Source organism: Saimiri boliviensis, chromosome 13 (assembly GCF_048565385.1).
Source record: "Saimiri boliviensis isolate mSaiBol1 chromosome 13, mSaiBol1.pri, whole genome shotgun sequence".
NCBI classification, from domain to species: domain Eukaryota; kingdom Metazoa; phylum Chordata; class Mammalia; order Primates; family Cebidae; genus Saimiri; species Saimiri boliviensis.
Window position 1 is genome coordinate 7,391,635 of NC_133461.1, and position 72,089 is coordinate 7,463,723.

At 37.3% G+C, this 72,089-nt stretch overlaps 1 protein-coding gene across 2 annotated transcripts; it reads left to right on the forward strand.

Annotated features, from left to right (window-relative positions):
* The first annotated feature begins 10,353 nt into the window (after positions 1-10,353).
* On the forward strand, positions 10,354-22,100 carry CBLN2 (cerebellin 2 precursor). Of its 2 annotated transcripts, XM_039463756.2 has the most exons (6): positions 10,354-10,459; positions 10,555-11,177; positions 11,642-11,686; positions 12,809-13,331; positions 16,346-16,465; positions 16,743-22,100. In XM_039463756.2, exons 4-6 carry the CDS (start codon positions 12,975-12,977, stop codon positions 16,938-16,940), a joined length of 675 nt encoding a protein of 224 aa, XP_039319690.1. In that variant the 5' UTR covers positions 10,354-10,459; positions 10,555-11,177; positions 11,642-11,686; positions 12,809-12,974; the 3' UTR covers positions 16,941-22,100. The 2 variants fall into 2 exon arrangements, with proteins under 2 accessions (XP_039319690.1, XP_074239350.1); XM_074383249.1 differs by lacking the exons at positions 10,354-10,459; positions 10,555-11,177; positions 11,642-11,686; positions 16,743-22,100 and adding an exon at positions 11,703-12,192 and having other exon boundaries at positions 16,346-16,459.
* Positions 22,101-72,089: the final 49,989 nt, after the last annotated feature.

Below are 72,089 nucleotides of genomic sequence, written 5' to 3' on the forward strand. Positions count from 1 at the left end.
TGTTGGCCAGGCTAGTCTGAAACTCCTGACCTCAAGTGTTCCACCCACCTCGGCCTCCCAAAGTGCTGGGATTATAAGCATGAGCCACTGGACCTGGTCACTAGTTTTTTTTCCCTTTTTAATCAATATCAACAAGGGGGAGATAAATAGGGGTTGCAATTGAAAGAGATGAACTTTAATACATTTAAAAATTGTTTTCTTTAACTTTTATTATTGAGAATTTTGCCTGAAATTTTGGCTAAGGGTGTTTAAATACCATATGTAACTTTTTGTCACTGAATTTTAAATTATTTTTTCCTTTGCAGGCATTCAATATTTTTATATTTTGTGTTATTTAAGCTCAGTTTTTATGGCAATCTTCTCATTTAATATACACAGGTTACTGGGAACAACTATTTAATATGAACCACTTTAAAAATGTTTAATTGACAAATATAGGCTGTAATATGGTGTAATGATACATGTATAAACTATGGAATGATTAAATTAGGTTAATTAACATAGTGTATACCATTTTAAAATAGTAATTCTAAACTCCAGAACTTAATTCCAATACTTGAAATGTGAAAGGAAAGGGAACAATGTCTACTTAGAATAACTTCAAAAATCATCATCAAAAAACCCATTTTTCATACACTTCATTATTTTTGTTTTGCAGAAATCTAAAAGGCTAGCTAAAGAAAATGCATATTTTTCTCTTACAAATTATTCTTTTCATTTTCTGGCAAACATCCTCTAGGTAAATCAAGCATCGTAGATTTCAAATGTTACAATCCATTTCAATTTGATGGCTTTAATCAGAGTAAAACCAAAACAAAAAGGGTAATGAAAACAGCAAATATTAACAATCTCAATTTTCAATTCCTTAAACATTCTTCCTCGTATTACACTGTAAGGATTATGAAAAGTAAATTATATGAGATTATGTGATTAGTTATTAATTCTTTCCCTGCAGGATTGAGAACCAAAAGATACTACACTCATTCTTCATTACAGAAATATGCACTTCCTGGTAATTTAATCAGACTACACCCAAGCATGACAAGGAAGGGTAGGCAGAAGCTGAAAATCGAATCTGACAGTTTTCTTCGATCCTCATTTTAGTCAAATGTTTCTAATTTCTCCCAGTTTAGACCTTCGATCAGAGTTTATAACAGCAATCGGAGTCAATAGTCTGATGATGTTTGTCACTTTATAACGTTTTCAACTTTCGAGGCATGAATTACGGCCTTTAACCCTGTCTTCCTTTCATTGGTCCACGGTTTCCCCAGTTCTATGACCAGGATTAGGCAATCTTCTACAGTTAGATTGTGTATCAAACAAATGATAAATGAGCTGTTTTTGCTGAAATTATCTAAATGTAAGTATTTATCTGAGCTTTCTAATCACTAAAATTATATTTTCTAATTGTTTATTTTAAATAAGGTTTTGTTGAGTAACCTAACCAAAAATACACACATTTATAATATATATGTACATGTATAATCTGTTCTGATATCTATCACAAATTGTTAGTCTATTTAGTAACCCTTGTCTGTTGAGATCTTTACTGTTTTTCCTGAGCTATATTTCTTACTTTCCTTTTATGCCTATAAAAAGAAGTTCATTGTGCCTTCCCTCATTTACATGTTGGAATTATGAAGACCCTGATGGACTGGGACAGATTCTCACTCTATAGGTGCACTTACTGTATTTCTCAGTCCTCTTCGGAGTTGCTGGGCCTTGAGATCCAGCTCAGTGTTTTGTTTGTGAATACATAGATCAGAGTAGTGAAGCCCAGGGAAAGAAAAGCACTGAGACCATTTCTCCTCTCTGGTTCCCTGTTGTGAAGCCCCCTTTTCTGCCCTTGCGGAATCCATTCTGTAAAATCCAATTTTTTCTCCTCAGCATCATTTTGCACAAAATTCACATATGCACATATATTAGAAAATAACGTTGTTTATGTCTTTTAATAAAAATTATTTCCAAAGTAAGGCATCAATATGGTGGAAAATTTAAAAATACAGAGACAGGATCAAATAATAGTAAAAGAATCTCTTGCCTAACACTTTCCCAATTCCTGTAGTAATCTTTTTTCAAATAATTTTTGCATTTGTTCCTTTTCTCCCTACTGTTTCCCAAAGTCAAAATCAAATGATTATATGCCTGCTTACAAATATATCAACTTTATTCAATGTCTATTTTCTGCTTAAAAGATGGAGATTTAGCTCACGATCACTAGCCTTCTTTATTTCTTTTTTCTCCAATATTTTTAAAAGAAAGATATTATTTTAAGTTATATTATTATTTCACTTTGTACCTGGAAAGAATGTATTTCTTTGTACATTATTTAATTTATAAAGATAATTTTAGTGAGCATCTCAACATCTTTTGTGAAAAAGGAGAATGTGGATGTCACTGGCCTTCACTCCACGTTTCGTGAGTTCCACTTTTACTTTTCTGTTACCAAGATTGTTAGCTTTTGTATTACAGAAAGGGTTGTTTTAAATGACATATTTAAGCAAGGAGTTAATTTTTATGTATTTTGAAAAATATAAATATTAGATATTTGTATGATAGGCTAACTTAAATCTATTTAGCCAGGCACAGTGGCTCACATCTGTAATCCTAGCACTTTGGGGGGCCGAGGCAGGTAGATCACCTAAGGTCAGGAGTTCGAGATCAGCCCGATCAACATGGCGAAATCCTGTCTCTACTAAAAAATACAAAATTAGGTGGGCTTGGTGACTCATGACTGTAATCCTAGCTATTTAGGAGACTGAAGCAGGAGAATCACTTGAACCCAGGAGGCAGAAGCTGCAGTGAACCAAGATTGCACGATTGCACCATTGCCCTCCAGCCTTGGGAACAAGAGCAAAACTTCGTTTCAAACAAAAACAAAACCAGAAAAAAAAATGAAAACAAAAACAAAAACAAAGTATCTTTCTCTGTTGGACATTTAAATAAGCAGTGAAATTCAGAAAAAAGCTGAAAAAATAGGTTAGATAAATGAGAAAGAAAAGGCTAAGGGAACATAGGGATTGGGTAATGCAATCACATAGACAAGAAAACAACCAGTAGTTAGCTTATTGATACGAAAGTTAGCACAACTCTGCAATCACAAAATCACAAAAGAAAAAGTTGCCCTTCTAAATTTGAAGCTGAAGGTGAGCATTCACATTCCGCTCACCTGAGTTATGAAGGTAAGGTGAGTTAAGAAGGTAAGGACGATGTATTTCTTTAATGAAGTAACAAGCCATGCTAATCAATATTAACCTAAATGATAAATATGTGTTTATAGGTATAATGATGCTCATATAATTTCATGTGAGGTTGGCATTCCAATAATCTCAGTATGGTTACACTATTAATGCTCCATACTTTTCACTTATTTCTATGAAACAGATCACTCACCTGTGTATACACACAGAAACCCAAACATCAATCCGGCTTCATGCAGATATATACACTTCAGTGATGGGGTGTCCTCAAGGAGTGCAAGAATGGTAGATCTTCCATTTCTGAAGACTTCGTGAATCTTTTAGTCTACCCAATTGTGAGATATATATATATATATATATATATATATATATATATATATATATGTCAATTCTATTTCAAGTAATATTTAGATCTCTCAGAAATATAAAAGCCAACAAAGGGAAGCACAGGATTAAAATGGCCCAATCTTCTGGCTATACACCAGAATCTCCCAGACCAGTCTAGAGAATGTGAAACCTCTATAAACCAAAACATAAGCCCATAAAATAAAGTTACCTTAAAGCTGGCAAACTAAAAAAAAAAATTATCCTCATTTTATATATATATATGTATATATATACATTTCATTTATATAAAAGCAAAGAATGCAAAAATGTTTATATATATAAACACTTTACCCACTAGATATGTCTGAAAGTGAGCATGGTGGAATATGATGGAAATATGATGGAAACACCTACAATTTCTATTTGATAAGCAGCAGAACCAATTTATCAATATTTAAATAGAGGACTCTCAAAAAGCAAAGATGCTATACTAGATGTGTGGAAAAGCAGCAAAACAAAATGTCATAGTACTTGTTTGCAAAGCAATTACAGTTCGAGTGTGTAAGACATGTATATGTTACTCTCACACTGTGCCCTGCATTACCCATTGGCATACAGGACACAGTATAAGCACCATAGCAGAGCTATAAACAAGATGAGGTACCTATTAAGAATATAGTCATGTATCACTCTAGGGGAATATTTAATGCATAAAAATAAATCATGGAATAGGTATTAGTCTATCATTTAAAAACTATTCTGTGCAGAACACCTCAAATAACATTATGAATTAAATCAAAACTTAATTAATACTTAATATTCACTGAAATCTCCCTGAAGGCACATAGAGGATTTACAAAATGCAAAAAAGAAAGAAAAAGAAAAAGAAAAAGAAAAAACTCCTCTTTTAAGTAAGGCAATGTGTGTTATGTTATTTTCCATGATACAAACTTTTTATTTTAGTATTTTTGAAAGGTAGGTAAAAATATTTCTACTTGCTTAGGGTTAACGTCTAGAAAATTTAATATAAATATCATTTCACTAATGAAAATGCTTTTCTCCCCCACCCCCAACAGCCCACCTTCTCCATAAACTCCCTACAACAATATCAGCTGTGAAACTGAGCTCTCTCTCCACCCTCTGACTTATCAGCACTGATTGCTATCTGCTGTTTCTGGGCCTTCCTGCATTTTGATTCATTGAGGTTTTCCCTTACCTCTTTGTATGGTTCAACTTTTCTCAAGAGAAATGATGGTGTAATGTAATCTATTCCTCAGATATATCAGAAATTTCACAAATGTTTAGGCTTATTGGAGAGGATGAGATCCTGAGGGGAAAATCCATATATTTTCTTGTAGATCACAATGAGATAGCAGTCTCATGATTTATAAAATGTACATTCAAAAAACCTGCCAAGGGATGAAATCTGTTTCTCATTTTCCTTATTTGAAAGTTAAATTTTAACTTTCTAACATTTCTGGCAATGAGTAAGCAAAGCCCAAGTTTCATATAAAGAAGAAGAAAATGTTGATATTACAACCAGGAGAACATTTGCTTTTGTATAAACCTAAGTATAAATCTCACCATTCCCTCTGCTGTTGCTATTGGGAACCACAATATCTTTGACCCAGGAGCCAGGAATTATTTTATTTTTTCACAAAACACATTATAAAAACTACAACCCTAGGTAAGCATTTGCCCAGTAATATGCAGATGAACTGAAACTCCATCCATGACAATTAGAGAGTAACTCCTGATGGAATAATCTTATACGGGAGGATAAAATGCCCTTAGCTGCCAATTAAAAATGCCTTTAGAAAGCCATTTCTCCTGTTTTCTCCGTAATGCTTCTTTTGTGTTGCCCAAATTGAGTTTGAGAAAAGTGAAAAAAGAAAAAAACTATCAGATTTTAACACAAACATGATTTACTTTCTTTTTGGAATAATGTGTAGGATATAGCACATTTAACATAAGAAAGTAGCTACAATACAGCAGGTACTAATGAAAAAGAACAGCTATATAATCATACTGTTGGATATTGGCTCCCATGTTTATTGTATCATCAGTAGATCATTTTCTGATGTGAGTTTAACATAGTTTGTATAATCACACATTTTCTCACACATGTCTGCAGTAAGCCTTCAGAATATTTTTCAGGTATTAATATTCCCACAAGAATAGAAAAACAGATCTTTGCTCCTCAAAATGTGGCCTATATACCAGCAGCATCAGTCACAAGCTTGTTACAAATGTTGCTGGGCATGGTGGCTTATGCCTGTAATCCCAGCACTTTGGGAGGCCGAAGCAGGCAGATCAATTGAGATCAGGAGCTCCAGACCAGCCTGGCCAATATGGTGAAAACCTGTCCCTACTAAAAACACAAAAATTATCCAATGTCGTGGTACGCACCTGAAATCTCAGCTACTAGGGAGGCTGAGGCAGGAGAATCTCTTGAACCTGGTGGATGGAGGCTGCAGTGAACTGAAATCATGCCACTGCACTCCAGCCTGGGTGACAGAGGGAGACTCCATCTCAAGAAAAAAAAAAAAAAAAAAAAACGTAAAATTTCAGGTCCCACTTAACATTTATAATAGGATTTCCCCATGATTCATGTATTCATTACAGTTTGGATGCCCTTCGTTAATTTCAATGCCTTTTTATCATATGTAAATCTGGTGTTAATACACATCTTCCTGGCCTGGGTGCATTTAAGGTGCAGAAAGCTAAGACGGAGCATGCAGAGGATGCCCATGGAAAACAGATGCCGGGTGTACAAGGTCAGAAACAACATTCAGCCACTGCTGGCTTGTGGCTTGCTCAAATGACCAGGCTGCACAGCCTTCATTTGCAGATCAATAATCATTTCTTAAATATATTTGGTCCTGGACTCTGATCTCTGTGCAGGAGATAGCCATATTTCTCTCACAAACTTTTACGATCAGTATAAAACGGCTTTTATAGTGGATTCCATCAGAAGAATGGATCGTGAGGGATGAGCAGGTATTCTTAGTTTGGGCAATGTGCAACTCTGTGAAACACTAGCCTTAAAGTAGCTCGGCTTTAAAACAAAACAGTCTGATGAATCTTTCCTTAATATTCCCTTTGGATGTTCTATTTTCAATGAATAGTTTCAAGATCAGGAATTAATATCAAGCGTGAAAGAACTAGTTAGTGCTCGCGAATAGTTTTGGAAACAACAAAAATGTCCTATTCAGATCTAGATAATAGTTGAGTTACATTTCTTCTGACTTGGATTAACAGTCACATCTGCAATCTGGTTTGTGGCTGCAGCACAGTCTAAATACATTCTGATTGCATGTCCCTAAGGCAAGAGGAGGCAGCTTAGTAGGATGTACTGAGGAGACGGTGACAAGGAGTCCTCTCAGCTATCTGCTGACACCAGATCAACAGCTCCAGACGCCAGTACCACACTCAGAACTCAAAGCCCCTTTAAAAACAGAACTTCTCAGATGGTTCTTTCCCAAACCCCTGGCTTTTCACTTCTTTAATTCATCATACCCTATGATCTGTTGCTTTTTGAGGATGTAGGTATATCTTCTGCTAAGAGCAAACAGAACAATCGCCTCGATGTTAAAGGACAATTTGAAAAGAAAATGTATTTCAGAAAGCCGAAATGGTCATACATGTGCTTAAAGTTAGCTTCCAACTGTTGTACTTAAAACTTTATCAAATGATCAAAAATGCAACATACCTTTACATTTGATTTCTACAGGAGAACACTTGAGAGGGAAATACACATTGACATAACACCTCATATAAACCTTACAAAGCAACATTTTTTTTCCTTAAATCATGCATTTTCTTTTTTTCTGAAATTCATTTCTAAATTAAAATATATGATTTATGTATATTATGTGTGCTCAAAATATTCCAAATGCTAAAAGCCTTAAAATCATGCCTGTAGCATGTTCTAAAACTAATGCTACACAATTGCATTAAAAGAAATAAATAAAAATTAGAAAATGCTTTAGTTACATATTACTGATTTTCTACTACCTTCTGGGTCAATATAATTTACAAAATTTTAAATTTAAAAATAGATTAGGAGATACATGTGACATTTTCTTACATGGGTACCTAAATAGCATACACTGTACCTACTAAGTAATTTCTTATCCTTCAACCATCCTCCTACCCTCCCGCCCTTCTGAGCTTCCAACATCTGTTATTCTGCTCTCTTTGTTCATGTGTATACATTATTTACCTCCCACTTGTAAGTGGAAGCATGCAGTATTTGACTTTCTGAGTTAATTCACTTAAGATAAAGGCCTCCATTTCCATCCATATTGCTGCAAAAGACATGATTTCATTACTTTCATTTTTTTATGGCTGAATAGTATTTATTTTATTTTTGTGTGTGTGACACTTTCTGTATCCAATCATCTGCTAATGGACACTTAGATTTATTCCATATCATTGCTATTGTATGTAGTGCTGCAATAAACATACCAGTGTAGGTATCTTTTTTGACATGATGGTTTATTTTCCATTGAGTAGATACTCAGTGGTGGAATTGATGGCTCCAACAGTAAATCTATAATGCATGCTGATGAAGATGCTTTTCAGGGATAGGTTATATCCAAAGAAAACAAATTTAAGCTCTATGAGAGATAGATATTTAGAACAAATGAGAGGAAGGGTACTTGAATTACCCCAGCCTCTCCCTTTCCTACATTTACTCCCTAATATTAGAATCTCTTCCTCTTCAGCTCTATGTGAACATCTTTCTTTACCATAAGGTAGTTGTGGGTGTTAAATCATATGTTACATCCTAGACAAAAGACATGGTGTAATATCTGACCCACCACAGGTGTTCAGTAAATGGCTGACACTCTAATGGTCTGAGGAATGCCCTACTATTAATGTTCTAGTAGTAATAGCAACAATTTTTAATAACATGGAAAGGGAGAGAAAAAGGAATCCCTGAGATAACTAGGAAGACTTTTGCTTTTAAAGTTAGTCATTTTCTGAATTTTTTTCTAAGCATATTTACAAGCTAAAATTCCACCACTTGACTAAATATATTCTCAGGTGACACAACTAATTAATTAATTAATTAATAATGAACTTATTTGTCAATTTGCTATATTTTATGGTTATAAACTTTCTTCGAAAATAATCTCTAGCCCAAATTTAAACCTAACCTGTTTATTATATAAGAATGCTTATAGATTTTATTCAATAATTTAGTCCAATAAGTTACATAGATTGAAAGTATCCCTCTCTATATATAATTTACACATTGCCACAGAGAAAGTGTTGTTCTTGCTAAGTGCGATTTCTCATGCCTATAATCCCAGCACTTTGGGAGGCTGAGTTGGATGGATCACGAGTTCAGGAGTTTGAGACCAGCCTGGCCAACATGGTGAAACCCCCTCTCTACTAAAAATACAAAAATTAGCTGGGCATGGTGGCACATGCCTGTAATCCTAGCTACTTGGAAGATTGAGGCAGGAGAACAGCTTGAACTCCAGAGGTGGAGGTTGCGGTGAGCTGAGATCATGCCACTGCACTCCCACCTAGGTGACAGAGTAAGACTCTATCTCAAGAAAGAAAGAGAGAGAGAGAGAGAGAGAGAGAGAGAGAGAGAGAAAGAGGAAAGAAGGAAAGAAAGAAGAGAGAGAGAGAGAGAGAGAGAGAGAGAAAGAGAGAGAGAGAAAACAAAGGGAAACAAAGAGGTTTTCTTTTTCCCCCATGTTGATGATGTTAATTTGGTTCATATGTGCTTGCATTTACATTAGTCAAAAGAAATGCTTATAGTACAGAATTGAGGAAAGTTGCTGAGTAGAGCTGCTATTTAAAGATTTATAGATGTGTGAGAGGTATTTCTATTAATTAGCATCCCCGAATTGGTCTAATTATGTCTGTGCCTCACATGTCTTTCAAAGATTTGGTACTCTTTGCTGTCTATTCCTGTTCTCAAACCAGTTCTCTCTGTGGTGGAAGAATGCATGGGGGCTTATTTTGACAGTAAGAGACTATCAAATGGTTGCAATATTGGAATAAAATAGCTATCTGAAAGTAAGAATGTATTATTTCCACTTTGTTAAACGCACAAAAATGGTAACAAATCATGGCAAACTGGTGGATTTGAAAAAGCTTCCTGGCAAATGCCAGTACCTATCTCCAGCATGGTACAAAACGTTGAAGTATGACACTGACTTTTCAGTGAGTATAGTTTAGGAAGATGAGAGTTTTTGGGAGAACTGCATATTTTCTACTATTTTGCATGTTAGGCTAACCAGGAAGCACTTGGCTCAGAGGTACTTTTAACTACATCCTTACACCCGTAGTAACTATTTTGTCTCACCTAGCAGTGTGCAGTGCCTTTCTGGACATCCATTCCAGTTGAGCTGATCTGACGTGAATTTCATCTCCAGTGCTTAGAGATGAGGCCCTGCAGTTCTGTTCTAAACTGGGAGAACAGCGGTGAGAGGGTGTATGGGAAAATAAGGCCTTCAAAACCCCCTGCCTGAAAAGACCTCCGTTTGTTAAGGTGGAATCGGACACTGCTGAAATCCTCAAAGGAAAGAGGGTTAGCTTTGAAGAATGGAGGAATAAGAACAAATCCAGATGCTCTAATGAACAGCACTGACTAAATTGATTTTCATTATTATTATTAGCCTATCAGAAAAGACATATGCAAGTCAAAGGACAAATTATTTTTTTAACAATGTTGTTTTAAAGGCTATAAAGAGTGTGTAGATTTAAATATTGATTTTATTGTTGTTGTTTTTTTTTTTTTTTTTTTTTAGAGCGGCATGGACTATACGGCCCAGTTGTCTGTGCAAACGTTGTGCAGACGATAATAACCGCTGATAACCTCACTGCAGCATCTATCATCTTGACAGAGTTAGAGCAGTGAAGATCCGCAAAACCAGGCGTGATGCTTGATTTTGCCGGCAGCAAAGGTACCGAAGGATACCGGGAAGACTGGTCAGTATTGCCTTTCCTGTGGTTGTGCTATTATTGTTTGTTTTGTTGTCGTTGTTTTATGTTTTGGCAGAGGCCAGCGCTGTTTTCGGGGTGAAGAAGACCGTCAGCAGACCTCAGCCTCGCCGCTAGAACTCCCCAGCCTTCGCTCGGAGTCCGCCGGTCCGCAGCCTGCGGCAGGGAGGCGCGGGCACCCGCAGGTGGCGCCCCACGTCCGTGTTTGCGCCCTCGCCCGCGCTCCAGGCGCAGCTCGGAAACCCCGCGCGTCTCCCCGGGTCGTTCGAGCCAGCACTGAGCCCGCAGTTTAATAAATAAGCGCGAGCGCCATCAGCTTCACCAGCCCGAGGTCCAGCGGAGCAGACACACAGACCCGCCGGGGCCCCTCTTCCAGCCCTGAAGCAACCGGACAGTTCCCAAACGGGATTCTGGAACCGCAGCTCGTAAATCATCAAATTCTCAAGCTTTTTCTCTCTCCGTCCCAGCCATCCCAGTCTTCTTTTTATTTTTATTTTTTTAACCTTTTTTTTTTTTTTTTGCCCCTTTCATTATGAAAGTGGTCACGCCATTAAATATTAAGACTTGGAGGGAATTGGGGAAAGAAAAGAAAGAATCTAAAAGAAGAGAAGCCACTGGTGCTTTTAAGGGTGCCTAATTTTCTAAAGAGACGTCTCGGAGGATTTTGCTCGGGGCGTTCCGGTGAGCCCGACCTGGGCGTTGGAGGGTGCCGCGGGCGGGGGAGCGGGGCAGGGTCGGAGTCCTGCGCTCGGCTGTGCTCTCTGGGTCTGGCGGGGCTGCGTGGCCGAAGGTTACCTACTAGGGAGCCGCGCTATGGGCTCGCTGGGGGCCGGAGCGCGAGGGGCCCCAGGTAGCGGTGCGGGAGCGAAGCGCAGGGGTTGGAGGAACCCTGGCGCGCGGCGCGGGGCGCTGAGCCGGGAGAGGCGCGGGGCGCTGATCCCGCCAGACTAGGGGCTCGCGGTCCCGGGCTCCGCGCCTAAGCGGGCGCGTGGGGCGCGGGGCGTGGTGCACCCCTGAAGCTGCGCGGGCTGGCGCGGGAAAACGGCGGGGCGGGGCGGCGCGGTTATTGGCCACGCGCTGGGAGCAGGGTCGCGCTCCGTGTCCGCCTCCCGACAGCTCCCGCTGGCCTCATTTTCTCTAAGCAGAGCAACTTCGCGGACCGCGGAGCTCGCCCAGCATGGATGTTCCAGGTAACCACCCCGACCTGCCCTCCCCCCCCCCCCTGCATGCAGGCGCCTTCTGTGTGGATTTTAACCAGGATTGTCGCCGGTCCAGGTCGAGGGTGGGGGCGGTGGCGAGAGAGAAGGGAAATCGTGTAGGAGCGGGGCTGTGGACAGCGGGTGTTTATCAAGCGCCAACTTCTCGGTTCTTAGAAAGAACACTGGAAGAGTGAATGGGAGCCTGTGGGCGGTGAGGGGGCGGCTTCTTTGCGCGTCTCCGGGCTGGTATTGAAATGGCCTGTCTGCTTTCCTGGGAGGAGCGGGGACCGGGCAAAAGTGCAGGCGGGCGCGTAAGTTCGCAGAAACCTGCAGGTGCTGCCGCCCAGCCGGGAAAGACAGAAGCCCCGGGATCTGGAAACCTGAGCTGGAGAATAAGCGGAGCCTGGGATTCCGTCGTCGGAATCCGTCCTTCGCCGGAGAGAGGAATCCCAGGGCTTTCTCCACGGGGCTCGCTAGTGGCTGCGGGGACGTTGGAAGTGGGTGTTGGTTTTACTGCGTGTGTGTGTGTGCGCGCGCGTGCGTGTGTCATTTCCCCCTCTTAATCTTATTCACCCTAAGGAGATTCATGGGTTTGTGCTTTGGGTGGAAAATAGATAAAATCTATTACCAAAGGGACTTAAATGGACTTTAGATACCTCTCGAGGATGGAAAAAGAGGATAGCAGGGAAACAAGGGGAAAAAAAAAAAAGGGGGCTCCGTGGTGCTGCTCCGAGGAAACGCCGTGAGACGAAGGCGAGAAGGGAAGCCCCCGTGGGTTCTTCTCTGCCTGCGTCTCAGCCCCCTCCGCGCCGGTGAATGGGCGGGGTGGCGGTGACGCCTTCTGAGGGTCTCGGGCCCGTCTGCGCGACGAGGACCTGCAGAAGCGCGCCCCCCTCCCTCGCCGCAGCCCCGCGCGCCGCTCGGAGCCTTCAGGGATGCGCTGCCCGCCGCGCCCGGGCGTTTCTCCGGACCTGTTGTGCCGGATCGGAAAGCGGGTTGGCTGCGCGCGGGACCAAGGGGGTGGCCTTCGGGGAGAGGCCCCGAGCCGCAGTTCCCCTTCTTCCCGGTGGCTCCATCTCCCGGTGTAAGGCTTTGGGTTCTGTACCCCGACAGGTCCACGGGCGCCTTTCTTCTGAGAACGACCCTGGCCTTGACCGTCAGAGCGAGGGACCGAGGCCCGCGGAGGCTGCTCCGGGCCCCGCGCGCTCCTGCGCGTCCTCCCGCGCTGCTCCGGCCCCCGCCGGCCTCCGCCCCCGCGCGCCGCCCCCCACCAGCCCAGATGCCGGCGCCGGGCCGGGGGCCACGCGGGCTGCGGCTGACCATGCCCGGGCGCCGGGGGGCGCTGCGCGGGCCGGGCAGCTGCGGATCCTGCCTGGGGGTGGCGCTGGCCCTGCTGCTGCTGCTGCTGCCCGCCTGCTGCCCCGTGCGGGCGCAGAACGACACGGAGCCCATCGTGCTGGAGGGCAAGTGCCTGGTGGTGTGCGACTCCAGCCCGTCGGCGGACGGCGCCGTCACCTCCTCCCTGGGCATCTCCGTGCGCTCCGGCAGCGCCAAGGTGGCCTTCTCCGCCACGCGGAGCACCAACCACGAACCGTCCGAGATGAGCAACCGCACCATGACCATCTATTTCGACCAGGTCAGCCGCCGGCCTGCCCACCCCGCTGCCAGCCCAGCCCGGGGAGAGGGGCGGGGACCTGCGCGCGCGGGCTGGGGTTCAGGCTTCTAGGATGTGGAGCTCCCAGGCTCTGTCCTCCCCTCTGTCCTGCCATTCTCTTTTCTCCTGTTTCTTAGAACGCACTCCTACTCTTTCCTGCTTCCACACTGTGGCTTTTTTAAAACTTTTAAATGGTCAGCTAACTTGGCACTTGGATGAGTGAGAGTTCCTTAAGGCGAAGCTTTCTAAGAGTTCCCTAAAACTAAATACTTGAAATATATTTCCCAAAAGGAAGCATTGCACGTTTTACTTTTCTCGGCTGGGTGGGGAAAACTTGCGGTTGACGGTCTTCAGTCGCCCAGGTGGCCACCTGAAGGATGAGTGCATTTGAGACTCTCCATGCTCAAGAAAGGGGTCTTCCCAAGTCTCTGCCAGCATTTGAAAAATACATTCCAATGGCTTATTTTTTAAAAGTTTAGTTAGATCCCATTTGTCTTATATTGAGAAATACATTGGGGAAGGGATGTTTATCTTTTTTAAAAAAAAGTGAGGAAGAGCAGGAATGATTATATAAATACAAAGCAAAATATTGTGATTATGTAAGTAAAATATATAGTAAATGAAATACAGATAGGCCAATGCAATATGTATAACGTATACATGAATAGTGTGTTGGTACAAATTTTTTAAAAAAGCAGTGACTTATGTCATCTTAAGCCACTTAACTTAGGCCATTTGGTTCAATGCAGAAGGTTCAGAGATATGATCAGACCTTTCCAAACCCTTCTCTGAGTTATTGGTGCCCAGGGTTAGGGCTGCGACATTCATTTTGTGTCCTGCTCATCTGGTTTCTGTTTTTCAGAAAAAAAAAATATTAAAAACATTATAGAAGTTTCAAACTTTAGCTAATTAGCTAGTCCTTTTACCAAAGTGTTTCCCACAAAATGGAGCACCTGGCAGTCACTGACCACCTACCAAGGCTTACTGTACATGTTTAATTGACTTTCATTTGGTCTGTTGAGCAGCTCTTCAACGTAATAACCAAAAACCTACAAACACACACTCTTGACTCTATTTAAGCCAGTGTATTTATTTCTTAATCATTATTAAGCATCAAGTATTCGAGGGTTTTTTGGGGGGAGGGAGATGTGTCTCTTTCTTTAATTCATTTTCATTTACAAAACATAAAAGTATTTTGATTATGTCCAGATGGGACAACAATGGAATAGGCATTTGGAAATGAATACTCTATTAGTAAAGTTTTCTTTATGTGCTGTTATTGTTATATTATTATTATTCACATACCAATGTCTTGCAGAGTTTTCACAGCATTTTAATATCCACCATGGCATTTATGTGTCAAGAAAGCTCTGTGAAGTAGGGCAGGATAAGCAGTAGCAGGATTCCAATTTTATACAAGAGCAAACTATGGCAGGGTGGGTTCAATGTTTCTTTGGCTCCCCAGGTAATGAGGAGCTAAGGTCTGCTTTTCAGTGTCTGGTTGGGTGTTCTTTCATCTACAGCAGGGATAAATTCTAACTGAATTTATCAGTTTCCAGAATTTAAAATTGAAGTGAAGGAGTTGAGGGGAAAGAAAGAAGCAGCCTCCGAGGCTTAAATGGAGAATGCTTTATTCTTTTCTAAAGCTTTGTAAGGAAGACAGCTAGCTTAGCCTTGTGAGACTGAGAATAGGCATCCAGAGGTGCTTGTCTTAACAATGGAGCCCGGAGTGTCTATCTCAGTCCTGTCCTTGAGTGGAGCTGAAGTGGTGCTCACAGCTGAGTTGAAGAAGCTGGAACAGGCATATTTCACAAGTCATTTCAGCGGTCGTCATTGGCAGCATTTCACAGTGCGTTGGGAATTGCGTGTTAGTCATCTATAATGAGCCTGTAAGAAATAACAGCAAAGGTATTCTGGTTGAAGTTTATATTCTCATTAGATGACAAGATCTTAAATCCAAGGATGATGTTGTTGCTGGCTGTTTGTTTTAAAAGGCAGGCCATCTTATTATGATAAAGGAGTTGTGCATTTATGGATGAGGAGGATGGAGAAAGCATCCAGACAGTGGTCAGATTCTGTGCTGATCATGTGAAAGAAACTGGGTCATCATGGGGGTCCTGCCACTCTTGAAATTCTGCTTATGAAACACCCCCGCCCTTTTATCTGAGGAAAGCCATCTGCAGGGTCATGCAACCTCATTCCAGGTGGCTAATTTTGTCATTGTTTTGCATGCTGTAGAGTTCCCATTTGCTTAAGCTAGGATGCCCAAGCTGCGGATGATTCTCTCTATTTGCAGGACACCAGAGCTCAGGCAAGGGCTCAGGCACATTGCTCAGGGGAAAGCAAGGAAAAACAGAAGTAGCAAATGTTTTTCTACAAAGGTCTTTCATTCAGCACCCATCATTGAGCACCTACTGTGTGCATCCAGAGTTTGCCAGGCACTGGGAAACACTGGAGTCCCAAACCTCCCAGACCCCTTTGTCTCCGGGAGCCCATGAAGTTAGGCCCCAAGCTTGAACTTACAGAGGTGATCTCCTTTAATTAGACTCTTGCTCCAAAGCCCTTTTTCTCCCCACTCAGAATGGAACTCTCTTTTTGTCAAACAAGGCATCATGTTGATGATCCCATAATCCCACAGACCTCCCTGGACTCAACTTACGATTTGTTCAACAAGCTTACCATCTTCGATTCCTTTCTCTCTGCCCTGCCCCTTAACTTGGGAAATTCACAGCCAGCTTTTGAATGCATAAATAAAATACTTTAAAAAATCTTGATTAGTTAAAATTTATTGAAATAGCGTTGAGATTACTTCCTGCTATAGGATATTTTAACCTCAGCCCTGCCTCCTTCCTGGGGAAGCCAGAACGCTGAGGATGCTGAATCGGTGTTCCCAGCCGCTGATGAAGGAGGCAGTGCTGCTCGTCATCCAAGGATGATGAAAACATATACTAAGGAGGGGCTTGCTATTTTGTGCTGTGTTCCCTCTTCTTTTTCAGGTATTAGTAAATATTGGCAACCACTTTGATCTTGCCTCCAGTATATTTGTAGCACCGAGAAAAGGGATTTATAGCTTCAGTTTCCACGTGGTCAAAGTGTATAACAGACAAACCATCCAGGTGGGTAGATTTGAAACCGGATCGTTTCAGGTTTGGGTTTATAGCTTTCCATTACTAAAGGCCCTTTCACCAGGTCTGTGAGGCTGAGGGAGCCAGGGTGCTGGGCTCTCCAGGGGAGATGTGGCTCTGAATCAGATGGGGGTGCTCACTGTCAGGCCCTTTGGTGTGTGTTCTAGGGGAGGGACGGGGATGGGAGTGGGGATATTTGCAGAGCAGAGAACAGTGTGTGGGAGTTGGGTCCTTTATGGTCTGTTGAGCTCTACTCTCTGCGTTTTAGGTCAGTTTAATGCAGAATGGCTACCCAGTGATCTCCGCCTTTGCGGGAGACCAGGATGTCACCAGAGAAGCTGCTAGCAATGGTGTGCTGCTGCTCATGGAGAGGGAAGACAAAGTGCATCTCAAACTTGAGAGAGGCAACCTCATGGGGGGCTGGAAATACTCCACATTCTCGGGCTTCTTGGTGTTTCCTCTATAAACACAGAGCCCCCTGGATGGTAGGGAAATGGCAATCTGGACCCAGGAATCCGCCCTTTAAAACACCCTAAACTTGCTGGAATTGGACACCTTGTTTCCAACCTCCGTCAGACTGTTGCAGTAGAAAAATGATTTCCTTCGAAACCTTCAGTACTTTTTGCTTTTTTTTTTTTCTTTTGGAATATTGACAATTCCTCGGGAACCTGGACTCTAATTAGTTTTAGATGACAAGGTCTTAAGGAGAAATGAAATGATCGATTTGAGCAATTTGTACCTGTGATTGTAAAGTCAATATCGGATTTTATTGTTGGGACCATGGGCCTCTTTTGTTTGTATGTTGCGTGTTGTCCCAATGGAAGGAGAGCTCCTGACTCCAGGATGGGCTGCAGGTTGCAGTCGGGGCTTGAAGCAGGAGCCCAGCAGAGAACCACCCGCTGGACAGTCCTTGACATGTGTTCTGTGTGTGTCTGTATAGCCTTAAGAAAAAGAACGGCTTCACTTTCATTCTGTATCTTCCCCCCCCACCGTGTGGATGGGAGGACTTGGGAGGGGGATGGGGACATTGTGAACCTGTCAAGAAGTGCTTTATCCAGAGAAGCAAATTTTGCACGATTGGACTGTAACGTTTGCTTTGTATTGTTTGTGTGTTTTTTCTTTAAAAGCTTTACTTTCCTTTCCGCACTCAGCTCTCCCGCCTCGACCTCACTTTTATTTTTCTCGCTGGGGTTGGGGAGAGAAAATATATGCTGAATTCCTGGATAAGACCAAACAAAACAAAACTTTAAAATAACTGTATGTTTTTTTAGATGAGACCAAACTAAACAAAAAGTATCTGTTTATCAAAGTAAAAATAACACAATGGACAATTCTGCTTATTCTCTCAAAGAGATTCTAAGATGCACCTTTAGAACTATTAATAGCAACCTGGATTTTTTTTTTTTAATTTATACTTCAGATTCTTTTAACTTGGTGTTCCTGGGTGGTCCTGAATCACATAAGTTGGGAGTGGAAGCTGTAAAGGCCAAATCCCCTACACATACTGTTTCTTTGCCATGTGTGATGTGACTTCTCAGCGGGTGTTTTAAATTATTCGGATCCACCTCTGAGTGAGCCCACAGTAACCGGGTGCTTCAAAGCCAACAGGACCAGCTCCTCTTCCTCCGGATCCTCTTTTGATCTGCCCAGGAAAGGGATGCATTGACACTCTCCTGCATGCACCTGGCCAGAAGCCACCTGGAAGTCACCGTGGTTAAGATATTGGTGGAGGCACCCCAGGAGCACTGATACAAATCCTTCTTGTTTTGGCGTCTTGTACAACAACGTTATTAAGACACAGCTGAGAGTTGATGGATGTGTAATTCATATGCCAAGGACATGTCAGTCATCCCAAAGCAATCAAAGAAGAGACCTCAAACCGGATGTTAATTTGTTCTTTGTGTAACAATGTAACCAAAATATTGATGACAAAAAGTCATAATTTAAGATTCAGAATAAATGGATTTGATGTCTATCTTGTTATCCTCCACTTCCTCTCCCAATTCGCAAAATATGTGGAAGTAAAGGCTGAACGTCAAGGACTTGAGGGTGGTAAATCCATACAGTGCCTCTGTAAAAAAATGTACTCTCAAACACACACGCTGGTATGTGCAGACCTGGCTGTGGGTCTGGATGGTTATTGTACGCTTAGATACCTTTCAGTTTATACATATGTATTTTTCAAAAAGGCAGATCTCGTGGGAGATAGGTGAAAGAGACAACTTAAGAAAGTTTTAGGCATAGGCAATCTGCTTTTATCACATGTCATCTTTGATGTGATACAAGTTCTAATCCAGTATTTTCATCAGCAAATACTGATATAAAAGAAACAAACACTTTAAGAGCGTCGTTGTTTCTAAAATTGTGTGTGAGGATGGAGAGACATTGGATTCCATTTTTGAAGAAGAAATTCAGTGAGGATTATACAAATAACAAAACATATAGTTTGAAGATGGGTCTAAGTTCTACTGTCCTCAGATGAGGAACACAGTGGGATGCAGAATTTTATTTGAATTAAAATGCTGTTGCATTTTATGAGGGAAAAATCAATAAAATAGCAAATAGGGGTACCTTGGCTCTGTGATGAGCAGACATACTTCTAAATAAGAACATTATTTATTAAGGCTGATAACATAAATAGAAGGATGCTGGAACATGGCTTATTGCTCTTGGTTATTTTTGCCCTCTTTCCTTCATTTCCTTAAACTTATGTTCAATTTCAAACAAACAGGAAACCTCGTTAGGGGACAATATAATATTTCACAGATTTAAGCGTATATGAGTACTTGTTACGTTTGTCACTTAAACAGTCACTTAAACATATATAACACATGTATGTTTGTATTACACCTTTATAACATAGGTTGTTATTGGGCTATCCTGTCTAATAAATAAGCTATTAAGTGGACCAATCTAAACAAGAGTATATTTCAGGAGTTTGTTTTGTGTTAGAAAAAAACTTGCTATCCTGATTATTCTATTTTAGTTTTTTTTTCTCCTCCTCCTCCTTCTCCTCCTCCTCCTCTTCCTTCTTCTTCTTCTTTTTTTTTTTTTTTCCCTTGAGATGGATACCAAAACCTGCCTCAGGGAGAAGCCATGCTGCTAGTGTCTCTAAGGTGGTTTCTCATCCCCTGCAGCATCTGCCAAGGTTCTGTTTGGCTGAGGATCTATGAGGCATCTGAAGCTCCTGTGTTTTGTCTACAAAAATGTATAGGTCAGGTCAAAATGCAAAATATGTATTTTATATATATGTGTGTGTGTGTGTGTGTGTGTGTGTGTGTATATACATATATATATATTATTGCGTGTTAGGTTTTGGGGTACATGTGAAGAACCTGGAAACCATCATTTTCAGCAAACTGACACAAGAACAGAAAATCAAACGCTGCATGTTCTCACTCATAGGCGAGTGTTGAGAACACATGGACACAGGGAGGGGAAAATATATATTTTTTAACTGGAAAAAAAGAGACACCTTCGTGACATCTGAAGGGCCTCTGAGCCCTGTCTCTGAGCTTCAGTTTTCTCATCGGGGTGACGGCAGTATTCGTGCAAGCCTCTCCACCTCACAGGGCAGTTGTGAGGACCACACAGAAGTGTTGTGAAAGCTGAAAAGCACTAGGATAACATGGGGTGTTATTATGGCAGAGAGGGTGTTTCTGCACAAGCAGATTTTTCAACGTGCAATTTATGAAAAACACTATGACTGGCAGAAGGAGAATTTTATGAAAGTAAATATCCATATTTCTCAATAGACTATTAAAACTGTAATAAAAGTAAATATCCATATTTCTCAATAGACTATTAAAACTGTAACGCTAGGTTGGAATTTTGTCTCATTTGATTTTAGGGATGATAGTGATATCCAAATCTATACATTGTAATATTAAATTAATTCTCAATTATGTTCTTTGGCTCTCCTGTGTGGTTCAAGTTCACCTCTCTGTAGCGTGAAATGTCAACATTTTCTAAAAAATATACAACTGTAACATGTTTAACACAAAAATGGAGGTAGTAATATTATGGCATTATAACAGTAAATTGCTCTGGCTGATAAATATTAGCCCTATTAAATTGTAAATGCTTATAAAACAACACAATTTTTTAGTTAAAATGTATTCTAATTTAAATCACAACCTTGGTGAGTCAACTCTAGGTCTAGGTAAACTATGTTTACCATCTGTAATTTCTGAGCCTTTTTTAACATCCTAATATTTTTGATTTATGTGTTCATGTGTTTGTGAAATTATCTACATTTAAGTGTTTGCTTACAATAGCTGCTCAGAGTAAAGGTGATAATACTTACTCAATATTAGCATGAAAACTCATGAAGCCCTGTAGAGACTACATAGATTTACCTGTTAAAAAATATTTTAAAGCTAAATCTAATTATATTAAGCATCAGAAGAATTAGGAAATATATATACAGCAAAAAAATTTGTTGAATCTTTAACTTTGTTTGTAGTATTTTCTTATGATCAAGAAATGACAATGGTCACATACTTAGTAACTATTACATAAATAGTGTTTGCTTGTAAATACATTAACGTATCCCTCTGAATTTTTAGCAGAAAAAATACAAAATAAAATACAGGAGGTGGACACATCCTCCTGGAATCCAGAAACATGTGAGGAAAATTTGATACGTAATTTTATACACACAGAGCAAAAGCGCTGGTTGCTCCAGTACGGTTTAGTTATTGCAAAAGAAGCAAATAATGTTCTGTCAATTTGTAGAATCATAATTTTGCAATCTTTCATAAGGAAAAAATGTGGCAATGAGATGTTTGTATGAATAAAGTAGTGAATATTCGTTTATATTTAGATGGCATAAGTAGATAATAATCTAATGCACAAGTACACATCAATGAAAGACTCTCTTACATTATATTTAAGATGGGGAGTTAGTAGAAGCCACTTACAATGTGTCCTTCTAAAGGCTTCATTGAGCACTCTGTTGAGACACTTGTAAAACATGTAGAAAGATTAACTGTGAAACTACAATGAGTTTTGTCCTTCTGCCTTGCTTATGTGGAAACTTATTTGTCATTGAGATTCTATTGCTAAAGCTGGCACTTTCCTACTAAAATGGGATATTACAAACATTTTTAAATTTAAGAATCAAAGCCTGTTAATTCTCATGAGACTCCTAAGATTATTTTTCTTGACATTTAAACGGCAAGCACACCAAATATACTGAAGTATGTTCAAATACAAATTTTGCTTTTGTTTTATCATTTTACTCTTTTTGTGTTCTGTATTTTTTTTCTATAATACACTATGAAGAAGTTAGCTGATGATGGCCACAATTATTAGTCAGATGTGTTTGTGTAGTTGCCCCATATAATAAAACTTATTTTTGCACAGAGAATTTACCAAAAGGCATAATTACTGGCTTTGCAGATGGATGGCTACAGTCTTTTAAAGATATTTTAACCGTCTGCTATGTTATATAGCTATCCATGATGTGATTGCACAGATGCAGTCCTCAAATCCTCAGTCCCCAAACGAAAACAGCACATCAAAAATCCTTTAAAAGATCCAATGAATATAAACTTTAAAAAATGGGCACGTATGTAAGTCTGTATAATAGCATTGTGCCAAAACATGAAGCTTAAGTAAATGAGCTTTCCTTGCATTCCCAGACCCAGTAGGGTAACTTGAAATTTGCAAGGGCAAAAACCACGTGATTTTGCCTCCTGCAGATAATAGGAGTTCTGTTTTATCGTCCTAAGTGGGTTTTGCTGTGGATTTCCATCACCAGAATTGCTCAAGTGTCTATAGCATAATAAATCATCATCTTCATCAGCTCGCCCACATACACGCACTGTGTAGTGTAAATGAGCTACTTGACAACTTAATTTGGAAAAGAAATCTTCCTTCCCTCTTCTTAATGCCTACAGCAGGACTCCCCAGGGTTAGAAGGCTGCTTTGCACCGGGGCTATCCTAAAAAAATTGAAGCTACTAATTAATGAGCCACTACCAGTCTTACAACCTGACTAGTAATGAATGTAACTTCTAATATCGTTTCCCTGCTTTCTTCAGGAATGCTGACTTCTTTTGAATTCATACCAGGTTGCAATAAACACTGGGTTGGAGAAGAATGTTGGCAATACTCAGGAAAATGAAACTCCTGAGTATTTTGCTAAAGTCGGTTCAATCGTACTTTATTTATTTAAAAATACTTACATTAAACTCTTACATCTTCAAAGTCCTCTATGATATAGGGCATTTTCTTCACTTTATACCAAAAAGAAACATTTATAGTGATTCTGGGTGCAGCATTATTGTGGAACTGACACAATGAAAATCTTATCATAGGAAAAAGAATATCTAAAAATTGCCAAATTAATTGAGTAGGAATTGACAAATTTTTCTTATTACTAAAATCATTTGCAATATTTTTACATGGATCTTAAAGATTTCCTGCATTCCTAAAAGTATGTCATTCTATATAACATTTATCTTTGAATTGCTTATTTTCTTTTATAATTCTGTAACTACTGGATCATGAATAGTATACTTTCGGAGAGGAGATTATCACTGAAAAACAAACTTAGGGCATGAAAATGTGATACTGTCTTCATTTCTAATTACCAAGGACCATGTCAGGATGTCACAGCACAATTTTTGTTCTGAAATTGTAAAGTGTCAGTGGAAGGAGCAATTATAGGACTTATAAAAATGATCTATTCTTTTGGGAAGAAGGTGTATATATTTTCTTTTCATTTCACAACATTTATGTATAGCAGCCTAGGGCCCAGACAGTGTGTTTAAGGATGGTGACAGAAAAATAAAGATACCCTCGGTGTGCAACAAGGGCTCATAGTCCTTCTTAAAAAGAATGTTCAGAATAATCCTGGAGGATACTTAGCTAAACTGATGGTGAGGGGGTGGGCTGGTGGGTGGGATGGAAATGTAAATGCGTATTTACTGAAGTGAATGATGTAATTTCGTTTTTTACATATGAGGAGGAGAATGTTATTTTGACGTCGACATTGAATTCTGAACATCAGTCGATATCCCGACTGAAAGGGACCCCATTTTGAATATGGTCACAGATCCAGCAAACCAATTGCAAACTAGGGCTTGTGAACCAACCTTGGAAGAATTGAAGTGGACAGGGACAGACGCAGGAAATTTCCATCATTCTAAGACATAAAGGATAAATTATAGCAGCCATTTTGGGGGCTTATTATTTTTCACGGACTTTCATGTAGTGATTTATTTGGGAAGACAGAAGGCATGCCAGAATTAGTAAAATCCGCAGAAGATAGTCATGTAGCAGTATACAAATGAGGCATGATTTGAAGTCTATCTTAAACAGAACTGAATGGGGGACCATTTTTAGTACATTGACTTTTTTTTTTTTTGCAAGATATTAACTTACTGAATAAAAACATAAGAAGAAACAAAATATAAACGTGAGACCAAATGGCACTGGAAGGAAGTTTGAATTCTATACAACATTTATGTGTAGCAGCCTAGGGTACAGACACTCGAGACCAGGCACACACTTGTGTGTGTGTGTTTCAATATAAACAAAAACTTACCATTAGAACGTACCCAGTATGAAAATGCCTCTCAAGTCCCTGAAGCTGCACCATTCCTGAAACTTGCCTTCAGCAAATAAGGAGATGATAGGCCTAAGGGCCTTTACCCATTACATATTTCTACTTTTTATCTCAATTATTTGGTCCATGCTTCACATTTTATTTCTTGTATTCAATCTTAGGAGTTTATTTCACCAGAAGGTAGAAATTACATCTGGTCTCCCTGACAGACAGAGATTGAGAACTGTTGAGAATAATTAGGCCATCTGGTGCTATAAATCCAATGGAAAGTTATGATCAGTGGATCATGGCCTAATCTGCTCTTCATCCATTGCATCTGAATTATCTTGGCACAAAAGAATGACAAGGGGCTGGATTTTTAAAGGAAATCGCCACATCTCCCCAGTCATTAGCAGGCAAAAGGCATGCGTGCATCAGACTGTGATAATTAGGGAAGACTTATTCTCCCCGAAGGCCTATCACTTTTTGATACTTATTTTTTGTAACGTTTCAAAATGTACTGCACCAAATAGTAAATATTGTATAGTTTCTACTTGTGATTCCTACTAATTCCCGGATATGTTCATTAGGAGAAATTTTTTAGTAAAATAAACTTTTCTTTTTATCTTAATGGAGAATTGAAATAAACCTAAATTTGTTTGGTTGTATTTTTTCCAAAATTGCAGAAATTTTTGTTTCAGGAAAAAACTCCCCAATAGATGGTGCTGGTGCTGTGATTTAAACCACTGCATCATTAGTATGCAAAAAAGCTCCAGAGAGAGGCCTCCGGGAATTCCCTTACATCAAGTTATAGAAAGACAAGAATGTGGCTTTATTTTTGCTAAATGTGAGTTGACATAATTGTATAATTGGAAAACTTCAGAAACATTTGTTATGTTTTGAGGTCGAGAAATTACTCTTCATTTCATTGTTCATATCTCAAATATCTTTGAAACATAAATGCAAACAACATTGAGTGCTGCAAAAGATGAGCTGAGAGGCCTTCCAAGTTTTTTCCTGCACACTGCTTCAAGGGTCTGTTAGTGACAGTTATAATGTGAAGGTTATAGTACAAAGTATAACAGATTCTTGCTTCATCTTGACGAGAAAAAACTGCAGATGCAAGAAGCATTTTGGCAGAATGACGCTCCCATTAATGTTGACACTGAACACTTAATATAGCTAGGCATGATACTGAGTGCTGAACAATTACCTTTCCATTTAATCATTATGACAACCATAGAAAGGACATACTATCATTGTTACCGTTTTATAGATGATGAATGTAATGCTTAGAAGAATTACATGATATGGTCAAAGTATCATAGTAAATAAATTACAAAAGTGGGATTTGAATCTCGAACTTTCTAACTTCAGAACCTATTCTTTAAACTATTATGTTATATTACATGTCCAATATGAGAGATACAGTGTGAAAAAACAATTTTGTCTAGCAAATAATCTATATGTTCTCATTATTCATAAATGTTTCTCTCACAGTTATTTCAATACAACACATTGTTTGAAAAAGGACAATTAAGATTTGTATGCTGCAAACATCAAATATGCTCTGTTGTAATTATAAGGTAAATTGCAATAGTTGATATAAATTTACTAAACCACTTATATTAGAAACACCAAAGCTTGGGCCCTCATGTTTAGTCATCATCCCCATGCAGAAAATGATAATGGAAATATTTTTTTCCTCTGTTTCTCTCTCCAGCAAAGATAAAACTCAAAAATGTAAATACAAATAGTTCCTTTTTTCAGCTATAATATGTATTTTGTAAAGGCCAGAAATCCCTCACTGTTTAAAATTCTGAAGTTTAGCCTAAGAAATAAAGTGCAAGAAGCAAATTCACTATACTTGAATTGAACCATTTGCCTCTTTAAAGCTGGTCCTGAAGCTTTAAGCTTAACCATAACCTCTGGTTTGAGAATTATCTTTCAGAATCAGGAGTCAGGAAATTCCTTCACAGATTAGATGCCTTTCCCTGAAAGCATAACTATTTAAGCAAAATTAAAACTAATTACATAAAATAATTATAAATTTTATAGATGATTACCAGCATTTGGTTGTATTAAATCTTTTTACTGCATTCTTAGAGGAAAATACATTTTTCAGTTTAGGTAGTAAATGGAAAACCAAAATATGTCTAAAAATGCTTCTCTGAGAATATTTTTTCTTTTCTTTTCTTTTTTTTCTTTTTCTTTTTTTTGAGACAGAGTCTTTCTTTGTCACCCAGGCTGGAGTGCAATGATGCCATCTTGGCTCACTGCAACCTCTGCCTCCAGGGTTGAAGCAATTCTCTGCCTCAGCCTCCCAAGTAGCTGGGATTACAGGCATGTGCCATCATGCCTGGCTAACTTTGTGTATATTTAGTAGAGATGCCGTTTTGCCTTGTTGGCCAGACTTATCTTGATCTCCTGACCTCAGATGATCTGCCCACCTTGGCCTCCCAAAGTGCTTGGATTACAGGCGTGAGTCACCATGCCTGAGCAAGAATGTTTTTTTATTTTTTGTTGCCTTTAATTACATTATTTTTTGCAGCCCATATGTTAGCTTAAAGATTGGAAGTGAATTACATTTAAAATTATTACCTGTGAATTTGTTACCAAACTTTTAATCTAATATACATTTTCATAATATTTTAAATAAAGAATAAATGTCCTCATTTTTTTAACTTGCACATGAAAGTACACATGAATAGGAAGGCAGATAGATAGACAGTTAGATACTTTCAACATATGGTGGCTTGAACATGACAAAGACTTTCTCTTCCACCTGTTAGACAGGCTCTCCTGACTCCTCTTTTTACGAGGTCTTATCCTAGAGGCTGCCCAGCCGAGTTATAGCAAAACTCTTGTTAAGTCACTTCAACAGTTAAGGAGAGGTGAATTCAATTCCTGATCCAATCCAGTACTCCAAATTGCTGTCCATGAAAGCACAGCAAGAATTTTAATTTTAAGATTCTGAATGTACTCTCAAGAATGAGTTGGAATCCCAGGCCCTGAGCAAGAACATTCCCAGATGAAATTTGTCTCGTGTTTTTTTTTTTTTTTTTTTTTTTTTTTTGTGGTGGTGGTTGTTTTGTTTTCTTTTTGTTTTTTTTGGGTTTTTTTTTTTTTTTTTTTTTTTTTTTTTTTGAGTAAGGACTTGGCATTTGATCTGGAAACTTCTGCCTCTTTTGTGAGGCTGTGCTATGGTTTGGCTGTATCCTCAAATTCCACCTTGAATTGTAGCTCCCATAATTTTCACATGCAATGGGAGGAACCCTGTGGGAAGTAATTTAATCATCAGGGCAGGTTTTTCCCATGCTGTTCTCACGACAGTGAGTAAGTCTCAGGGATCTGATGGTTTTCTAAAGGGCAGTCCCCCTGCACATGCTTTCTTGCCTGCTGCCATGTAAGGTGTGCCTTCGCTCCTCATTTGCCTTCCACCATGATTGTGAGGTCTCCCTAGCCATGTGGAACTGTCAGTCCGTTAAACCTCTTTTTCTCAGTCTTGGATATTTCTTTGTAGCAGTGTAAAAACAGACTAATACAAGCCACTATTTTAGAAGCTGGGCGAGAGTCTCAAGTTTTTCTATTTATAAGACACAAAGGCTGGGTTAGGGTCCTAGGCTTCTCTGCTTGCAAAGCATCACTAGTTAAGAGCATGGGAGCTTCTCAGTGGACTAGACCCTTCCACTCACCATCCCTGTCCCAACATCCTTCTGAAATCCCCAGTGACCTGCTCTACACCAAGATGCTGACTCTGTCCTATTCCTTTCTTACTGGCATGGCTTTACTAAGGATATTTTGGAACTTCATTGGCTTCTTTAGAAAATTTGAGATGCTCTCTAACAGGTTCCTCTCAGACCTCTCCCTTACCAGTGCCTAGGCTCCTCCCTCCTCTTACTAGCTTAGGTCACCTTGAATCCTTTGATTTGTCCCCATACCAACCCCTAACCTGCTCCATTCCTCCACCCACTCTTGTGTGGCTTTTCCACCCCACTTCAGCCCCTCAACTCCCGACTATCTCTTGAACTCCAGGCCCCTGCATCACTTTTCGGATCCTCAAAGATCTCCTGGACCACCAAAACCACTACATATTAGTGCAAAAAGAGACCTTAAAGTATTGTATTCGTCAGTTCTAACGCTGCTAATAAGGACATACCTCAGACTGGGTAAGTTTTAAAGGAAAAATGTTTGATTGACTTACAGTTCCACAATCTGGGGAGGTCTCACAATCATGGTAAGAGGCAAAACAGGAACAAAGTCACATTTTACATGGCCACTGGCAAGAGAGCATGAGCAGGGGAACTCCTCTTTATAAAATCATCAGATCTCGTAAGAGTTATTCACCGTCAAGAGAATAGCATTGGGAAGACCCACTCCCGTGATTCAGTTACCTCCCACTGGGTCCCATGACACGTAGAAATTATGGGAGCTACAATTCGAGATTCGAGTAAGGACACAGCCAAACCATGTCATTTTTTTTTTTTCATAACTGTTGTTGAAAGTCATTAGATTTCATGGGTACACAAAGGCATACACAGTGGTATAATGGACACTGGAGACTCAGATGCAGGGAGGGTAGGAGGAAAATGAAGGATGAACAATTTCCCATTGGGTACAGTGTACACTACTGGGGTAATGGGTACATTAAAAACCCAGACTGCACCACTATAGAGTTAATCCATGTAACCAAAAAACACTTGCACCCCTCGGGTTATTGAAATAAAAAAATTATTAAAAAAATCATTAGCTCTCCTATTGAACAAGTAACCTTAACACATTTCTTCCACCAGCAACAAGTGAAGCAAAGAGAGAGCCAATTATTTTATATAAACTGGTGAATTTTTTATTATTATATTTGCCTGAATCCTAGCTAGAATTTTTAAATGAAAGGCAAAGAGTATCTATATGCTAAGAGTATGTTTATGTGTATATGTAAATTACATATAGATATACATATATATGATATCTTTCTGCATCTGGATAGTATTAGCAAATAAATTCATAAAGTCCTGTAAGAAGCTCTATTTAAATTAGTTTAAATAAATTTATTTAATACTTACACATATTCTGAAACTCTCAGAAATATAGTAACTAAACCAAATGTTTTTCCATTTCATATAATTTGAGTAAATCTTTGATAAGTAGGACTTAGTTTGGTATTACTGGTTAAATAAAAATTAGTATGTCTTCTGGATTATCAATAATTAAGTAAAATATGAACATACATTTCTATTCTGCTTTGATTTGTCAAATAAGGTAACATTTATGACATGTTTAAGAACATAAAAATTATAAATTCAACCTAAGAACCTAAGAACAAATGTACAAAGAGGCAGTGAGAATGAATCACTTCATTCATATCAACCATAGCAGTGAAACAAGACACCCATATATATATGTGTATATATATATATATATATATATATAAAACATTATATATATATTTTTTCCTGATACTTCCCTAATATCCATGTGTTATAGAAAACAATTGACAGGAAAACAATATGAGAGAATAGCTGGCTTAGTTTAATGCCATAATATGTCTGCCTAAAAGTGTTTCCAAAATCTCTTTTGGTAACTTTCAGCCATAGAGTTATGCAAAGTTAAGTAATGAATATTTACTAATAAGCAGGATAAATTCTTGAAGCATTAATTATTAAGCCTATATTTAAGTGTGTATGATTTTAGTTCCTTATTTCTTTGTGGTAAAGAGATATTAAATATATTTGGTTCTGTAAATAAGCATGTTCTTTATGCTGCCCTGAAAATTGTACTATGCAGAGGCATACACCTAGGAAAATTAGGAGATGGTATATTTGTAAACTTTACTAGTCAGCTATAGAATTTTTCTATGTAAAAGACAATTCACAATTATCTATTTCCTAATATTCTTTGTAAGAAAAAGAAAAAAATTACAAATGTTAAACATGCTAATCATGATATAAAACAAAACTAGTAAAAATATAGAGATGGGAAACAACATGTTATGCAACATATTCAGAAATGTAAGGTGTGTTTTTGTTAAGGAAAAAGCAGAGTAATTTTGTTCTAGGTTAAAAACAATGAAAAATACAGGGAAAGAACCCTAATGGATATATAAAGTTACAGAAAGTTTACAGAAAAGGAATATTGGAAAAGGAATCTTACCTTATGGCTAAGGTTGGATGAATTTATAAGATTTGTTTACTTTCTTTTTTAAGGTTTACTATCAACAGTATATAAATACAAAACTAGAATTTAGTTTTCTTTGTTAAAATGACAAAGTTTTCTCAGATTGTCTGTTCTTAATAAGAGATTGTAAAAGAGTATTTCTTTGTTATTTAAGTAGTCTGCCTGAGCAACAAAGATTCTATTTCTTATCAGAATAATTTTCTGTGCTTTATATTGACTTTATCATGTTCTTGATTATTTAAGATAACTGAGTCTCTTTAGTTGCAAAAAGAATGAAAGTTAAATTTTTAATGATTATTTTCCTCCTCTATTTCCTTTTGATTTTTTAAATGGTCACTTTGGTTAAATAGGTAGCTAATATTGTTTCACAATGACCTAAGATTCCATTTCATCAAATGTGTCGACTTTTAATACTATTAATATTTTGCCTTCCCAAAATCAAATCCCAAATGAAATATTCTTGATGGTGAACTGACTTTGAGATTCCTCTGAAGGAGACTGGAAAATCTCAAAGGATTAGTCCTTTTTAATACCCTTTAACAAAAATTGAGGCCTTTGTTAAAGGTTTAACAATCCTTTAAAAATGTAAACAAAGTTTCATTTGTTAAAGGAGGTTAAAAAATAGGTTTATTTGATACATTCAATTGCATGAAAATGATTGCCAAATAAGAAGAGATGCTTAATCTTCCTATATTTGTTTCAGTATTATCAGCATAAAATTTCAAAAATTATATGAAATTCATAACAATCTTTCAATAACCTGACTGTCCGTGGTATTTCTGGTTATAATGTTATTGTCATAATTCCAGATAATATTCTAAAATATTGCATGTCACAGAAATAACCACATTTTCTTGTCTAATTAATTATCATCAGGTCTTTCACCATGGCCATTTACAGTTTTATTTTTTTAAATAAGAGATAGATAGTTTTTGTTTTAATCTGATTATTCTCCACAAGTATTTGGTCAGTTACAGGCCAGAGTCCTTATTTTCAACAAAATGGACTGTCTCTAAGAGACGTTGAAAGCTATAATAGGTACTTGTGGGTTCAGGCTGTGAATGGTAGTCTTTAAATTATTTTGAGACAGTCCAACTCGACTGAATGAAGATTTTTCACAACTCCAGTGGAGAAGCTGATGGATTTGTAAAACCTCTAACCCAAGATCAATTACAATAATAATTACATGGGACTGAATGAACTGATTAAAAAATGATTATAATTTTTATGATATTTGTTTGGAACATTGCTGGTTCTTCAAGTTCTATTTTCTGGATATGACAACTCCTTTTCCTTCTGTCTTAAACTGTTACTCACAAAAATGTAGTATAAATAGAATAAAAACATTTATCTTTTTCTTTCTCACTAATCCTCCTAGGAAACCTAGAATATTAACATTATTAACATTTTGCCTTCCCGAAGGAAAAATTTGGTGACTCTTATTGAATGTTCTCTTTTTCAAGGCAATATAAATATTTATATACTTCAGTAGGAGTCTGTCTTCTCATAGAATGTCATAATTGGACAAATTGGTTACATAACAAAAGCTTTTACTGGAAAGTCATATTTGAGAAAGATGTGCATAAAATAAGATCTGATCAGACAGTTTTAAGAAACTAAGATTGACTCTTTGGAGTCAATGCTTGCAAAACTGTCTTGGAAAAACAAGCCTGGTCCTTGCTTACTGAGTTTCCAGCTTTAGAGGTGAGTGAGGAAAATCTCTTTCGGGGAGATTCTGGAAAAAAGGATATTTTGGGGACCTCAAGAAGAGAGGAATTCATTCACATCTACAGGTCATTTAGGTGAAGTCTGCTGGTAGGTTCTTGGCTTTCTTCCTAGTTTAAGAGGCTTCTTCTTCCTTTTTTTTTTTTTTTTTTGGAATTAGCTGAATTTATTTAGTTATTACCCTTAGCATAAGTAATTTTCTATTTTTTTTTTACTTTAGGTTCTGGGGTACATGTGCAGGTCACGCATGGTTGTTGCATAGGTGCATACTATATCCTGCATTTCTCCCCATGTTATCCTTCCCCACCCTTCCCAACCCCGCTGTCCCTCCCCTACCCCCCCAACTATCCCGAGTGTGTGCTGCTCCTCTCCCTGAGTCCACATGTTCTCATCGTTCAACATCTGCTTATGAGCGAGGACATGTGATATTTTGTTTTCTGTTCTTGTGTCAGTTTGCTGAGAATGATGGTTTCTAGATTAATCCAAGTCCCTACAAAGGACACAAACTCAGTTTTTTTATGCCTGCATAGTATTCCATGGTGTATATGTGCCACATTTTCTTTGTCCAGTCTATCATTGATGGGTATTTGGGTTGGTTCCAGGCCTTTGCTATTGTGAACAGGGCTGCAATGAACATACATGTACATGTGTCTTTATAATAGAATGATTTATACTTCTTTGGGTATATACCCAGTAATGGGATTGCTAGGTCAAATGGAATTTCTATTTCTAGATTCTCGAGAAATTGCCACACTGTCTTCTACAATGGTTGAACTAATTTACCCTCCCACCAACTGTGTAAGAGTGTTCTTATTTCTCCAAATCCTCTCCAGCATCTGTTGTCTCCAGATTTTTTAATGATCGCCGTTCTAACTGGCATGAGATGGTATCTCAATGTGGTTTTGATTTTCATTTCTCTAATGACCAGTGATGATCAGCATTTTTTCATATGTTTGTTGGCCTCATATTGTCTTCTTTTGAAAAGTGTCTGTTGGGAGACTTCAACAGTCTGCTGTCAATATTAGATCAACGAGACAGAAAATTAACAAGGACATCCAGAACTTGAAAGCAGAGCTGGATGAAGTGGAGCTAATAGACATATACAGAACTCTCCACCCTAAATCCACAGAATAGACATTTTTCTCAGCACCACATCACATTTACTGTAACACTGACCACATCATTGGAAGCAAATCACTCCTCAACAAATGCAAAAGAATGGAAATCATAACAGTCTATCAGACCACAGCACAATCAAATTAGAACTCAAGATTAAGAAACATACTCAAATCTGCACAACCACTTGGAAACTGAACAACTTGCTTCTGAGTGTTGACTGGATAAACAATGAAATGAAGGCAGAAATAAAGATGTTCTTCAAAACTAATCAGAATGAAGACACAACTCACCGGAACCTCTAGGGCACCTTTAAAGCAGTGTCGAGAGGGAAATTTATACCAATAAATGACCACATGAGAAACAAGGAAAGATCTAAAATTGACACCCTATTGTCCAAATTGAAAGAGCTAGAGGAGGAAGAAAAAAAAAAAAAAAAAAAAACCTCAAAAGCTAGCAGAAGACAAGAAATAACTAAGATCAGAGCCAAACTGAAGGAGATAGAGACACAAAAAACACTTCAAAAAATCAATAAATCCAGGAGCTGATTTTTTGAAAAGAGCAACAAAATAGACCACTAGCCAGACTAACAAAAAAGAGAGAAGACTCAAATAGATGCAATAAAGAGGATATCACCACTGATCCAACAGAAATACAAACTACCATCAGAGATTACTACAAATAGCTCTATCCACATAAACCAGTAAACCAGGAAGAAATGGATACATTTCTGAACACTTGTACTCTACCAAGACTAAACCAGAAGGAAGTTGAGGCAGCAAAGCCATTACACTATCTGCTGCATTTCTCCCAGCGATACCATGCAGACACTGTAGCATAGAAGGCTACATTTGAGCTGTGAATCCTGATTATTGCTCATCTGGTGTGTGCTTCTGCATCAGTCAAAAACAAAGTGTTTGTGAGACCTGGTTTCCAACATATATTTAATTTTAATAACTCCAACTTTGACCTTTTGATTATGTGTGGGCCTTATTATAAGTATTTGTTTTTTATTCAAATTTCTCTATGTCTAAGTACGCCCAATTTTCTTCCTGCCAGTTGCTTTTCCTGGGACAAATGTCATTCTTCTGAGATCCTGGGTTCCTGCTGTGTATTTACAGACTTCTCCAATCATGAAGGCATGATGGTCACCCAATTTATCTGCGTGCGCTCCTCAGAGTTTCAGATATCTCTTGTTCCTGGACATCTTATCCCTCAAGACCTTTTTTCTTAAATCTTCATAATTGCTACTGTTTTACTAAGCCTCTTTTGGAAGCTTTTCCATTTTTAAGAAAGAGTGAAACAATCTTCCTTAGAAGGGAAAACTATCAGCTATCACAGAAAACCATTGAGAGCGTATTTCAATAGTCCAGTAAGAAACAATGAGAATTCAAGCTCAGATAGCATAAGTTTAACGATGTGGATAAATGGGTTAGGAAGACACAAAGCGGGCAGGGTTGACATTATGTGTTCACTGCTTGTAGATGGGAAAGAAGGAGAGAGGAGCTAACATTATTGAGGGCTTGCCTAACTGGCTATTCCAGTCACAGAGAGACAGTAGTCACATTCACCAAGACAGGATAAGAAAAACCAATTTAATCTAGCACAGTCATATATATGGATGCCAAATTTTACTGAAATTGTATACAGTCTTATTACCTTGTCTCTTTGCAACGTTTCATAGCCCCAGAATAAATAAAATTTAATAGTTAAGTTACTTTGATATTTTATGTTTCTTATTTCATTAAGAAATAGCAATTTATCTGTGTAATATATATGTGTGTAACCACTCAGTTAATCAATTATTAACATGTAATGAATGATTCTTTTAATAATCTATTGAATTCAAATATCATCTTATAGCCTAGAAAGTGCTGTTTACTTGGTTACTTTTTAAATTTAATTGGTGCTTTATACAGTCAGTTCAATCAACTTCTGTAAGAAATAGATTACAGTAAATTTTACCGCTTTTAGTGCATAGTTCTCTTCGTTTTAACAAGCTCAAACAGGCTTGCAACCCAGCACGATCAAGATGTTATACGTTCCTACCATCCCATCAGCACAAGACCCTTTGTGGTCAACTGCTCCCAAGTCCAGGCCATTCCTGATCTGCTTTGTTTTCCCAGAACATCATACACAGATAGCAAAACAAAACATGACCTCTTGAGGCTGGCTTTTCCCCTTAGCCTAAAGTATTTGAGATTCATCCATGTTACTGCTCACATTGATTATGTCTTCATTTTTAATTCTGATTTAGTATTTCATTATAAGCCTAAGTTTACTATTAATTCACCGGCTTAAGTATCTTCAGATTTATTCTCGTTTTCAGTGATTATTAATTAAGTCACTCTAAGCATGTTTATTTTGATCCATATTACTAAAAATCATATTCAATAAATTTGTAAGTGGAGCATTGTTTCCCCCATTTTTCAGGAGAAATTTATTAAATGTCTTTCTGCAATTAAGTAGCCAGTAAATGGTAAGAATCACAGGAGGATTAGAATTTGGTTAGGTGTAAAGAAGAATAAAATTGTGTCAAGAAAATACGTGTGTTTGCATGCTGTCCCTGACACATGCGCACACGTGCACAATGGATACCCTGAATTTGACTGAGTGTGGCCAGACTTCTCTCCAGCATGGCAGCTGCAGGTGGCTCCCGCCAGCAGTGTCAGACGTTGCACAGCTGCATGCCCCTGCAGACACTTGTCACTTTCAGCTTTCTATTTTTTTTTTTTTTTTTGGCCAGTCTTAACAAAAGGCAAGCAATATAAATGATGATAATTTTCTATGAAAAACACAATACAGATGGACTTTTAGACTGGTCAATTCATCAATAGTGTGAAGCCAACGTGAAACGGCAGCACGTGAAGGAATGGAGATTGATTGGCAGATAGTTGCTAGTGTCCAGGTGACCGAAGAACTTGAAAATAGTGCAAAAATCTGGGAACACGAAGAAAAGGATCAGAGCAAGAAACCTGGTGGTAATAGAAACGCTTGGTTACTGACTATCATAGTTTTCGGATCTAGATGAATAGTAAAATAATGATATCTGTGACAAATTAGGGAAATCTGAAATGTGATATGATTTACAATGTAGTGATTTTTGTATTGCTTTTTTTTTTTTTTTTTTGAGACGGAGTTTTGCTCTTGTTACCCAGGCTTGAGTGCAATGGCGCGATCCCGGCTCACCGCAACCTCCGCCTCCTGGGTTCAGGCAATTCTCCTGCCTCAGCCTCCTGAGTAGCTGGGATTACAGGCATGCACCATGCCCAGCTAATTTATATATATATATATATATATATATATATATATATATATATATATATATATTTTTTTTTTAGTAGAGACGGGGTTTCACCATGTTGACCAGGATGGTCTGGATCTCTTGACCTCGTGATCCACTCGCCTCGGCCTCCCAAAGTGCTGGGATTACAGGCGTGAGCCACCGCGCCCGGCTGTATTGCTTTTAATTAAACCTTCTGCGCCTCAGAAATATGTAAGCCGTGACTTGTAAAAGAGGGAATTCTAACATATAGGAAAATTATTTATGGTGTAACTCAGGGGTAGTCAGGGATGGGATGCTTTATCTCTGTTTTCCTCCATGAAACATTCCAAATTAACAAATTTTATCTGTCAAGACTGGCTTATTTTAAGTTAATATGTATGATTAGTGGGTTTTGTTATTTTACATATAAATAAACATTATTTTGGATTCAAAACATAAAACTAAATTTGCTGCAATGTTATTTCTTTATCAAATCTAATTTGATGGTTAATTGAGTAGTTCCTGGGGCTGAGCCCCAATCTTGAAACTAGCAAATGAGAAAATACCATAAAATATATCCAGAAAACCTCTAATGTCTTGTGTAGAAGACACATAGAGAATAAAGTTTATTTACAGCATTAATGTGCTTTAAAATCTTAATTATTATGGTTATATCTGTCATTTTCCTCCATTTTTAGGATTCTAAAACTGCTTTAGACTATAACTAAAACATTTTAAAGAAAAGCAAATATTAGCTCGGAGATTTGGGTTGCTTTTTTTTTTGGCCTCTATATGAGAATTCTGTTATTTAGAGGCTACATAATATCACTAATGAACATGAGTACTATTTACTGAAAGCTTACCTGGTGCCAGCTGCCATTCTGTGTTTGACTCCTGTTACATTTTATTATATCGCAATGTATTATCATTTTCTCTAGTCTACAGCTGAGGAAACTGAAGAACAGAAGTCAGTGAGATTGTTCAGGGCTTCACTGAAGGCTGTCCTAGCCAAAGCTTGAGCCCAGCTGAACTGGCTCAAAATCTGTACAGTTATAGATTATGGCATCATACAGTGTTGGAAGCATCTGAAAATTGTGATAAAGGCTGAAATCTTCTGTCTTTAATTGATTATTGTGGTCAGATGCCTATCTTACAAAAGTTTTCCTTTTCATTCCATCAATTATTCACTATATTTGTAAGTTCAAGTATCTCTGAAGTTAAATCTAATTTATGTATTTAATAATATTTTTGGCCAAGTATACAAAGCCAATTTAAATACAAATTCTGAAATACTAATCTTGATGACTTAATGCATTCGTAACCAGATTCAATTTATTCATTTATTTATTAGGGTTAGGTGCTAGAGATAGGATGACAGGAACAGTCACAGTTCATGAAGCATGAGGTTTGGGAGAATTTTAATAAGCATACATGAATCTAACACACCCTACAGGAAGTGTTAGGAATTTGACAAACTTAGAACTTCCAGAGCAGAAACAACCTGGGTGCATCTGATTTCATCTCTCAGGAAGCCATCATAGGAAGGTGATGTTCAAGCTCCTCTGAAGATTTGGAGAGATGGGTCTAAGTGAGGAGAAAAGCAGGGACGACAAAGAGGAGATGTGAGTGCTGGAAAAGAGAAAGTCACAGATAAAGCTCTTAGAACATAAAGAAGAACTTAGAATTCAGCTCAAAGGTAAATTCTTTACAGTTTTAACAAGTGTTAGACCCAATTAAAATCACTCTGATGAGGCTCTTATTATGTGAATAAAAAAACTTATAGAGAAAGTGTGTTATGTAATGTTGATATTTAACATTTTCTGCCTTTGCACATCTTTCCACAGTTCCTTATAAAAATTGCATTTTCAGAGTAGCAAACATTTTTTGTTTAAATAAAGACTACATGTGATAATTTTAAAAAATTGCATTAACTGGTGATATAATTGAACATTGATTTGTTATGGAGGTGTAAAAGAAATGCCCAAGGATCACTCATTTGTTCCTAGCTTATCATTATGACACACCTGTACTGTGTATAGATTTTAAGGAAAAAATAGCTATATTAAAAACATGTTTATTCTGATTTCTAAGACAATATGCAGGGTGATATATATGCTATAATAATTTTCCTGAACAAATGTGTGTGTTATATTTATAGTGGTTAATTTTCACTTGTATCATTGATTTATTAAGTTTTTAAAAAGTTCATAGAACATTTACATATCTCTCATTTTTCTGAAATAATTTACATACAGTAAAACCCACTCTTTTAGGGTACAGCTCCACAACTTTTGAAAGTGTTATAGAGTCAAGTAAACACTATCAAGATAAACAATAGTTCCATCCCTCCCCCCAAATTCCTTCTCTGTGTAGCCAACCTTTTCCTCTGTATTCAGCTTTTGGAAACCAAGCATTTCTTTACAGTCTCATAGTTTTGTCTTTTCTAGAATATCATACTCTTACAGAAGGCAGTCTTGTACAGTTTCTATCACTTTTTATAATGCATTTTAATATTTATCTGTTTTATTGTGTGTATCAGTGTTCATTACTTTCAATTGCTGAGTATCAATAGTATATTTTATTCGATTTCTTGATGATTACAAATATAGCCACTATAAATGTTATATACAGGTTTTGTTTGTACATAGGTAATCATTACACTGAGTAAGTACCTAGGAGTAAGACTGCTGACTGTTACTTAAGGGTTTGGTTAACATTATAGGAAATTGTCAAACCAGCCTTCCAAGTAGCTGCACAATTTTGCATTCATGCCAGTAACGATTAAGAGTTCCAGTTGCTGTAGGTCTTCATCAGCACTTTGCAGTGACTGTTTTGCCCCCATTCTAACAGAGTGAAGCAATTAATATCTAATTGCTTTTAAGACATCATAAGTGAGTAGTGGAAATACTACTTCACAGGAAACTTCTACTCAAAATACATCAAAAATTGGCCAAAAAATAGGATATGTAAATATCCAATGAATTTTGAAAAGGAAGAAACAAATAATTTTTATGCTTCATGCTGTATCTGTACCTAATATAAAGCTATAGTAGTCAAGACAATGAGACTTTTTGATGTAAAGATAAATGAAATAGAGTCCAGAAATAGACTTTCTGTTGAGTGAGTAGCGGAATTTCGTTTATTATGGTTTTAATTTTCATTTCCCTGATTAATGATGGTGAGCACCTTTTCATGTGTTTATTTGTCGTCTATATATCTTCTTAGGAAATACCTGTTAGATTGTTTCTTTTATCCAGTGTTACTTATTAAACTGTTTTCTTATTATTGATTTTTTTTTTTTTTTTTTTTTTTTTTTTTTTTTTTTTTTTAGGCAGAGTCTCTCCTTGTTATCCAGGCTGGAGTGCAGTGCTACTATCTTAGCTCACTGCAGCCTCCAACTCCTGGACTCAAACGATCCTTTCACCTCATCCTCCCAACTAGTGAAGGCTACAGGTACAAATAACTCTGACCAGCTAATGTTTAAAAAAAATTGTGTAGAGACACTATATCTTGCTATGTTGACCAAAATGATTGATATGGCCTGGCTGTGCCCCCACCCAGATCGTATCTTCAGTTGTAGCTCCTTTAATTCCCATGTTTCGGGAGGATCCTGGTGGGAGGTAATTGAATCCTGAAGACAGGTTTTCCCATCCTGTTCTTGTGATAGTGTAAAAGTCTCACAAGATCTGATGACTTTATAAAGGGATATTCTGCTGCACATGCTCTCTTGCCTGTCACCATGTAAGACGAACCTTTGCTCCTCCCTTCACCTTCTGCCATGATTGTGAGACCTCCCCAGCCATGTGGAACTGTGAGTCCATTAAATCTGTTTTTCTTTATCAACTCCCCAGTCTTGGGTATGTCTTTATTAGCAGCAAGAAAACGGACTAATACAGTCATTATTGTTGAGTTCTGAAAGTATTTTATGAGTGCTGGATACAGATTTTTTTTTTTTTTTGGATACAGATTTTTTAAAAGATAGTGATTTAGAAATACTTTTGTTCCAGTCAGTATTTCCTTTTTGCATTTTATTCTTTTGTCTGGAGAAGACACCTTAAATTTTGATGCTGTCCTCTGTAATATTATTTCTTATATGGATCACACTTGGTTGTAGAATTTTATTTATTTATTTTTATCTAAGGTAATAGAATTTTCCTCTTTTGGATTCTCTGGATTGCTTATAATTTAGATTTTACAATTTTAAATCAGTGTTGTTCTCTAGCCAGCTAGTTGGCTATTGGCTCCTACGAGTCAAGTGTAAACACCAAGAGTTTTTGTGTAATTGTTGATGTGACATTATTAAGTAAAGATTGGTCATATCTATGTTATTTACACAGTAAAAATCAGCAAATGCAAAACTTCAAGTCTCTCTTTTTTTTCCTCGCATAAAGCTGGTTGATATGCATTTGCATACATAGCACTTTCTATGTTTGACATTGTTAGTTTTGTGCCTGGTATGGATATAGATAGATGTTTCTTTTGTTGAATATCAATATCCATTAGTTCTTGCAACATTTCTTAAAATTACTATGCATTCTCCACTGAATATCCTTGATGTCTTTTTTGAAAATAAATTCACTGTATATCTGCGAATCTATTTCTGGACTGTGTATTCTATTTCATTAATTTATATGTCAGAATGTATCTAACACCACACCGTTTGGACTAGAGTGGCTTTATATTAGGTAAAGATCAAGAATTGTGAATCATTATCATTTTTTCTTCTTTTTCACAATTTATTGGCTATTATAGTTCTTAGCTATTCTTTCTATTTTTATGTATTTTGAAGCTCTGTGCATACATACTTAAGAATGTATGTCTCCTTAGATAATTGGGCCTTTTATCATAATGTAATATCTCTCTTGATCCCCATGGTGTTTGCTCCAAAGATGATTTTGATATTAACATAGCTAATTTAGCTTTATTTTAATTTGTGTTAGAATAGTATATTTTTAGAAATCTTTTTATTCTAAGCCATTCATGCCTTTATATTTAAAGTTTACTTTTTTTGTAGAGAGGCTGTAGTTGGGATTGGGTGTTCTCACACAAACAAATAAACAAACAAACAAATCTTACAGCCTTTGTCTTCTAGTCAGTCATTCTAGAATATTTACATTAATTGCATAATTGGTATAATGGGATTAAAATATACCAGCTTGCTAAGAGTTTTACATTTATTCTGTCTCCTTTTCTCATTTATTTCTACTTTTGTAAATTGAGTAACTTTTATGATTTCATTTTATTTCTACTTTGGGATTATTATTTATCACAAAGAAATCTTAGTGATTTCTCTATGGTTTAAAATATGTGCCTTTTTATTAAGGTATACTTGACAAATAAAAATTATATACATGTATGATGTACAATGTAATGTTTTGATATATGTACACATAGTAAACTGGTTAAATCAAGCTGCTTAACTTATCCATCACTTCACATATATATATTTTTTTGTTTTGAGAACATTCAAAATCTTTTCTTTAGCAATAAAATATGCACTTAAAATATCATTTTAAGTTCCAGGATACATGTGCAGTAGGTACAGAGTTGTTGCGTAGATAAACGTGTGACATGGTGATTTGCTGCACCTATCCACCTGCCACCTAGATAGTAAGTCCTGCATGCATTAGCTATTTGTCCTGATGCTGTCCCTCTCCCAACACCCTGACAGGTCCCAGTGTGTGTTGCTCCCTTCCCAGTGTTCATGTGTTCTCATTGTTCAGCTGGAAGCCACATTCCTCAGCAAAATATGCCCTTTTAATTAATCAAATACTACCTTCAGATACTTCTGTGCGATTTTCCATGTAGTTTAACAATCTTGTTACCGTTACTTTCAATTTCTCTCTGCCATTTTATTTTGCTACTTGTGTCATATATTTTTCTTTTACATATAATATTTACATAAAATATGTTGCAACTATATTTGCTTTGAATATTATCTTCTAGAGTACTATACAAATGTTAAAATTGGCTTCATTTATCACATTTCCTGCACACTCCATTTGCTTGTGTCAATCCAAGTTTCCATCTGGTTTTGTATTCCTTCTGCAGTGATCTCTTAACGTTTTATGTAGTGAGGGCCTCTGGCAATGAATTCTCCTGACAAAACATATATTTGTCGTGGAGATCTTTTTTCTTTATTATGAAAGATTCTTTCACTGGGAATAGAATTTAGGTTGGTAGTTTTTATTTTTTGGTTTTCCAGCACTTTACAGATATCACTTTGTTATCTCCTGGCTTGTATGGGTTATTATGTCAAGAGTTCTGTTTGTTATTGTTTTTACAATCTTATTTTCAAATTTAACTTCAAGATTTTCTTTTTGTCCTTGCTTCTCAGAAGTTTATATTTGACATGGTTAGGTGTGCATTTTGTTTTCCTTACTTGTATTGCCTGAGACAATTGGATCTGTGGTTTTGTATCTATCATTAATTTTGGAAAATTCTTAACTATTTTTTCCTCAGATATTTCCCATCATTCACATGCGTTTTCTCTCTTATCCTTTTGAAATTCTTATTTCATGTATCTCAGTCATATGTGGTGATTTTCCATGTGTGCATGTGTGAGTTTGTGTGTTTATTACTACTTGTTTTTCCTCCTTGTGTTTTACTTCTGGACAATATTTATGAAAATATCTTGAAATCCCTGATTCTTATTTTGACTATGTTGAATCAACTGATTAGTCCATAAAAGGTATTTTTCATCTCTGTTTCTATTTTTCTTTGTAATATTTTTATTTGGGGCCTTATTATAAGTTTTCTCTGATGAAATTACCCCTATGATCTATTACAGATATATCCATAGACTCTAACTTGACACTGAATCTGCTGGCAACTTGATCTTGGAATTTCTAACACTTTGAGCAATACGTTTCGGTTTTCTTATAAATTATTCAGTGTAAGGTATTTTTTTCTTGTTATTACAGCTGGAACAAATATGTTATTGTAACATTATTGTAGTTACTTGCAAAATAAAATGCCAGAAGAAGGTAACAAAAATTAGGAGATCAATTTGAATGGAGTTTATCTTTCAGATTTTGAAGGCATTACTTTACTGTTAATCTCTCAGCAAGATTATTGTAAAAATCCAAAACCTTTGATAACATATGAATACAAACTCTCCCTCTCCTTCTATACTTATTTGCCTGATCTTAGTAAAGTCCATAGAAACTGCATTCCTGGAACTTCATTTGTAAGAAGAAATTGATATGAGGTTAAAAAAAAGTAAATCAAAGTCCACTAAAATCTTCATCTTAAACTTACTAAAACAGGCATAGTCTACTCTGAACTAGACTAGGAAAAGACAAAGTTTATTGGCCATTATTTTGCTTCCCTGTTTAATGATGTATTCGTCATCTTTCAGTCTGGTGGAGTTTTGGGTTTAGTAACTTGAGTTTGGCATAGGGGACATGAATTACCATTTCTACTTAGGAGATTTCTGATTGCTAAAGGAGATAAACATTCACTTGGCTTCTGTTTTCTGTTTCAAGTAGTTGGTGAAGGCAGCCTGGGTTTAGTGGAGGGGGAATAAATTATTTTTTGTATATGAGGGCACAGTTCCTGCAGATGTTACTAGAAACCTAGTTTCTAAGCTAAATGACCTTCAGCTAGTGCCTCCATATGACTAAATACTCCTATCAAGTGACTCAACAAGAAAGGTCTACTATGCATACAGTACCAGATAGGGTCCAAAGAGGCCAGACTGAAAGATATTTTATCAAGTTGTGATATATTTCACTACTGGTATAAAATACTCAGTGGAAAAATTAGATAATATCATACGGTTTGACTAAGTACCAAAATGCGAACAAGGTCTCTTCAGTTGCAAAAAGGGCAATAACTGGGTTTTAGGAAGACGCAAAGTGTCAAGTAACAGGAAGTCAATAGAGAAGGGCAGAAAGCAAGGCTGCACGATGGGAACAGCAGGTTGCCTGCCATGAAAGAGACTCAGTGTGCAGTATTAGTCAGAGTTGTCTAGAGGGACAGAAATCATAGGATATATGTATATATGTAAAGGAATTTATTAAGGAGAATTGACTCACATTATCACAAGGTAAAGTCCCAAAATACACTGTCTTCATGTTGAGGAGCAATGAAGCCAATAGTGGATCAGTTTGAGTCCAAAAATCTCGAAAGTAGGAAAGCTGACAGTGCCACCTTCAGTCTGTGTCTGGCAAACCACTGGTGTAAATCCAAGAGTCCAAAAGTTGAAAAAGTTGTAGTCTGATGTTCAAGGGCAGGAAGTATTCAGCATGGGAGAAAGATGATGGCTGGAAGACTCAGCTAATCTGCTCTTTCATCTTCTCCTGCCTGCTTTATTCTGACTGTGCTGGCAGCTTATTAGATGGTGCCCAGCCAGACTGAGGGTGGGTCTGCCTCTCCCAGTCCACTGACTCCAATGTTAATCTCCTTTGGCAACACCCTCACAGATAAACCCAGAACAATACCTTGCACCCTTTAATCCAATCAATTTCACACTCAGTGTTAACCATCACAGCATACATCTTGACTAATAGAAAATAACTATTTTAAGATGAATGTGGAGAGAATGTCATAAACATCTGGACAAAAATGGAAACTTCCAAAAATCTGATAAAGGAAAAGGACAGGAAATAAAATGAAGGTATTTTCTTAGTACAAGTGTCTATATGCACACACATATGTTCTTAATAAAATCGAAATACTCATGACAATCACTGTCCTCATTTCTGCAAATAGTCATGTGGGAGTACTTGGTATTAATGACTACCTTCTTCTACTACCCATTTTGTATTCCCTTTGCCTTCAGAAAACACCTTAGCAGGTCAGAGGTTTTCACCTGGTGAAGTGACTGAAACCTTCATTCCTGAAGGGTCTGGACCATTTGTAGTCCTGCCTGGATTGAGCTGTAGTTTCCCATTAACCTTAAGCACAGGGCATGGTAATACCAGGAGATGCCCTAAGGGATCTCCTCTATTCCACACATACTCTTTCTTGCTTCCACTGTAGGGTAGTAGACTGATTTCATCTGGATAGTTCAGGTCAGTCATCCCAGCCAACACTGTAGCTTCTTTCTTAGTCTGTTGATTTAGAGGTAGGAGGATTCCAGATTGGTCAGCTGGCAATATTAGCTTCCATTTTAATGGAATCATTGCTGTGTCTCCTGGTGGCAGCGTTCCTCCCTCTGGAATTAAGACCTCTAGGCTAGCATAATGTCATGGGAACAGAATGCAAAAGATTTGCTAGTGGGTCACTAGGATTGATGGTGAGTTGATTCCTGGACTAATACAGTAAATTGGTACCTCAGAGAGTGGGGTGCTGCTGTAAAGGTACCCAAAATGTGGAAATAATTTTGGAGCTCAGTAACAGGCAGAATCCCTACTGGGGCACTGCCTAGTGGAGCTGTGAGAAGAGGGCCACTTTCCTCCAGACCCCAGAATGATAGATCCACTGACGGTTTGCATTATGCACCTGGATAAGCTGCAGGCACTTAACACCAACCTGTGAAAGCAGCTTGAACAGGGGCTGTATCCAGCAAAGCCACAGGGGCAGAGTTGCCCAAGACAATGGGAGCCTACCTCTTGCCTCAGCATGACCTGGATGTCAGACATGGAGTCAAAGAGATTATTTCAGAGCGTAATTACTGCCCCCCTGGATTTTGGACATGCACGGGGCCCACAACCTCTTTGTTTTGGCTAATTTTTCCCATTTGGAATGGGTGTATTCGCCCAAATGCTGTATGGCTATTTTACAAAGAAAGTAACTAGCTTGCTTCTGATTTTACAATCTCATAGGAAGAAGGGACTTGCCTTATCTCAAATGAGACTTTGGAATTGGGTTAATACTGGAATGAGCAAAGACTTTGGTAGACTATTGGAAGGCATAATTGTGTTTATAGATGTGAGAACAGAAGATCTGGGAGTTGCCAGGGCAGGATGATATGGTTTGGCTGTGTCCCTACCCAAATTTCATCTTAAACGGTAGCTCCCATAATCCCATATGGTGGGAAGCACCCAATAGGATGTAACTGGGGTTGTAAAGGGGGTGGTTTTCCCCATGCTGTTCTTGTGATAGTGATCAAATTCTCATGAGATGTGACAGTTTTATAAAGGGCTTCCCCCTGTTCTTGGCTGTCATTCTCCTTCCAGCTGTCATGTGAAGAAGGATGTGTTTGCTTTCTCTTCTGCCACAATTGTACATTTCGTGAGGCCTCCTAAGCCCTAAAGGACTGTAAATCAATTAAACCTCCTCCTTTTAAATTACTCAGTCTTAGGTATTTCTTCATAGCAGCATGAGAAGGTACTAACACACTGTGTCTTTATGGGAACAGGAAGGAGACCCTAATATCTTCCATAATCACTTTTCAGTGATTATGAGTAGAGAAAGCAAGACTGTTCTGGAGATTCCACACAAAGGATAATGTAAGAGAAGATACACTAAGCAGCTTCGGAGGAAACAAAAAGCTAAATTGTTCCATAGAGACTATAGCAGAAAGGAGAAAGGTAAATTACGCTTGAAAGCAAATAAACTAGTAAGGATGAGGTGGGCGTCTGCACACAGCGTCAACCAAATAAGAAGAGAATGTGAGAGTCATATCTTTTGCATGCTTAGTTAAAGACAAAGTCATTAGTTTCTGAAATAATGAATGTCGGTAATTGTCTAACCTGAACTTGCATTAATATTATGACTTTTGGACCTTCATTTTGATCAGTATTTTATTTTTCTGGAAATGTCCTCAAATTCAAGTTGTCACACTGTTTTTCTCATGGTTTTAAGTAATTGGCTTGTGATACAAATGAGCCAAAGAGATCCTAGTATTGGCCCCCGAGGATTTTTTATATCTTCACAGAATGCTCCAAAGCTCAAAAGCTTGCAGCACCACACTCAAAATTTTAAGTATCCAATGGTTTTAAAACTAGCACAAATGATTTGTTGCTAGTGGGTGGCTGCCAGCTCTGCCCACATTGTAAAACTGTTCCTAACATCTGGTGGACACTGGAAGATGGTGTTGTAGTCAGAAGATCCAAGTGGCTCCTGTCCTTCACAGCTCCCAGACCCAGACACTCCCCACTATGCTGCTGAGAAACATCACTTAGATGCAGAAGCCTGTCCAGTGCTTAGAAGCTCCCTTGCTTCCTGCTCAGGAGGGCGGCCCCCATGCTGTGTGACCCTTCGTGCTCTCATGCTGTGGGAGCTTCCCTTTCATGCAGCTCCTCTTCTTCAAGCCGCAACTGATAAAGCTTGTGTGTTACTGAGATGTGTTTTTTTTTCCCTTGATCATCCCCCAAAGCCCCCAAATCTTCTACACTGTCTCAATGCCAAGCTGAAGGGATTAACTTGGGCAGGAGTAGCTTTCCTTACTTCTTGGGTTTTGCTGAGCTGCTAAAAAAGAATCCCAGTGAGGACCAATGGTCAGGATTTTCCTTTTCTTAAAATTAGTGAGAAAATTCTAATAAAATAATTTGTGAACTAGGAACAAAAAATGTCACACTTCCAGACCTCTGCGAGTACATTTGGTTAAAATAATCCCCTCAGACACCTTTTAAAAAGTTGATGTGGGTAAAATAAAAGCTATCACTGATAACATATGAGATAGTCTGTAGAAAACCTCAGAATCTAATGACGTATATACTGGTATCATGCCCGGATCTGCAATGGATCTTATCATGTTGTCCTCTGTCACAATTCATAATGTCTTCCTGAAGCATTTAAGCAAATTGTCTAATATCTAAATGTCTAATGTCTAAAAAGAGAGTGTACTGAGTATTTTGATGAAATCCAAAGATATTTAAAATATATCCATGCCTAATTCCATATTTGAGAGTTGTAATCTATGTTTTGGGGTTTATGGTTAGACTTCAAAAAATATTGCAAATATTTACCCTGCTGACAATGTCAATTAATAGGAAACCCTCCAATCTCTTGTATTTTAAACATAAATTTCTAGGTTAGTTAAATAATATTAGGAGTCAGGACAGCCTACAGCACAATGAAGACAAAGATGTGTGTTCAACTGCAAAGGTGCCATTTTGGAGGCAATTATGAGGTTAAGAGAACAGACTTATGGCATCTGTATTCATTAGATGACTTTTCATTAAGCTTGTGTTTATAGTACTTGAATGCCTGGGTAATTTTCTACATCCTACTCAGCAACTAAGAGTAATTTTAGTATGTGAGAATTCTAAAATATTTTCCCTCATCTTCCTTACCTATATAAGAAAACTGCACTGATTTTTCAAATGCATTTAACACTTAGGTAAGTAAGACTCAGTATCATGGGGTTTAATGACTCACCTAATTAGATGATATATCATTAGCATCTTGAGCTATGTTTATTAACAAAGAATCCTTCCTTTTTCTACACATGCCTGTACTTTCTTTTCCTGATTTTCAAAGGCCATGAGCAAACAATACCCTAACAACAAATGCTGCAATTTATTATGTGTTAATGATATTCCACACATGGTACAGTTGCTCCACATATATTATCTCTAATGACAGGATATCATGAAGCAGACTAACGTATACTTTCAGGTAATAAGATTTGAAAATTATAAGAGACATATCGGATGATACTGGACAGGGACAATGGGGCACATATACACCATGGAATACTATGCAGCCACAAAAAATGATGAGTTCATGTCCTTTGTAGGGACATGGATGAAGCTGGAAACCATCATCCTCAGCAAACTGACACAAGAACAGAAAATCAAACACCGCATGTTCTCCCTCATAGGCGGGTGTCGAACAATGAGAACACATGGACACAGGGAGGGGAGCATCACACACTGGGGTCTGTTGTTGGGGGCAAAGGAGGGACAGCAGGGGTTGGGGAGGTCGAGGAGGGATAACATGGGGAGAAATGACAGATATAGGTGATGGGAAGATGGAGACAGCAAACCACATTGCCACGTGTGTACCTATGCAACAGTCCTGCATGATCTGCTCATGTACCTCAGAACCTAAAGCACAATAAAAAGAAAAAAAAGAAACATATGAAGTTTAAGTATGAATGTTCCAATATTGATCTCTGTGACCTATCATTGGCAACTTACATAGTTATGGGGTAAATGTTTAAAAGTATAGGAACCCTGAACAGAGACACATCCTCAGTGAATCTGCAAATTAGTAAAACAGCAAATTGTCATTGCATGACCCCCAATTTTTCTCATAATATAGAAAGCCAAGCAAACACACTCTACTTAATTTGTACTGCCTATGTAATTGTTTTTGTTCTTTCTCTTAAAATTACAGATTTGTAATGAATGAACAAACAAGGAAAAAATGAACAGTTATTTCACTCAGGAAATGGTAGAGTAAGATTTAAAATCTAGTTCTTGATTTGACATTAATATGATTTTTCAAATATGTTTGCTAAGTGTTAAGAATGTGTGAACTGATCATGGTTTTCTGATAAAGGTTGAATGCTTCTCATATTTAACTGTTTGACTTTGTTGTTTATATATGAAATATTTAAACAAAGAGCAATTACTCTTGTTTTTTAATAATATAATTAGATCCACTAAGTAGAATTAATGAATATTGGGAAATATTGTGGAGAAATAACACTTCCCTGGGTTTTCCAGTGTTCCTGTACAATCTCTAGCCTGCTGGGCCTCCTCGGATACTAAAAGATCTGCATTGGTAGCCATTTATGTAGTCAATACCTCTGACACTTAGAGGAAAAGATAATAGAACTATTTTTTTCCTGGGTAGGGCTGAACGCTGACTGCCTTAACTAGATCCCAGGAGGCCAGAGACCAGAGCATTTGCTTCCCAGGCATTTAAAGGTTTCAAGAGATGATACCGTAGAACTTGGAGACACTTGGCACCACCTGGATCCTGGAGAGATTTTAATTACCTACTAAAGTTCTGGAGCTGGAACTCAGACCCATTACATTTTCTAGGATACCCTTTCAGAAGAGATGGGGTACTGCTGCTTCCCCCTCCTCGCCCTTATAAGCAGGCAGAATCATTTTTCCCGGTCTTTCACCTATGGAGTGCCAGGCTACTCACACAGGATAGTAGACCTGGCTCTCATGGTATAGCACAATGGCCAAGGTTGTCAGGTAAGTGGGGTACAGTGTACACTCTGTCATCCAGGCTGGAATGCAGTAGGGCAATCGTAGCTCTCTGCAGCTTTGACCTCCCAGGCTCAGGTGATCCTCATGCCTCAGCCTCCCAAGTGGCTGGGACTACAAATGTTTGCCAGCATGCCTGGCTAATTTTTGTATTTTATGTAGAGACATAGTTTTGCAATGTTGTCCAGGCTGGTCTTGAACTCTTGGGCTCAAGTGCTCTGTCTACCTTGGCCTCCCAAAGTGCTAGGATAACATGTGTGAGTCACTGTGTCAAGCCTTTATTTATTAATTCACTCTCTGTCTGTAACCCAGAAAACCTTATGTGTGAATTTGGGATAAAATTAATAAAATTAATATTAAAATGCGAACACATCAGTTTTATAAATGAATATATTGAATAACATTTAATTCAGTCATAATGTAAAAACTTTCATGGATAAAATAATATTTGGTCCTCTCTCCAGATATTGGATATCTTCCAATATCTTAGTTTTTGCTGCTAGCCTCTCTTGAAAATAATATTGTTCACGTCTTTAAATAGTCCATTCTCACAAACAATCAAATTTATTCATTGTGTCTCTTTAATTCTTTTTATTTGAGACGGAGTTTCGCTCTTGTTACCCAGGCCGGAGTGCAATGACGCGATCTCGGCTCATCGCAACCTCTGCCTCCTAGGTTCAGGCAATTCTCCTGCCTCAGCCTCCTGAGTAGCTGGGATTACAGGTGCGCGCCACCGTGCCCAGCTAATTTTTTGTATTTTTAGTAGAGACGGGGTTTCACCATGTTGACCAGGATGGTCTCGATCTCTTGACCTTGTGATCCGCCCGCCTCAGCCTCCCAAAGTGCTGGGATTACAGGCTTGTGCCACCGTGCCCGGCCCGTGTCTTCTTTAATTCTTTTACTTTATGCCTGAATGTGAAAATCATCAATTTTAATAACTTACTCGTGCAATTATAAATCCAGGCATTGATATTTTTTACTTAACACAATACACTGGAAATAGAGTCATGAGATAGATCCTAATATTCTGCAAAAACCACGAAGGGCCTTAGCCAAGATATTATCTATGTTGGTCTTGTTCTTATAGTATGTACACAGAATTTTCTACCATACATTTTATAAATGTTAAGTTTGTTGATCAGAATAATATTTTACCCAAAGACACTTTTCTCATGCTGTTTTATTGTATTTATTTATTTATTATATTTAAATATTTATTGTACTTAAATATTAAAGTATAAACTACTAATTCACTGTGTTTTTCACTTTAAACTAGTAACTTTGTTTAACAAACTCCTTTTGCCACAGAGACATAATCAAATTGTAGGCAGCTTAATTCCCTTTTTTACGTATAAAGCTTCAGTAAAGTTGGATTTGAGAAGATGCTCTCAAGTGTAATATAAAAAAAATTACACTAACACATATTGAATTTTAGCCAACTACTATACACAATGTTTTACACAGATTATCTCATTTCAAGTTGACAAATCAGCTGAGGAGAGTGAGCAAACAGCAGATAGCTGACTATTAAACTCTTAGATTGGAAAAAAAAATGTGGATGTATTTTATTTAGTAAATATGAAATAGGAGTTGGATGGACTAGGAAAGAGATAGATGACAAAGTTATCCTAAACAGCAGGATCATGAAACAAGATTATGCACCTTCTTTTTTTTTTTTTTTTTTTTTTTTTGGCTAATACCTTGTCTAGAATTCTCACGGGTAATGAGTGAACACCACACTTTTTCAGACATGGTTTTCCTGTCACTCTGCACCTGCATCCTATGGGTGAGAGAATGATCAGCGAGAATGACATAGAGAATGTTTCTCATTTGCAGTGCTCTCTAAGAAGTAGGCATGTGATGTAATGGAATTTATTTAATCAAAGCATGTATAGCTCTGCTAGTTGCTGAAGGGACTAGAATGGATGGATGCGATATAGTCTTTACCATTTTAAGATGAAACAAATGCAGAGGAGAGGGTTTAACAGTCATCCTGGTGGGTAATTAAGGCCACTGGTGATAGCCTCAGAGGGCCATCTGGGGTGGCGCTGCCATCCTGCCGGCGGCTGCAGAAAGGGGCGTGGGGACGTTCCTCTCTACCCCACCCCGCCACCCTGGGGGCCCCGCTGTGGGATCTCTGTCCACCTCCCCCTCCCCCCCGAGTGCCAGAGGCCACAGAGGGAGCTCCTGGCAATGTCACCTTTGCCCCAAATGCCAGCCCAGGTCCAACGAGGACCTGGAGCCCCCGCCCAGTCTGCAATGAGGTGAGGCCAGGTACAGTGCTCCAGGGAGCCGGTGGGAGCCGAGGAGAAGCAGGAGCCCTGCCTCTTACAAGTTGGTGGGGCGGGAGCTCCCCAGGAGCAACTGACCCCACCCAAGCTGCAGCTGCAACCCTGGCACCCCTGTGCTCTAGGGAGTCAGGAGTAGGCAGGAGCCCTCCCACCCACCACACCCAAACCGGGGCTGCAGACGCAGGCATCCTTGCACTCTTGGGGTCCTGGGAAGGCCACCCTTGCACTTGCAGACTCAGGGGTGCCTGCTTCTGTAGCCTGGCCTCTCCCCTTTCCCAGCGCACCTCCAATCTGGAAGTAGGACTGGGGCCAAGCTCGGACCACTGTCACAGCCTGGCCGCGTATGCGCACCCCTGAAGCAGCCAGCATGTAAGCTGCTGTCCTCTAATAGAGTTCCAGTATCCCTGACCCTTTTCTGCTGTCATAGCTGAGTCATGGAAGGCTCATATGAATGAGTCTTCCGTGAACCTCAGCCAGGCTATCGTCCAACATCTATGTAAACTCTCCAAACTGCTTACAGGTGTTGTTTTCAACCTCCGAACTCTTAAAGTGCAATCTCACTCGGCTCCCATACTGCAGTTTATTGAATTTCTGTATTTTTCTTAAATCAACAGTATTCAAGTGAATTAATTACCTACGTCTTGATTGAAAAATTCTCTGTGTCTTTATTCTCCCTGAGTTCTGGTTCCTATATATGTCTCAAGCTATCTATAACCCTCTTCTCCACCTGTTTCTAAAATAACTTTCTCTGAGTTCTTTTCTCAATTTTTCTGATGGAAATTTAGTCCCCAGTTTAATAATTAGTTGTTCTTGTTCTTAGCTGCACATTTACCCTCTTGCTTTTGTAGATTCTGCCACCAATGTGTCTCTTATCCTCCAAAGTAATTCTTCAAGCTATCTCATTATATCCTGCTCCTTTTATCTTACCCTGACATCTCACAGAAAAAAATTCATTATCTTCCCTGCAAAACATACACCGTTCTATTTATTTGTATCCAAATGTGGCACTATTTTCCTTCTATGCAACTCCTTTATTTGGGGAGAATATTTATTTATCTTTGTATTGCTTAAAAGATAGAATACTCTGCCGAAAACAAAGTAGACGATGAACATTTCCTGTCTTTAAGTAAATATCTTCAAGTAACTGTTGACTTATTTTGACAGTTTCAAACATATTTTGGAATACGTGCACCAAATATTTTAAAGATGTGATAATATTAGCATATTTCCTATCTAAACATATGCAAAATTTATAGTAACATTGTATACACTGTTAGAGTATCCTTGTGTCACCTAATGCCTTGTTTCAATGTTATCTATAATTGTCTTCTCACCATTATTTTGCTTAAAACACACACACACACACACACACACACACACACACACACACACACACTGTACTGAATGGCAAAGCTCTTCATATAAATGTATTACTCATTTAATTGAGACATATCTCCTAAAATAAATAGGTATGTAACGTTATTTCAGAAATTGAAATAAACTGGATTATCTATGAATATGTTTACAGGCTACTTCACTTTCCTGGTATATAAAGTCTTTTTGAGACCAGAGTGACAGGATAAAGCAAGCTGACTGTTGTGACATAGTCATAATCTTCAGTGATTAATGGCATCCACTACTTGAAAAGCCCATGCACCCTAGGGGTTAAAATCACAGACTCTGGAGTTACATTTCTTGAGTTTCAATCCCTTGCTGCTTCATAGCTTTTAGGTATATTTCACAATCTTTTTGTGTGGTAGATGACAATAATACTTACCTCCTGTGGTTGTTGGGAGAACTATGAAAAGCGCTCAGCTCCAGTCATACAGAGAGTACTAAGTGAGTGTCTGCTCTTTTTATTTAGAAAGTTGATAAATTTAGTAAGTATCAATGCCATGCATTCATTTGCTAGGTGAGGACTCTAATTAGTAAAGGTATGCTTAGACAATGATATTCTCAGACCAAAGTGAAAAATTATTTTTACTGGAAGTCATTTATACTATAAAATTCATGAGTATGTATTTTATAGGGAGAATATAAAGCACAACATATTGATCCCCTATTTTAAAAATATTTTTTCTGATTTTAAATTGTACATTTCTATGGAAAATTTGTAAATACAAGAGAAGCTCTTAAAAGAAATATAGGCAACTATAATTTCTATATTTATCTTTATTAAAATTTGGTTAAGTGTCTTGTTCAGGCTTTCTCCATGACAATAAAAATAATTCAGTCATAATAGTAATAATAGTAATAAAATATTAGTAACACTAAATCACCAATCATTCATAGTCTGTGTTTCACTCATGATATTTTTCTCCTTATGTATTATCAGTTTATATTTTCTTCTTAGCAGTTCAATTAATCTATTATTTTCATTTTATGAATAAACTGAATCTCAAATAATTTAATTTGCCTGAAGTCCCCCATTCAGTATGTTACAGAGCTGAAATTTATCTAAGAACTGACTTACTCCAAGGGTCCATATATATTAGGAGACATATTTTATAATAGTGTAATCATACAGATTTTCTCTAAATGTATAAAACACAGCAAATCTAAGCTTTGTAAAAGATTTTTGAGGCAGTTCACGACATTAAGATATGTGCCACATTATTTCACTGTTGTTTATTTTAATAACTTATGTTTTCATAAATAGTCCACTCCAGAAATTATATATTTCATAATATACTTTCTAAGAATATTGAGAAAAAATATGAGTTCATTATTTGTTCCATTGGTACAGTTTTAATGCTCACAAGACATGCAATGTTTACTTTTATTTTTCTTATGGAAGAGTGGACAGTATGATTATATAAGGACTAGCATAGCAATACACTAGGAGTAAACCTGTTTATTTTCATATTTCTTACTGACTTTACGTGCACATATATGTAAAATTGCATGTGTCAGTGTGGTTTATTTCAGTTGTTTTGCTATTTTTTTTTTCTAGCTGAAAGCAGAATTTCCCATCCTTTAAATGTTATTTTGTAACTGGCATTTCTAAATGCTCTGCATGTTACAAAATGTCATGGAGAGATCCTTTGTAATGGTTTTAATATCTTCATAATAACACTACATGGAGCATTTGGTCATTCTCAGTGTAAGTTGAGTGTTAGCAGGCTGGCTAATAGGATTGTTTTCAAAATAGATTGTGAATAAAGAAGAGATTGTAAAGAAGAGAACAATGTAGGTGGTGCTGATTGACAGACCATTTCTTAAGTTATTATAAGACTGCTATCATATTTTGGAAAGAGAATTTCATAAACCCAGAGCAGAGTGTTAATGTTTATAAAATCCTTTCTTGATTTCTTATGAAATCTTATGAATCCAGGATGCTGCTTCCATGACTACCATTTTTATACATATTTGATTACCTTATATTATAATTTACAACTCAAATGTGCACAACTCAACAGCAGTAGCTCACTTAGAATTTAGCAGGTTTATAGCTTTGTTTGGCCCTCAGCACAAGTAATAAAATCCTAGCTTTAAGTACCATTAAGGTTTATAGAATGAAGACATCTGCATTATTATATTAAAACATTCATTTGTGTAATAAATATAACTGACAGTAGTGCCTGACTTCCTTTATGAAAAATATGTTGATAGCAATATAGTCTTAAATACTGAAGAAACTTTCGATTAAAATTTTATGTGCCTAGTTACTATCTAAATGCTCAACAGATGTCCATATTAACAGTTTATTGCTGGGTATTTCTAATAAAAGTTCTAGTTAAGATTATTTTGACAACACCCATGGAAACACTGTATTAACCTCCTATTTATTCTACTGGTGTTTTGTGTTTATTCTTCTTATATATTCTTTAAGAGTAATATGTGTTTCGATGTTACAGCTTTGACTAAGTTTTCTGTAATAAAATCCAATGCCTCTGGATTTTAGTGCCATCTAAGTAGTGTTGAACATTTCCCCATGAATCTGTGGCAGCTTTTTGAGGAGGCACAGCTACAAACTGACTTGAGACTCTCAGCTTCACTCTGAGTGTTAGGGTGACCAATAGGCCCTGTTTGCTAGGATGTGAGTATTTTCCTGGGAAAGAAAACTCTCAGTGCTAAAATTCGGCAAGTGCCAGCAAACCAGGATACTCAATCCCTGTAGGTGAAAATAGTGTGGTAGTGGAAGGCGGCAGTCAAAGGGAGCATTGTTTTCTGCTAGTACTCTACTCATCTAGATCTTCTAAAATCAACCTATACAGAATCAATCACCTAAAACTGTCTGAAATAATGCAGAATTGTTATTCATTCAGTTTCCATGTTGTAACACATGAAAATTAGGAGGAGTTACTATTTGGCACCAACATATAACTTGATACGTTTTTGTCAACTATGAAAACATTAAATATCCTCTATCAAATAAAACACACTATATATATACCACATTAATATTCTGCATTCAAATGTAATTTTTCAAATGATCAGATAAATATGTAAGTAATGTTTGGTTAACACATTATTTTTATTATGGATTGCATTTCACTTTAAGTAGAAAGAAGGTATTTGCCGTTCATAACCATTCCCTCAATTATTATTATATATTTGGTTTCAAAGCATATTGCACTTTTAAAAATTAAAAGCATCATAGATATTGCTGCCCATAAATTTCTGTGTTTTTTTTTTCATTTCTGAGAATTATAGCATCTACCTTGAAGGTTATTATAATAAATATTTATATTTTTGACAATGATTTGATGATTGTGGTAAATAATAATATCTCAAAACATTGCCTGGGCAGAGAGAAACATTGAAGTAATTATAATTAATATGTGTTTTCTAATCTTAATTTATTTTTGTTCAACATATAGGACTTTCACTTTTTGAAAAGGCATTAATATTCTTTTGGATATTAAAGATAATTAATCTCTTACTTTCTCTCCAAGACATATTACAGAGATTAACTTTAAAATAGAGTTTTCCTTTCTGTTTTTATTCCTTCTTTTGATTTAATTTTGCTTTATTTAAGATATGATGTAAGAGTACATTTTGTGTTAAGTTACAATTATGTTTTACTACTAGCTGTTTAGTTTCTTGAGCAGATGGATTTTTGGCCAATTCATTTTTATAATAGAATAAGTACTCAATAACGGTGTATTATATGATTGGCAATAATAATATGCTTGGTATGAATAAATAATTCATACAAGAATCTAGAAGAAGTATGAAAAATATAATAGATTTGTATGACCCATTTGGTATTTAAATAATTAGGTATATTATTCCTCTTCAGAGACTTTTTCGGAAGTCTCCTTGACATATAAAATATTGAATCAGATAAATAGTTAACTTTGTAGCTAAGTAGGGTAAAACTAATTTTTTATTTTTCAGAATGGTCTTTATTTTACATATTCAATTTCATCATCAGTCTTTCAGAACATAGTTAAATATGTGCCCTATTTTGTTTGACAAAATATTTTGTCATTCTAACTACGGAGAATTTTCAGGACAAATGATCATTAACACATATTATTATGAGTTGAGTCAGATAAAGAAATGTGCTCAATTCCCGAGACTCCTAAAATTGATGGAGGATACAAGATGTAACCATGGAAATCAAAATTTATCTATTAGAATTTTCAGGTATTTTGTGTTAATTTAATGTTTTTTTACTAAATATAAAAATTCTGGAAAAAAAAAGAATCAAAGGAGGTGGATTTCCAAACCGATGGCAAGGTTTAACTCATGATGAGAAGAAATAAATCCTTATAAATTCTACTTCTATATTTAATTTTCAATGAAGATATGTGTAATTAGTATCCAGAGTGATTTTATATGATTAAGATACAAGTTAAATCTATTTTCTCCTTACTTAAAAAACAAAAAACACAACTTATCAAAGTATATCACTCTTATTTATCAGATATTGAAAATCAATGAAGTGAAAAGCAGAACTCAAGAGTAAAGAATTTTTTCATATCAAGTAATAGAAGGTTAGAAATATGTAATTAATCCAGACAATATAAAGTCTTTCATCAGATTTTGTAAAATTCCTCATTTAAAAAAAAAAAAATTAACCTTCCAAGCCATTCTTTCTCTGTGCTTTCAATAGTGATTTCAAATAGAAGGACCTAAGATAATGGCCAGGAGTCCGCGGAACTGCGACCAACATGGCTCTGACTTTACTGCATTACACAGCCTATACTATTACCTGCAGGAGTCAGGAGCCTTCCTCAGCCCTGTAGGTATTTTTTGTGTGTTGGGTTAGTCAGGGCTTTACTAATCACTTCTCAAAGCAAGTCTTCTGTTAACTGGAACAAAGGATCTGCCTCTGATCTTATGTAATTTCATTCAATACCACACTTTGTTATCTTCTGTAAACTTGGTACAAAACAAATTACATTTCTTGGCACTGCGAATTGTTCTAAGTAGGAAAAACTACGTAGGAGAATACAGAACAAGACAAGGAATATTTAAGCCCACAATGTCATTGTTTATTACATAACCTCATAATTTAGGCAATACAGAGATCACAACATCTACTTTAGGCTGAGAATATTAAAGTGAACAGTCTAGATGATTTGCTATAATTTAGACTATCAGCTTAAACCTATCAGCTTAAAAATAGCTCCAACTTTAAAAACAAGTTAAATGCATTTTTTGCTGTGACCACTCAAAATCTTGGACTTATGAAGTCAGATGTTTTTGCAATAGGATCATGGTATTCTATCCACTGGTCCTGTAACTAATTATTGTATAAATGAGATAACTGTTCATAATTAACATGTTTTTTAATTTCTCTGTGTGATGGATAATTTTATATGTCTCTCAGGTTAGGCTATGCAGCAGATTGATCAAACACTAGTTTAGATGTTATCATAAAGGTATTTATGGATGTGATCAACATTCATACTTGGTTGATCTAAAGTAAAGCAGAGATTACCTTTATAATGTGAATCAGCCCCCATCAATCTGTCAAAGGCCTAAGAACAAAGATTGCTTCTTTTTTTGACATCTGTCAGGTTGAATTAGGGCCCTTCCATATGAACTCATTTAAACTTAATTATTGTTGAGGGCCCTATACAAAATATAGTCACAATCTGAGGTACAGGAGGTTAGGGCCTCAACACACAAATCAGTTTATAACTCCCATTTTGCAGATTAGCATACTGATGTACAGAGCTGTTTAACAACTAGTCCTAAGCCACCAAGTAATTGTTAGAAATAGAGTCAAAATTCAGGGAAGCTGTTGCCAATACTATACTCTTAATGCCTATAGGTTAAATCATTGAAAGTACTTTAAGTATGATAATGAAATTTGGACTATGATAATGAAACTTCAAATTTCATTATCATAGTTAAAATACTTTTAATGATTTCAATGTTTGGAGGTTCATAGAAACTAATTTCAAGTAAGAAGTTAAAAACTCTGAAATATACTAAGTCCTCTAAGTAGGTTGATTCCTAATATTTAATTTAATACTATATATTAAATTAAATATTTACAATATACATATATTATATATATTTATATATTATACATTTAATTAATATATAGTACTATATATAATAGTATATATAGTACTATATATAATACTATATATTAAATTAAATATTAAATATTATAATACTATATATAATAATATATATTAAATTAAATATATATATATTAAATGAAATATATATATATATTGTACTTTAGGTTCTGGAGTACCTGTGCAGATCATGCAGGATTGTTCAATAGGTACATACATGGCAATGTGGTTTGCTGCCTCCATCCCCCATCACCTATATGTGGCATTTCTCCCCATGTTATCCCTCCCCAACCTCCCTACCCACCACTGTCCCTCTGCTGTCACCTCCAACAGACCCCAGTGTGTGATGCTCCCCTCCCTGTGTCCATGTGTTCTCACTGGTCAACACCCACCTATGAGAACATGTGGTGTTTGATTTTCTGTTTTTGTGTCAGTTTGCTGAGAATGATGGTTTCCAGATTCATCCACGTCCCTGCAAAGGACACAAACTCATCATTTTTTATGGCTGCATGTATTTCATGATGTATATGTGCCACATTTTCCTTGTCCAGTCTATATCAATGGGCATTTGGGTTGGTTCTAGGTCTTTGCTATTATAAACAGCGCCACAATGAACATACATGTGCATGTGTCTTTATAATAGAACGATTTACAATCCTTTGGCTATATATCCAGTAATGGGATTGCTGGATCAAATGGAATTTCTATTTCTAGTATATTTAAAGATTAGACCCTGTCAGGAATTATATCAAACATCCTAATGTTGAACAAGTTGAGGATCCCACACCCCAGCTATAAATTATCTTCTATACCCTATTACAATAATTGTAGCACCCCTCTTTTGTTAATATCTTCCTCCTGGCCAGTCTGGTTCTGAAGAACCAAACCATTTCCAGTGTATCCTGATATCCATCTTCTTTAAATTCAAAAAGTACAGAAACAAGATACTCTGGAAGAAAGAGATGTATATGCATGCATATAACTGTGTTGTGGGTGAATTGAACTTACATATCTGATTTCTGATCCTCCAGTTATTTTTTGCATTGTGGAGTACAACAGACAAAAATATCTGGAAAAGTGTTTTTGATACTCAGTTTGTTCTGAAGAAATGAAAAGAAAATAATATTTTTTTTTTGTTTAATAGCATTGGTTCCAGGGCCATTATCAGTATTATTTTCCTTCGAAGAATAATAATGGATGAGGACAGCAAGAATATCAGGGCTCAGATTAAAAATTAATCCTGTATATTTCTTAATAGAGTGCAAACCCAAAATTTAGAGAATAACAAATAATTTTCTTACTTATAACCACAATTTAATTAAACTAGTTGTTAACTGTATTGTAAAGAAGGTATCATGCTAAACTAATAAACTAATGAAATTTTGTTGCATGCATATATATGTGCTATTTAGTTCCCTGATCAAATGACTATATAATAAAATACATTGGTACAATCATAGGCACAATACATACAGGATATGTACAACAAAAGGAAAATAAGTTGTTTCTGCTGTCAAAAAACATAATAATTCAAGCTCTAAAGTTATTTAAATATATTATTTCTAATATTTTTCTGTTTCAATATTATTTTCAGACTCAAATGAATAATTTCTGAATAATTGCATAGATTCTAAGTTGATGACTAAGGATGCAAATAGGAAAAGGTGGTAATTTTTGTTCCAAATTTCTGATCTTGAAAATATAAAAGGCTATTCTCAAATTATAGTGAGTTATATTTCTGTTTACTGATATTTGCATGTGTGTGTAGGTGCATTTATGCAGTTGCTTGTGTTGGACACAGGCGGCATGTGGAAGTGAGAAGAGTTTCAGATGTTCCAGTAGTTAAAACCAAGAGGAAGACAGTGTTACCCAAAACTTTATTATGAGTGCCTGTGCTTTTAAAATATTTCTCCTGGAAACCACTGACTACAAATTTCTGTTATTGCTGACAATAACTAGCACTTTGTGACATATTGGTCACTGTGTGCTCAGTTTATTAAAAATTAAACTGCACCATTTATATAGGATTTTAAAGTGACTTCTTCTGTGTAAGTTATTTCTGAAGACTTATTATCTACTCTATGTGAGAGAGAAGCAGTGAGCTCAAGTGGATGCTCTAGGGATGCCTCAAGCATCATCTTCTCGTGGGGAAGTCAGAAAGAAACTTGCAGTGGATTGACACACACAACCAATCAACCCATTTGCAAGCTGTGAATCTGAACAGAATGGATATTAACCTGTGTGTTGTCCCCTTGGTTTAGGACAATGACTCTTTTGCCTGGCATTTGATGTCAGGATGTTCATGAACCCTCCATCTACAAGAGAGGTTTTCAGTTCAGGTTTTATTCATTTTTATTTTTTAATCTTTAAAAGGCATACTTTTTATTCAAGGAAATATGAACAAACAAAAAGCAGAGATTTTCCCCTCATGTATCTTTCTATTCATTTATTGTTTGTTTGTTTTGGCTGGACCTTACTTCGTTGCCTAGGCTGGGTAGAGCAGCATCATCACAGCTGACTGCAGTCTTGACTTCCCAGGGGTTCAATCGATCATCCTGCCTTAACCTCCCAAATAGTAGGGACTACATGTGTGCACTATCATACCTGGCTAATTTTTGTATTTTTGTAGAGATGGGCTTTTCCCAGGTTGCCCAGCCTTGTCCCGAACTCTAGAGCTCAAGCAATTCACCCACCTCAGCTTCCCAAAGTTCTGGGGTTACAGGAGTGAGCCACTGTGCCCAGCTTCTTTCTACCCTTGATATCCCAGGAGGAATGTTTAGTTCCCCTTAGAAGTCATGATGCCTGTCTTCTTATCATAAAATCCTATTTATAAGAATGTATCCTCCACAAGTGAAAAATTTAAGTAAGATCAGACCTGAAAATTACTCAATACTGGGTCCTAAGTGTCAAAAATGTTGTCTATTATAAAATTTCAAATGGTATCTTTGGCACAGTATTAAAAATATTAAATTTTTTGTCTTTATGATTAAGAAACCTATAGAGCATGTAGCACCCACTCATCCAAGAGATATTTAGTGAACACCTGTTACAGAGAAAGCACCATGCTAGCTACAGGAAAGGGCTAACGCCTCGTAACAAGCAGTCTTTTAATGTGTTTCTTTCAGTCCGAGGGTGGTCCGACAATCATGATGATCAGAGAATGGAAATCATTTCAGCCATGGTAACTCAGTGGATGACGTTAAGGTACATGCAATGCCATGTGTTCACTCACCCTCAAACATAGTTTTATCCCTGAATGCACAGGGAGGCCACATTTCTGCCAACCGTTCTAGTTAGGTTGGGCCATGACGACACCAGTCAGTGAGATGTCGGTTGGAACTGTCTGAGCCCCTCAGCCTGTCCCCTCATGCACAGGGCCTCCCACACTCTGGCCACTCTGACCTCAGCAGCCTTTTTCCTGATGGAGAAACTCCAACATGGGGAAAATCCTCCTGACGCACAGTGGATTTACTTGAGCTGGAAATAAAGCTGCCTCGTGTGCAGCTGCTGAGATTTGTGCGTTAATCTGTAACCACAGTGCACCGGGTTCCCCAAGGTGTGATTCCCTCAGCAGCAGTAACAGCTTCACTAGGGCATTTGTTAAAATGCAAATTATTTTTCTCTTTCCCAGACCTAATGAATATAAAAGAAATACTTATATAATTTCCTTTCTATTTCATGTGCTCACTTCCTGGAGCACTTCTTGGTCAAAAATAAGGCTTTCCTTATTCAATGTAAGGATAATGATTTCAGAAATGACAAGACACCAGCGTATTAATTATATTTTACCAGGAAAATTGATGCCATACTGCTACTAAATATATCATAGTTACTTATCAAATGGGAAAAATATTCTACGTAGATGACTAGCTTCACATTTTAAAAGACAGTCTAGCTTCACTTTCTCTTACTAATTATAGATTTGGTACATTTTTTCATCAGCATTTGGAAATGGGCTATCAACATGATTCAATAAAATCAAACCCATAATCTCTTTCATCTCATTTTGTACCCAAATAGAATGATGTATACCAGTTTAGCCGTTAAAAGTTTCATTTCACTAAAATATTTCTATCCAGGAAATCTAATGATTCTGGCTTGCTGAAGAGAGAGTGGGACAGTCAGTAGAACACTGTGGTAAGCACTTGCTCTAAGCTGGGTTACCTGTGGTCAAGGTCAGGCTTTGATACTTTTATCATTATTATTATTATTATTATTATTATTATTATTATTATTATTTTGAGGTGGAGTCCTGTTCTGTCACCCAGGCTGGAGTGCAATGGCACGATCTCAGCTCACTGCAACCTCTGATTACTGGGTTCATGCTATTCTCTTGCCACAGCCTGCTGAATGGCTGAGATTCCAGGTGACTGCCACAACACCAGGCTAAGTTTTTTGTATTTTTAGCAGAGATGGGATTTCACCATGTTGGCAAGGCTGGTCTCGAACTCCTGATCTCAGGTGATCTGCCCACCTCGGCCTCCCGAAATGCTGGGAGTACAGGGGTGAGCCACTGTGCCCCACTTTGGTGCTTTTATATGCAGGGTATTTAACTTCTCCCTGTTTCATTTTCTTCATTTAAAAATAAGTATATTAATGGCTCTTATCTAATACATATGCTGTAGGATTAAGTGTTAATATATCTAAAGCACCAAAAACAGTATGTGGCACTCACTTACTGCCATGTTGATAACATTGAAAACATGGAGTGTGATCAGGTTTTCAAAAATAAACCTCATTGATTTCTAACAGTACATTTGAAACTTATTTCAAAAGTTCATTTCAGAAATTAAAACTCACTCTTCTAGACAACTTTTATGTGTTACAGATGTATGCACCATGCCATGCACCATGACTTTATTGAGGTGCTTTATATAAATATACCATCCATTCTTTCAAAAGATATTCATTCATCCAAAAGTTATTCATTCATCTGAAAGATATAAATATAAAGCACTTCAGACCCTCATTTTATAAATATTTATAAAATCACATTGTGCCTCAAATTATCTTCACAATTATAGAACAAATATTTTAGGTTTTAAAACTATTAGAATCCTTTTATATGAGTCAAATCACATTGCTGATACACAATCAACACTCAAAGTATTTGTGTATAAATACTGTTTATGAATCCCATTGAATGACAACTTAGTCTTTTGGGGCATATATATATATATATATATATATTTTTTTTTTTTTGAGATGAAGTCTTGCTCCATTACCCAGGATAGAGTGTAGCAGTGGCATGATCTCGGCTCACTGCAACCTCTGCCTCCTGGGTTCAAGCAATTTTCCTGCCTCAGCCTCCTGAGTAGCCAGGACTGCAGGTGCCCATGACCACGCCCAGCTAATTTTTGTATTTTTAGTAGAGACAGGGTTTCACCATATTGGCCAGGCTGACCTCAAACTCCTGACCCTGTGATCTGCCTGCCTCGACTTCCCAAAGGGCTGAGATTACCGTCATGAGCCACTGCGCTTGGCCAGGGGTGTACATATTTTAAACTAGCAAAACAACGTGAAACAATGAGAGCAACAATGAGATACTACTATGCATATAGGATTGGCCAAAATTCAGAACATGGATAGCACCAAGTGCTGGTGAGGATGTGGAGCAACAAGAACTCATATTCATAGGACGTGGGAATGCATATTCTATAGCCACTTTGAAAGATGGTTTGGCAGTTTCTTAATAAAAATAAATATTGTATTGAGCTCCTTGTTATTTGCCTGAAGGAGGTGAAAACTATGTCCACACAAAACCTACACATAAATGTTTATAATGTATAGTTTATTCATGTTATAGTGTAGTCATGTTATAGTTTATAATGTATAGTTTATTCGTGTTATAGTTTATTCATGTTATAGTTTATTCATAGTAACAAAATTTGGAAGCAACCAAGGTATCCTTCAGTAAGTGAAGAAATGAATGAATAAACTGCAGTATTATAGATTGGGCCACAGAATATTATTCAGTGCTAAAAATAAATGAGCTATCAAGCCATGAGAAGACTTGGAGAAAATTTAAAAGCATATTTCTATATATACTATGTGTGCATACTGTGCACCCCATAATTCTGGTTATATTTATATATGTATATTGTATACAGTATGATTCCAATTATATGACATTCTGCAAAAGGCAAAATTATACAGACAGTGAAAAGATTAGTCATTGCCAGGGTTTAGAAGGAAGGGGATGGGATGCATCGGTAAAACACAGAGGATTTTTAGGGTAGTGAAAATATTCTGTATGATACTGTTATGATGAACATATCTCATTGTAAATTTATCCAACCCAACAGATTTCACAATGCCAAGAGTAAACTCTAATGTAAACTATGAACTTTGGGGGGTAGTGATGTGTAATGTAGGTCCATCAGTTTCACAGGATGTTTAATTGTGGTAGGTGATGTTGATAATGGGGAAGACTGTGAATGTGTAGGCATTGGGAGTATATGGAACATTTCAGTAGCTTTCTATTATTCTGTGAATCAAAAAGTGCTGTAAAACAGTAAAGTCTTCAAAAAATAATGGGAACATCTTCATAAATAGAAATTTAGGCACTTTTATTGATTCTATTGATAGACTTAGAGAGTTGTAGCGATAGTAGGAGCCTAATTTAGTGACCACACAGTTTATGTTTTGAGATGAGCTCTGTTATTAAATACTCACTTAACAATGCTCACTGAATTCAGTTATTAGCCAAGTCTTCCCAGGGGTGTGCCGATATAACACATTATGGCAAATGTATTAGGAAATTTGTTTTTGCAAAATACCTCCACGGGATTGTCTATTGCTTGGCATGTACCAGATAAATAAAAATAAAGCTAGCTCATTCACCTGAAACCTTTACTATTTTGTCCTTTTATGTCGTGCAACCGACTTCATTAAATTATTATTCATGAAAAAATCTTATAAATTATAATTTTATGCACAGTTTAACATAAGACATTTAAAAGTGAATAAAATGTCATATGCTCATAAATTACATGCCTTAAAAATACAAAGTACGAGACACTTAGAATCCGGTTTTCAGTTAGTCACCTCTGCTCTTTCAGTCTCACATGATGTTGAACCAGGCACTTCATGCTCTTAAGTTGTTCTGCCTACCAGTTTGTCTTCAACCCCCAGACAGCATTTTCTTGGCATTTGCAGGAGTAAAAATGATGATTTATTGAGCACCTACTTTGTATCCTGTACTGCATTAGCAGGTAAAAGAACTATTTCATCTTGGGCATATGTGGAAACTCTGTTTCATATGCCAAATATATTCACCCTTCCTCCTGGAGACAGAGCCTTGGTTTCCACGGTGATCACTAGTCCCCAATACAACTCAGAGGCAGATGGATTTATGGCTGCTGTTAGAGTTAATTTATCATTTTTCTAATCCAAATATTATGGTGCCTTTTTCCTTTTCAGGAATAGGTTTAGTGGTGAAGATGGGTCCTAGTCTCTCCAATGAGAGGCTTTTTGGCTCCTGAGTCAGAGACATTGATAGAAAGTTGTTTCTGGCTGGGTGCTGCAGCTCACGCCTGTAATTTCAGCACTTTGGGAGGTGGAGGCAGGCAGATCACATCAAGAGATCGAGACCATCCTGGCCAACACGGTGAAACCCAGTATCTACTAAAAATATAAAAATTAACTTGGCATGGTGGTGCACACCTGCAGTCCCAGCTACTTGGAGGCTGAGGCAGGAGAATGGCTTTCAACTCCAGAAGCAGAGGTTGCAATGAGCCAAGATTGTGTCACTGTACTCCATCCTGGGTGACAGAGCAAAACTTCATAAAAAAAAAAAAAAAAAAAAAAAAGGAAAAAGCAAGGTCATTTCTGCCTCTAGATGTTGGAGTGCTGTGATATGATTCTGCCTCTAGATGTTGGAGTGTCGGGATGTTATGCATGGAGCTACCTCCACGCTGGGGGAACTAATCCAGAGGCCCAGAGCAGGCTGAGTGGACAGGCAGGGAGAATTTAGATCTTGGATGAAATCACCATCTCTGAAGTGTTCTACCCCTGAAACAGGACTTATCTCTGGACTATAGCTATGAGAGAACACATTTTTTTCAATGTACAAGCAATTTGATGTGGGAATCTTGGTTACTTGAAAACAGAGGCATTTTACCATATAAAATGTAATTCCCACTGACTGTGCTGGCATCCCCAGATTCTTTGGTTTACCTAAGAGTAAATTTAAGACAATTTTATGCTTGATACCTCTTTGACTCCATTGCAAAGCAGCATTAAAAAAAAATAATAAGACCCTGATATGTTGACTCAATTATTGGTCAAGATGTTGGTAATAATTAAAGAACTTTTTATTTTTAAGAGAATAATATATGCAGACAGTTTTCCCAGTGTTTTACATAAAGCACCTCATTTAATCCTCATGATGTGATGAAGTATGGCTCTTATTAATCCAGTCTTGCAGTTGGCACATTCATAGTTAGAAAACTTAAGTACTGTGGCACCATCAGAATTTTAGCCCAGACAGTCTAAATAAAATCACAGCAGCAGAGCCGCTAGGATATGCTGATTTTTCTTTGAAGTAATAATCTAGATCAGGTTCATTCATCCTAATTTTGAAAGCAAATAAACAAAGTACATTTACAAAATTACTTGGTGGCTTTTTATTCAATGTAAATTTATATAATTAGATATATTTACTATTTAGTGTCCTTTTCCCCAAAATAGATTATATAACAATAATCATTAGATAACGCCATTTGGGTGTTTTAAAAAATAATCATTAGGTGATATTTTAAGCATTTCACACATTCTATCCCATTTAATACCTAAAAAGCATGTACAAAGCAGATATTCTTCCCATAATAAGCATAAGTAAAACAAAGTCCTTAGACATTAAATAGTTTGTTTAATTTTCCACAGCTATTTAGTGATTGATTCTGGATTTTTTATTGGTGCCTACCACCAGAGACTATGTTGTTGCCTTTAAGTACAACCTGTTGCTTTGATTTACAAATTAATAATTTTATAATTTTTAAGCTTGACTTATTGCTGTAATTTTTCTTTTCTTTTTTTTCTTTTTCTTTTTTTTTTTTTTTTGAGACTAAGTCTCGCTCTGTTGACCAGGCTGGAGAGCGGTGACACTATCTCAGCTCACTGCAACCTCCACCTCCTGGGTTCAAGCAATTCTCTGACTCAGCCTCCTGAGTAGCTGGGATTATAGGCACCTGCCACCATGCTTGGCTAGTTTTTATTATTATTATTATTTTTAGTAGAGACGGGGTTTCATCATCTTGGCTGGGCTGGTCTTGAACTCCTGACCTCATGATCTACCCACCTCAGCCTCCCAAAGTGCTGAGATTACCATGCCTGTCCCAAATTTTAAATGGAGTAATTATTTCACAATATACTTGGAATTGCAGAGATAAGTGACACGTAAATTATTAAACTCACCTAGTCATAAGTTGAGCCATATTATTTTTACTTTTCTTAGAGTATCAAATGCTTCAATACATGTATTATTTAATTGAGAAATTTGTGGTGGTTAGCTCTGGTGCTTTAGAAACAGTGTTCTTGAAAGCTGACCAACTTAGTATTCTCTCTACAGAACTCTGCCTGACTTTACAGTGTATATTTTAATGTTCACAAACGGTAGGAACAGTTAACGTTTTAATCTCCCACCCTACATCATAGAAATCACTTGTTTCACAGAATATAAGATAGCAAATATGCCTTTTTAAAAAAAAAAACTACTTTAAAAATATTGACTATGTCAATCTTTGTGGCAGATACTTATCAGAGCAAGGAGCCTGCCTTACTGCTATTCTGTGCAATCTCACAGCAAATTGATCTAAGTTCTTTTGTTTACACACGTATTTTCTAAAGTATCAATATAGTGTCCTAATGCCAAGGAAGAGTATAGATTCTATTTCGGATATAAGAAATTTAGCCATTTCAGGCTCCTTTTGGGTTCCATATGAATTTCAGATTTTTTTTTTTTTTAATTTGAAAATGATGTTGGTAGTTTGACAGGGGTTACATTGAATCTGTAGATTGTTTCGGGCAGTACGGCCATTTTAAATGCTATTAAGCCTTCTGATCCACGAACATGGTATATAGATTTGGAAAAATGGTATGGAGTACTGGTTCTTGATCTTCGCTGCACACTGTGGAGAGCTTTAACAAATATCACTTTCTGGATCCCACACCAAACGTGCTGATTTCATTGGCTCAGGCCAGGCCGGGGCTTTAGAACTTTTAAAAGCTCTGTGAATTATGATACAAAGCCAAGGCTAAAAATCATTCATACAGAACAACTAGACAGGCACTAAATTGTCACTATGAAATAAAGCCACCCTAAAATGACTCAGCTACTAACTTTCACTAATAGTCAAACTAACACATCTAAAATAACACCCTCCCCCCAAAAAAACCAAAACCAAAACAAACAAAAAACCTTACAAAGTAAAATCTTTAATTAAATAGTGATATGTTTTGGATCTGCATTTCACCCAAATCTCATGTTAAATTATAATTCCCAATGTTGAATGTAGGGCCTGGTGGAAGGTAATTGGATCATGGGAGTGGATTTCCCATATGGTGTTGTTCTTGTGATAATGAGCTCTTGTAAGGTCTGATTGTTTTAAAGTGTGTGATGCCTCCCCACTCTCTCTCTTGCTCCTGCTCCCACCATGTAAGAGGAATCTTCTTCCGCTTCATCTTCCACTATGATTATAATTTTCCTGAGACCTCCCCAGAAGTTGAGCAGATGCCAGCATTATGATTCCTGTACAGCCTCTGGACCTATTGGATAATTAAACCTCTTTTCTTTATAAATTACCCAGTCTCAGGTATTTCTTTATAGCAATGAGAGAGTGGACTAATACAAATAAATTACAGGAGATTTACATTGCAGGAGAACGAAACTACACAATTTTCAGGTTTCCTTCTAGATTCATTAAACAAATGTTGAAATAGCTTAACCTTGGTGAAAGGAACAAAATGTAAAGAACAGAATACTTTCAGTGACCTCTTTTCACAGTGGGTCTGACTTTAGATTTTCAAGGCTAGCTTTTTGGAGAGAGATTTTTCCCTTTAATTTAGCTTCTGCTAAAGCACATCATGAGACACTTCAAATCCAAAGCCCTTTTTTGGTATGAGAAAACTCTTTTATATGCACTTAGCTTCCTAACTTTGTCTATTCCCTTTTCTTTTGAAGAAGTATTAAGCAGGAAGAAGAATGTCATAGAAATCAAAAGTAAAATTGGCCTGGGACTGTTAGGGTAAGCCATGGTCGCCAATGAAGGAGTTCATGCCACTGGCATTTGTTTCTACACAAAGAACAGGGTTATATACCCCAGGAGTTTGGGGGGCTGTATTCTATTTTCATGCTGCTGATAAGGACATATCTGAGATTGTGCAATTTACAAAAGTAAGAAGTTTAATTGGACTTACATTTTCACATGGCTGGGTAGGCTGCACAATCATGGCAGAAGCCAAGGAGGAGCAAGTCACATCGTAAGTGTATGGTGGCAGGCAAAAAAGAGAGCTTGTGCAGAGAAACTCCCGTTTTAAAAACCATCAGATCTTGCGAGACCTATTTACAATCCTGAGTGCAGCATGGGAAAGACCCACCCTCACAATTCAATTATCTCCCACTGGGTCCCTCCCACAACACATGGGAATCAGGGGAGCTACAAGATAAGATTTGAATGGAGACACAGCACCAAACCATATTATTCTGTCCCTGGCCCCTCCCAAATCTCATATCTTTGCATTTCAAAACAAATTATGCCTTCCCAACAGTTTCTCCAAGTCTCAACTCATTTCAGCATTAACTCAAAAGTTCACAGTCCAAAGTCTCATCTGAGACAAGGCAAGTCCCTTCTCTTTTGAGCCTGTAAAATCAAAAGCAAGTTAGTTATTTTCTAGATACAATGGAGGTACAGGCACTGGATAAATGCAGCCATTCCACATGGG

Bases quoted from the DNA above. Each gene is read 5' to 3' on its own strand.
- CBLN2 (XM_074383249.1), top strand. From the start codon at position 11,950: ATGGCCTGTCTGCTTTCCTGGGAGGAGCGGGGACCGGGCAAAAGTGCA. The intron at 12,193-12,808 runs GTGGGTGTTGGT...GTACCCCGACAG, and splicing joins TGGCTGCGGGGACGTTGGAA to GTCCACGGGCGCCTTTCTTC. The intron at 13,332-16,345 runs GTCAGCCGCCGG...CTTCTTTTTCAG, and splicing joins TGACCATCTATTTCGACCAG to GTATTAGTAAATATTGGCAA.